The sequence below is a fragment of the Colletotrichum gloeosporioides genome (genome assembly GCF_011800055.1).
Source record: "Colletotrichum gloeosporioides strain Lc1 chromosome Unknown consensus_94, whole genome shotgun sequence".
Classification (NCBI taxonomy): domain Eukaryota; kingdom Fungi; phylum Ascomycota; class Sordariomycetes; order Glomerellales; family Glomerellaceae; genus Colletotrichum; species Colletotrichum gloeosporioides.
Genome location: NW_025544739.1, coordinates 177,585 through 249,077, shown reverse-complemented (window position 1 = coordinate 249,077; position 71,493 = coordinate 177,585). Strand labels below are relative to the sequence as shown.

Here is a 71,493-nt window from a genome sequence, read left to right as displayed (position 1 = left end):
AGTCTCAAATCAATATAGCTCACAAAGACGTGGCGGCACAGTGCGAACTAAAAGCCGCAGTTGGCGTCTGGTAGCTAGCCGCATCGTAAGATATCATAACTACGAATCCTAGTCTCGCTATTTCCTCCTCTTCTCCTTTTCCTCTCTTTGCCGGTCGCTTTTCTTTGATTATCCAGCTCCTCCGACAGCCACGAATTTTATTGCAGCTATCCTCATCACATTTCAAGCTAATCGACATCTGCTTGCGAAAATGAGTGGTTCATCCGACAACGACAAGGTCCCTCGCCAATCCGATGTCCGCCGAGCCGCGCAGATGCGAGAAACCGGAGTCACCCCTTCGCTCTTTCGATCAGTCTTGCGATCGGATCAGCCCGGCAATCTCTCTGGACTCTGGCAAGCTCTCAAACAAGCCGACATCCCGATCAAGAAGGAACCGGATACTTCAAAGCCTGCTGGCCAACCTACCATTTCCGCGTCTGGCGCCCCCAAGACGGATGAGCAGCACCAGCAGGAGGCCATCAGAACCAAGTCCACAGGTGCAGCGACGCAGCCCGTAAGCACCCTCAACCAACCTGAAATACGGGTTGTGGACTCGAGTAAAGTATACTGACACGTCATTCAGGATGTCATCGACTTGACAGCAGACGATGCTCTCGTCTCTGCGATCCTTGCGGGCCCAACCCAGACCGATCGCCAGACGGCCCTGGCAAACTTTGAGCCATGTGGTTGGCTGAACGATATCAATATCGACGTTCTCCTGAAGCATCTGGCTTCCAAAAACCCCTCTGTTGGCCTATTGTCGTCATGGGACACGGGCATCCTCCGGCGATCCCGTAATGAGCGGCTGCCAGAGATCTTGCAGAAGCGCTTCGCCTCCTTGGCCAAGAAAGAGTTATGGATTGCACCGGTGTCGTACAACGGCCACTGGGTTGTCTTCGTGGGCCGGCGCAACGAATCCATCGACTACTATGATTCGATCATCGCGGGCAGCTATAAAGTTGAAGCGACGAAGATCCTCTATGAGTTTCTTCGATGTGTTTGGGGCAATGACGCCAAGCTTCCAGAACCCAAGACCCGACAGGTAAGAAAGACCGAAAGCTTTTGTCTCAGCTTTTGATGCCAGCACTGGATATGAATGCTGACTTCTGAGTGACAAAGTGCCCTCAACAGCCAAATGGCTTCGACTGCGGCCTCCATGTTATCCGCAATGCCGATCTCGTCACCCAGCTGAACCGCCCAGCCAATGCCATCCCTCCCCTCCACCCCGACGAGCTACGCCGCTACTACAGGACCATGTACGAAAACCTGTTGGACTAGGCCTGCCACTTTCTCTTCTTCCGTTGTCACGGTTCTGAATTTCGACGGAGCCTGTTAGCCAGCCAGAGTGCGGCGTTGAAACCTTGCTTAAGATACCCTCGGCCGACGACCGATCCCCAGAATCAAGGGGAAGCCCGTGAATAGGGCTTATTTGCTTCCAGAAATTCAAACTTGCTTTTTTGATGGGCCGTCTGGCTTATCATATCCTAAAGAAAGACTTCTTTTCCTGCTTCCGCAATATGGTGATGTTATTCTGGTATTTTGATGTCGCCTAACCTTGATATTTAAATCAAGCGTTTACCAGTGCCTCAAATGGTTTGATCAATAACAACGCGAGGGTATTCTGAACTGAGAAATCCTAGCCCCCGTAATCTCGCTACGGATTTCGGGATCGTCATCAATTGCCTCAAGGCTCTCTGATGCACTGTTGCTTCAGACGTTATCGCTCGCAGAATGAAAAGCCATGGCTTGCGACTGCATAGTGCAGCAAACCGATGATTATCAAAGACAACTTCTAAGACCAGGAGTAATTTCCAGTACATCGCACTGTGCATGGTCTCCTTGGGACAATGTTCAGCTACAGCCGTCGGCGGTCACCTGTGCTGACCAGCAGCCGCCAGACCCCAAGTGCTCAATTAAGAACAGACTTCATTATCGTCTCACACGCCTGAATAGGTGAATTTTCGAGCAAAAGCCTCATTCGTACGATGCTCCTCGCTTCTTGGTGTTCGTGTGCCTTCGCAGCTCACCCGCCGTATTTTTCGGCGCGCGTGTCCATTTTGCGGAATCGATGCCCCACCTCCCGGTCGGCCGATGACCCGCTAAAATACCCCACAGCGCCGTGATGAACCGGCGTAACGCCTTCGGAACACCGTTGCGCTCGAAAACTCGTGAAATGAAGCCCAGCCTCCCAGCAGAACGTCAATTAATCAACAAATTCTATTAAGCAGTGACAAGCGACGAGACTGTGAGACATCTATGCTCCGCCTGTTCTCGCACTCGCGTCTCCATGGTTCACTGCATCAGACACTCCAACTGGACGATGAACATGCTTCGACATCCCAATGGAATCCCATCGACTGCGGGTAAACAACTGTTCTCAGCATCAGCGAGAGCTCCATTTTACTCTAACTCCGCTCGATTTTAACATTTGCCATTTGCTGGAAGATAAATGACAATATTTTGAAGAGAAACGCAATGGCTGGAGCTCCTTTGCCCCCTTTCATTGTAGTCAACTCGCACTTGATGGGTTACTCCAAACTTTTCCGGCTCTCCATTTGGAAGCTACATATCGGAGGATATCTTTGAGCTCTGTAGGAAGACACGCAGTAAGGAAGTCCAGTGAGGGGATTTCGCAACCTCCATACCACGTAGGAAACACGTCCAATGGGACTTTCAGCCTGCATGCTCATCGTTGACATGCAACCATCCTCCCTTCTCCTTGTCGAATAAGTTCCAGAACTCATCCAGCAAGATATTCCACACCAAGGCGAAACCAGTAATAGCAATTCCGCCGGTGCGTCGACGAGTAATTTTATCGCCGTGTGCTCTCTTGTTCTTGCCAACCATGTTATCCTCCATCGCATCCACCTCCGCCATATCAAGTCCAATACGACAGTATTCTCGAGCCTCCAATGGGCAACCGCTTCAAATCGTTGCTGTCGTCAAGCAGTGGTGTTGATGAGGATTGCGCGGCGGTGGCTCGGTGATGATGACGATGGTCGAGTTTCCAACGATTCCTGCTCGAAGTGCATTTTGTCAGCAAGGCCACGATTTAGCAAGGGTGTTGCAGCCAGAGGTCTTACCTATGCCTTTCATCTGACCGAAGATAATTGGTTGCGCACCTCTCTCGATGCGACGGACGCCTCCACTTCATTTCGGGTCTGTGTGCAATTCTCAGTCAGGATGTGGCATTCGGAAGACACGCCAGCTCGAAGGATGTGCCCGCAGACAATAACCTGTGGTGCGAAAACATGAAATCAAAAGTTAGAAGGGAAGAAGGACACCCCTGCAAGCTGCGGCGTGCTTGCCCGCATGGGCTCCATATTGACAAGTCGTCTCGCTGCATCCTCATCTGTACTCAGACAACCTCTTCTCCAGAGCCTTCAGCCGTCTTTCGAGAAGCCTGCGTTTTGGACCATGTGCAACTACCGAGAGGTAGTCGGAGACGTCAAGGCCATTGTGGTCTTGGACTTGAGGAGGCGAATGTTCTCGAGCATGCGAACTGCTGGTCCAGTCGAGGAGGTAATCGAGAAACTGAATCGACTCGTTAGCGCAGACGATCCTCAAGGCAGTGATACCTCGCGCGCCGTAAGGCTCGGTTGCCCAGTTGGCTCCCCTCTCGACAAGGAGCTTCGCGGTGGCAACCTGATTGTGGGCCAAGGCAATGTGCAGTGCCGATGCCCAGGGTAAGTCGTCGGGATCTGTCAATGTGCCTGCGGCCAGGAATGCTTTGAGGTGGCTCGAGCGACACACGCATGGCTGGATGGCGGGGATGTCGATCGGCTTCATGACCCATGGGCTGGCTACAGCGCCAACATGGGGCCAAAGCACTGATCGATGGTACGCAGCCAGATGTTCTCGGTCGAGCAGCCAGCGAACCACCTCGGTGTTGCCATACTGGGCAGCTGTGTGCAAGGCGTTGGACATGGCGTGTCTGATGGGGAAGTCTGCGGGCCACGCTCCGTGGTCGTGGCAAGGTGTGCTCGGGACGAGAAACATTGCCCAGAGATGTGCGGGGTCGACATGCTCGATCTCGGCAAGGAAGTTGAGGGCGAGTTCAGGTGGCTGCAAGGCGGCCCACAACACCACCGGCATGGCCGTGGCCTTCAGACTTTCTTCGCAACGGTCGGCATGTGTAATCCAGGACTCGGGGAAAGGACATAGCGACGACGATCGAGACGATGTGGACGAGGTCAAAACCCGACGTCGGGGCAGCTTGCGAGAAGCGTCCTCAGATTGAACGTCATCGCGGGGCGGGTCTTCGACGGGATTTCCGACTTGTAGTTGGATGCCGTAGACGAGGCACCCAGGGTCTTGGATCCTGCATCGGTCCTGTGCAAGGGCCAATCGGAGAAGATGAGGAGTTGCAATGGCTGACATTGTTTTTGAAGTGACGGAGAGCGCTCTGACGGTGGGAAAATGATGCGTCTCGTGGACGATGCGAGTCAGCACCTCCGGGGGGAGCAGGTTGCCGGAAGATGGTAGCATGTTTGCTGCTGAAGATTCTGGGACGAGATGGACTGTCGCTGTCTGGAAGGAAGTGAGGTGCCTTTGGGAAGTTGTGAATGGCGAAGGTTATGACGGTGGGAAAGAAGTTTGGGATCCAAATCCGACTCGTCAGGTGCGTCTGAATTTCAGGGCAGGTGCATGTGCACCAGGCAGGAACCAGTGTCGCGTGCAGCTACCTCTCCCCACTCGCAAGAAGGCGGAAGGAGAAGACTGAAGGAAGGTATCGAGGAGGAGGGTGACCTCACCTCACGTGTCGTGGCTTGGTCCCGTCTTGGCGGCGGTCGACTCCCAGCAAAACCGACCGCCAGAAAAGTGGAATCGTGGCTTTGATGCTTCTTCAATGGCAGGAGATATACCGACTCTCGGCGTGGTGCCTCCTTGAACTGTCGGGGTGACGGGAGGCAACCACGAGAGCAAGGCAGCAGATGCCTGAGGTGGCCCCGACTGCCTGTCGCGAGAAGTTCCGGAGAAGGTGGTTCGCAGCCTTGAACTTGCACCTTTTCGGCCGTTGCTTGTGTTGACTTCCCGAACGGACGAGCTGGCGCCTCCCTTCCCAAGTGGTCGCTTCGATCACACGATGATTCGCAAAGGTGATGTGATTTAGAGATGAACGTTGGGGTTGACGTTGTGTCGCCGGACCAGCCGAGCGTCCGAGTAGCAGAAGATCATCTGCGTCGTCCAATCTTGCGAAATAGATGCGTGCGAAGCGAAGTTTGTAGTTTATTTGCGGCATTTGCGAAAAGACTCGCGTCGGACACCGTGACTGTTTAACACCGGCGAGTGCATCGGCGCAGACGCGAAGTCGGAAGAATTGTGGTCATGAAGCTGCGGCCGACCGAAACAAGTGACCCGTTTGGGCGGCCATTTGTGTTGTTGACAGTATTCTGGCTCGAATTGAAGTAGTCGCTGCATCTCATCATGGCCTGGAGGCGGCAATCAAGGGTGGATGCATCTCGCTTGCCACCCTGGTTGACGATGGCTTCAATTTTCCGATGTCGTGCACAGGGCAGAGAATCTGCTAATGGTGCTGAAAACTTGTAGTGGGTTGGGAAACCTTTCTTCCCTTCTAACTTTTCTTCTTCGCAGTTTGCCGCCTAGAGGCGCACCTTATTAACTGCTATATGACTCTAACGGGGAAATATATAGAGGGTTATAGTATAACCTCTATAACTAACCTATAGGGTATATAAAGGGGATTTTTAAGCTACTTAGCTAAGCTAGTAGAAGTAGCCCCCTATTACACTATAGCTTAAATTTAAAGCCCTCTAAAATAAATCTTATATATACCCCCTACCTAATTAACGTAGCTCTTACTATTAGTAATATTAAATATCTAAAAAAGATTAGTTTACTATATATTTAATAATAGCTTAGTTATATCTTTATAACTAAGAATAATAATATAGTATCTCTATACCTCCTTATAATATATATTAAGCTCTTAGAAAACCCTTAGAATTAAGTTCTCTATTAAGTTAAGTAGAGATTTAAAAAGATTACTAAGAACCTAAAGGATAAAAATAATATAAGGGAGATTAATAGAATATTTAATAAGAAGTATAGTGAATAGCTCTAAGAACTAATCGCTATTATTACCCTTATTTAAGGATATAGTAGTTAAGGAGACTAGCTTAGGTTAGGGTAGAGGAAAAAAAGGGTCCTTATGTTCCCTTTAGTTATATAAGTATTCACAAAAGAATTATTCACAAAATAGTGGGTTGGGAAACTTGAAGTGCGACCGTGCTGCTACATAGTGTGAAGTGGGGTGGTGCATGGTTGATTTCCAGGTTCGGACGTGACGCCCCAACCAACGACTGCTTGACGGTCTGAGACGCAGAGAGTTGCCGCCACAGCGACCCGTGGAAATTTGTTAGAAAGCAGATTTCTCGAGGCAATGATCTCAATGAATTGCACCATTGAAGTTGACGATGGGGCCAGAGGGCCATGTCTGGTAGACGTTGAGGGCCGGCGAGCTTCCTGTCCTCCGATTGGCTGGATTTTGCGGCACCCCGTCTCGGCGGTGAAGTTGGCAATACTCACCCAACGAGTTTCATGAATAAGAGACACTCGGAGAGTGCCGACTAGGGGTTTTGGATTGCTGCTCAATTCCAGACTTTCTCACAATTATTTGCGGATATAGCACGATAATTGATTTCTTCCGCCCAGCGTGTCAGATGCCGAGGTGCCTGTCATCTGCAGATGGTCGCGACGTTTTGGGGCTTGCAGGAGGGACGGCCCGTGCCGCAGTGGAGGCTGCAGTGGGCTCAGGGGTTCGATGCCGATTGGCAGCCACTGAACAAGATCCAGACAGACCTTTCGGTGGACCACCAAATCGACATCGAGCCACCAACCCGATGCAGACCATGCGAATGCGGCACTCCAGCGTGAGGTAAAAATTCTTGGCAAAATCGCTCCAAACGCAGTGGCCGTTTTCAAACGATGCAAAGATTTCTTAATTGACAGCTGTTGGTTCTCTCAGCGTGGAAAGCCGAGAACTTCACAGCGCTACCTGTTAAGTGCCGGATCCACGGATTTGGTTGGTGCGCAAGAAGCTGGCCGTTGAAATAAGGTCAGATGGCGTTCGGGGATCATTCCAGGCACCTTCTCCTGGTGTGCGGCACGGGATATAGATTCCGCGGCTTCACAAGTGCGATTCCCATCAATTTGGCTCTGGGGCGGATGCGACAAGGACGACCATCATCGTTCCCAAAGTAAGCAGCAGCGGGCTGCGCCGAGGATGGATGGATTTCTTGGGATCCTTACTCTCAAATAAATCATTTACGAAAAGGGAGAGATATATGCAGTCGTTTGCAACGACTTGGGCTGCTGGTTCGGCAATGAAACGCGAAGCAGGGGAAGACGAGGTTTGCAAAAGATAGCGGTCATGTGACAGGACCTCGCAATTTCGAACGACTTCCTGTCACGTGTTATCGTCACACAGGAAGGACCAACGCCATCTACCACGGCCCTTCCCTGTTTACAGCGGAAATTGCCGCCTGATGGGACCACAACCAAACATTTCTCATTCTCAGCGTCCCCCTCCGTACATCATAACTATTACTTTGAAAGTACTCCTGTACAAATAATGCTGGCGTGCACCGTCGAAAGCGCTAATGCCGATTATGAATCTGCACCAACGACCTTTCCCGAGCGGCCCGGCCGCAATTCATCCGCAGACTTCGGTTTCCTCGTTGCAACTTCGCATCGAACACATCAACCATATCGGCTTGACGAGCTCGTTCCGGGACCTGCTTCGTGACAAATGAGTAACAGCCTCCCAATCCCCAATTCCCAATCGCTGGCTGCCGCACAGAAGGCCACCCTTTCGTTAACCACCCAGACCGTCTCAGCTGCCCAAAGAGCAAGCGCCCTGGACTCCGCGGAATGACAAGTCAATTCATTCCCTGTTAGACCAGGGGCCGATGTCGCATCAACAAGAGCGCATGCCCTTTCTGGCACTAAGAATCGGTTCTTTTCCGGCACCGCAGACGATCCTCCACGTGATGTATATGTCAGTTCCCCGGCCCCCAGGTCCAGACGGCATTTGAATGGCCATGGCCAATCTTCAGGGGTTCCAAGACCAGGTTTAAAATGGACCACTGCCCTCTGGGGGGCGCGTCACTACCCAAATAACCCAACAGGTGATGGACGGACAACATATCCTCCATTCTAAACACCTTTGGCTAGTCTTCATTACTAGTTTAATCTTATTCTTCGTCGTGAGTCGGAACTTCAGAGACGACTTGGGAGCTGTCTTCCTGGCCGGGTTTGCGCCCGTGCCAGACTGACTCCACCTGCCCGAGCCGCCCAAGACCTCCGAAGGACCCCTCGTCGAATTTCGACTTCCGCTACGACCCCGCCTCCAACGCTTACCAGGCATCGTCCCCAAAGGTAGTACCACGGCCTACTGTTTGCCCCAGCTTCTTTCCATCTATGCAGCAACCAAACTTCCACCTATTTTGGTGGCCGTTCTCGACAGACGCCACACAACTCTCATAGCCCTATAGAAAAGCACATACTCGACTTGTCCAGCGACGTTACCCGGCTGGAGGCACGACTGAAACATCTTGTGTGCTAGTTGGCAGATGCAGGAGATCAGGAGAAAGATGATGAATAGATGGCATGCATCGTCCAAGGTCTTCTTCTGGAGCTCGTGCTGGGCCCGTCGAAGAGGTATGCTTGGGACTCACTCGTAGCTTCTGAAGGCTTGGCTTACAGCGAGTCAGCAGGATGTGCGCAGTTGGCTGCGACCGGACGGCGGCATAGGCCGCTCTCGGGTGTCAGAGGGGTCCTACCCGACTTCAACTAGTGGCATTGCGGAATCCTGTCATGGGCCACTGGAAATGGGGATACTCTGAGCCCGGCCGACCCGTCCGCCGATGGTGTCACGTCTTCGACTGAGATGACTACAGTCTTCATAGTTCGCGTCGAGCAGAATCTCCCGGTTAGCTGCGATTCGGGCGTCTGGGTGTCAAGTGTCACGAGGACGTGGATGCCCTCCGCAAGCAGATCGTGGATGACGAACTTCATGAGGATGCCAGTACGGTAGACGTTGTGTGGCGCCGTGCTTATGGCAGCTTGGAAATTATCGCGATAGTTGATATCGTGTTCATACTATCTCGTGGGATGTTATAGCTCTTCAGATTTTAGATCAGGGGGGTCCTGTGTGGAACGCTTGCAGGTTGAACTCATCCATCTATTCACACCTGCTCGTAATTGCAACTTCCCACGGGAAGGCGGTGCTGTGAGCCGCTCATCTTACGGGAGTGTTCTTGTTGAAATTTATGCAACTGCCCCTTCGAACTCCGATATTTGCCTTTCGATACACTGTCGCCCAACACCAGTCTACTCTGAGTCTCTCACCATGATCAGTGGACATCCTCCGTCATTTATGCCATAATTCCAAAATTCATCTTCGTATTCTGCGCGTGTTGGAATGGATCATATGTTTTGCGCAAGTTTCCTCTGTGAGCTTGATATCATGGAAATTATGCTTGAGAGATGGAAGACAAATCTAGCTGGACACAGCACCGCAGAGCCGTGTTATAGTGCGGTGACCTATGGCGTCTGATAACTGGCAGAACGGCCCCAAGTCACACTGTTGCTAAGGAGCACCTGTAATAAGGAGAGATACGGCACCGCCGAGCTTTAACGAAGCCTGGAAGACGCGGGAATGGGATTCCTGGCACACAGTCGTGCCCACAATAGGAATGTTAGGGCTGAGCTCGCCGAAAAGACCGAATACTCGCGTGTTCGTCTTTTGGGTTCATTTATTAGCGACCCTTTTGCGGAAAGAAAGCCAGAACACCATTGTCATGCAGTTACGGAGTGCTGACAACAGGTCTGAGCCAGTCAGTCGTTCCTGTTTGAAACAAGACTCAGTGGTACAATTGCTCGCATCCCGCCTTCTGGTCTACTTAAGTGCAACAAGTCTGATGAAAAAATATGAGTCCGTCCCTTCTCCGAGTGGTGAGTTAAATGACCTGCACCACATGGATTCATGAGTACGAGCACAGAACTGGATGGCCGGGCTATGGGGCAGCTTCGAAGCGATTGCTTGGAGCAAGATCATGAAGCAAGTCAATGGCTATTCCGGGCCAAGCCAACAAGTTCATTCCATCCCAACAAAATCTGATGTAGCGCCTGTAGATTACCGAGCCTTGCGCGTTGAACAGGTGTGATTTCAACGATACGTCCAGCCACGCTCGCAATCAAAATCACTGCTTGCCTTCAGTTCCGGACCTAAGTTGTTTCTGGGAATGGAGTGCGCAATACACTGGAGGCACTCGGATTGAGAACAGCATTTCTCACCTCTTTCGTCTGAGAAGTGCACATGATCATGAAGCAACGTAAGTAGAGGGAAATAGTCATTCTTACGTCGCAGAGAGCTTTAACCAAGACGAAAGAGGTAGTTACAACTGTTTTGAGAAGAAATTACTAAGAAGCTAAGGGGAATATAGAACTTGGAGCTAGGGCATAAGACCCTCGGTGGTTGAATCAACCTGACGAGATCATGATATAGATATCGGAAATTGGGATGATTTTGTTTTCCATTGCTCTTCTCTTCTATCCTCAATTCCTTACGATCATTCTCACATCAACTCACATGTTCACTGCCATGTTCACTCTCATGCTGCGGCCTTTCTCTGGCTCCTCCTTCCGTTAGCTTTCCTGGCCCCTTAGTCCAGAGGATATTGCGGTCAAACGAGCAAAGGACGGTGTCAAGTACCTGGCAAGCCATCTCCGGATCACACTCGGCATGGGAAGCATCCTCATTCAACCAAGTCCAAGCAGAGTATCTCAAAAACGGAAGGCAATCGCTTAACAAATTGGGGTGGTCGTATGACATTGATACAATCTCATCTTTATATCTAGAATGCTAGAACCAGGAAACAAGGTCGGATGTTCACTTTTGATTCAGCGCAAATATTGACCAATGGCCTTGGGTTGCGGAAGCTGTCATTTCCAAAGAACATACAGGCACTCGCTAGGTTTACCAGTACCGATGTGTCTGCGAAAGGTCTGAGATCGTGGGATATGTTCCGAACTGTACGTACGTGTTCCCCAGATTTTGGTACAATTTCCGATGTATGGGTACAAGCTCAGGATTTAATTCATGGTCAGTCGTTTTGAGCAAGTTTCGATGTGTTTGCTGAAGACCATGTTAAAAAAGGGCTGTAAAGGCTATGTGTGGTCCCGGGCCTTAAGCCTCGACGCCTGACACCAACCGAGGAACACTTGCTCAGTTGTCTCAGGCTAGCAATCTGGAGAAAGTGATTGAATGACAGGACATTGCAGCTCTATGAGCACCTCAATTATAGGGCTTGAGGACCTCAGGACGCCTATCGGTTGTCGTCGAGAATGAACCCAGATTCATAACTCACAGCTCATCCCAAGAAGAAGCCTGAGCCGGTGGACTGAGGAGAGAGTGGTCATGATCAGTTCAGGCATCATGAGATTAGATCATGGAGCACGTCTTGACCATAATGCAGACCATTTGTATTCACTCTCGCATTCCCTCCCAATGAAAATATGCTTCATCTTCAGTTGGGACTAGCTGCCACAACCTACTTGCGCCGTTGACAACATTTGGCACATCTCAAAATCTGCAATTTTGCTGTCATCGCTTATTTTTCGTACCGCAAAAGCAGCCTTGGTCGTTATTTCGATGCCCCCCTAACTCTTTCTTATGGGGCTTCCTCTTTAGGCTTTTCCTCGCCTTCGACTAAACTTCAACGTGGCCTCTGGATTTCTCGACCGCCAGTCTAAACATACCGTCACAGACTCTGATGGAGTCTTTCGCGCACTTCCCAGGCAGCATCTTCGAAGCAGTCTCAGTACATAGGTACTCGGTTACCGTGCGTAGCGGGATTAAGTTATGGTAAATACCTTCAAGTTTGAAGGCCGGTAGCCGTATCTCATTTATAATACCTGACCATCAGCATGCAGGCTCGATGTACATTTGTTGCCAAGAGCCCCGAGCGCCATTTGGGACATGTTTGCTCCGCAGCTTCGGTCGCATGGCTTTGTAGCAGCATGGAGACGTCTGTGAGATTGCGGCACAATGCTTTTGATGGCTGGTTATGATTTACACGAGGTATGAGAAGTATTGATCAGCAAATATCTTGAACAAGCGGCATTTTCCCAATCATGCGTGTTTGCGACCTGATCTGCCGCCTTGCGCCCACGAGGGTGGACCTAATGGAAGATGCATCTGAATGATTACTTGCCAAGTGGACCTTTCCAACATCTGCAACAAATCGACAGCAAGCCAGCTTTGTTGTGCTTAACGGCTTTGAACGACTCGTTCATACGTGCATGTTGATGTGTGATGAGCAGCCGCGGTTGCATTGTTATCCCCGAGATGATCGACATTAGGTTTTTGATTTTTCAAAAGTGTTGTTAACCCTATTCCTGATCGGCTACGCAGAGCGACATCTACGATGATCCATCATTCATGTCCTCTATTGGAGGGCTACGTGTCGCTGCTATGGCAAGCGAAAAGTGCAAACTTTCGGACTCATCCTGTCATCCCCGATGCAGTTTCACGGCAGGCATGGAAAGGTGTGTCAATATCCCCAGATCCCCAACGCCTTTGTGGTTTTTTTGTCGGTCTGGCAACAAAAAGGCTGTAATGGTGCAGGACGAGCGGGCTATGGGACGGAATAACCAAACATAGTTCTGCCCGTCAGCTAAGACGTTGAACGATGTTAGCAACGTACACACACGACTTAAATTGCTCTCTAGAGATTTCAGGTGACACTGTGCCACGCCTCTCTGTCCAAGGTCACCGCAACCAATCTATTATCTCTTCAACGGCACCGTAGCACATCAAGTAAGTGCTCCGACGCTTGCGCAGGCTGCACTTATCAAGGTGTTTCGCTTGGTGTGACGGCAAGTGAGTCGGGCCCGAACGGGAGATAAATCCATCAGCTTGGGGAATTGACTTGTTAGGCACACTCTTCATATGTTCAAAGAATACGTCGAAACTGGTCATGGATGTGAAACGTGAAGATGAGACTTTCTTTGGACTTGGAACTTCCACCCGGGGCGAACTTAGAGAGGCAGTTCTACAATGAGGCTCACGTTTCAGGACATTGTTGAAACTGGGAGAAAAGGGGGCGAATCTAGTTGTCCTTGGGTACGCGATGCATCTGCTCCGTTACCATGAATCATGGAATCATCCGGTGCCCCAATACTAGACTGCCAACCGGTCCTTTGAACACTGTCAAGGCATGGTTACAGACGGATGTATTGTCCAATCTGCTGGGCTCTATTTGCTAATATTCAATTAGCTGCGGAAGAGTGAACTCGTTGGTAGTGACATCCTTCAGCTGCAAAGGACGCCTAGAGCCTCGTCCCCACGTTCGCACGGAGAGCTCACGAAATGGCGAGCTTTATGTGTCCCAAACCTGCCTCAAACTTCTCCCGTATATTGACTCTTGTTCAACCATTTTCTGATCATCCAGGCTAAGGGTGAGGAAGTAGTCCTTTGCAAGGGTCGTGAACAGGGTCCAAAGGTCCTGGTAGTTTTGAAGCGCCAGACAATGAATCTGTCTAAATGAAGTTGTCTCAAATACAACGGCTTTCGTCGCGAACCTAGAAACGAGTTGGCAGACGCAGGCCATACTCATCGTTTCGACCGAAAGAAATACCAAATTCATTATCGCAAACCTTTGCAACTGTCGAAGGAGCGGAACTGACGCGAAGCCACTCGTGGGGTGTCAGACATCATGTCCTTGACTTACATTAGCCAAGGCAGACAATTATCGGTGTACTTCTGTTGAGACTGGGCTACGGCTGCTGAGGAACGTTTATTTTCGTTCAAATCATGCGTAAACCAGACGTCGAATGCTTTGGGCCGAGCAGAGTGGGACGCCAGAGCCTTTCCAGCACCGCGACATGCATATAATGGGTAGCTCATTGGGTTTAAACCATCATTCCTTTCAGCGGGATAGTACTGTGTTGAATCGGACCATTTCCTGCTGCAGTCTGCGCAAGGGGTATTCAGAGGTTCTTGCGTGGAAACATCAAGGGGCCCTCGTACGATATGAAAATAAGGGCTGGTGCTTAGCGACTATGGTGTGCTCCTCATGACTGCAAGTTAATTTGCCTGCTTTCGGTTGCAAATTAATGGTTCAGTTAGAAGCAAGTCTCACAACCAAGTAACTATGCCGAGCAGTGTTGCGTACCTAAACATGGAGCTTTGGAAGGGAAGTCCTACACCTGCGGTCTTGAATTTGACATGCAATGCTCCAAAGATAACTTGCGAGCATCTGGTGCTTCAAAGGCCCCTTTTTGGATGCGCCACACTGGTTGATGTAGGTTCACAATAACACCCTGTTTACAAGGAGATCAATGTTCCAGGAACAGGTAACATCGATACTAAAATGACAGGTTGACACTGCCCTGAAGCATCAGAACCAGATTAGAAAGAAATTGGTAGATGTGGAAGCCAGAGGCCGAGCTGGAGTATTTTTCATGTTTTATCAACAGACGTGGACTCAGCATGGGCGTTGAATCGTGTGGCCAGGCAAACGACCGGTGATCCCAGAGACAAAGTAATGAGTCAAAAGTTTCCGAAGTAGCCCTTCCTACCGACAGCGTCCACGAATGGGGATTCGCGGACGCGCGCGCTACGCAACACGAGGTAGCCTGTTTGAGATAGAAAGACACTCTGACACTACATCTCGAGATTTGAATATCGCCCATCTACCCTCACAGGCTCCTTGTGTTTTCCCCAGAAAGCGTCTTCGAAAGAAAGGAAGCTTGGCTCGAGAGGACGATGTCAATGTAGTCACACCTCTCCCTCCTCCCGAACGGACCATCCATCCTTTCGAGACCCAAGGGGTTTAAGGGTGACTCTACAGCTACCGAGTCAGCATTGCGCAGATACAACATGTGCTTGTGCCATTTCAATCTTCACTTGAAATGCGATTGAAAATTTTCTCATCATGCTCTGTTATATAACGCTGATGTTACGTAAAGCCCGCCTTCTTTGTCAGTCGTTCCTCAAGAATCGTTCAGTTTTTGGAGTTGATGCTCAAGACAAGGCTGCATGGACTGAGAACGATACACGACCACTTCGCTTCTTGCTTCTTGGGAGGCTCTGATTGAAATCCCCGAATTGCTGTGAGTCATAACTTTCTATTCTGTTAACTATGAACTGATATTAGTCATCATTTGACTAATCTATGTAGTATGTCAGGCTATGCACCGGCTCTTCACACCAAAGGCAGGACGATTGCAGCTAAATGATCTTCTGTGACTACAAAAGAAACAACAACGGAGCCTGTGGAAACAACCGTCAGGCATTCTCTTGCTCCTTCGAGTCAGCAAACTTATATAAGCAATGTTCGTGGTGAAGGAGTCTCTTCTCACAAGTTCGGAGTGGACGTCCATCGGATTTGGCAGCTTCACTGGTTGCATGCATGCTTGTGGAGACCTTCTGACTTTCTTCGGTTTACTAATCCCGTGCCTCGAGCGGTGGTTCTTTTGTCACCTGGCTTGCGTCTCATTCATCAACATTTGGTGGCTAAATGCAATGCAAAGTCGCTGACTACTCGGTTCTCAACGAGCAACCCAGCTTAACGGGCCTCATGCCTGATGTAATGAGCTGTAAATGGGCTATGCTGAATTTTGACGTGTGCGTCTCGTAGATTATTGGTCAACTTGAGACTGCTATGGTCGCGAGAGGCATTGGAACTGGGACACATGATAATGACAGTTTCCGGAAGCTTTGGATTACATCGCTTGACTTCGGAGTCAGGTCCGAGTTCCGATAGAGTATGGAAATGACATTGATTTGATGGAAATGCCGGTTGGAATGTTTCCGTTTCCTTCTTGGTCAAAGTTGCGCTGTTAGTGTGGTCCATTTCACTGCACGTGTAAATCGAGGACATGTTTTGGGTGACTTCCGAAGGACCACGAATACGAAGACTATCCGAGCTCCACAGTTGCATATCGTTGATAAATAGATGAAGTATTTCAGTAGCACTTTCACTTTGCCTTCTGCGAGAAGTCTTCTCAGTGTCACTTTAAGGACCGTGATAACGTAGGGCAGTCCATCAGTATGACCGGGATGCAATACAAAGACACAAATCAGTCAAAGCTAACATGATTCAGAATCATAGTCCTGATGAAACTTATGTTGAGACACAACACCAGTTTCTAGGCTTTGCTTCACATAAGTGTGGCGATCTGCACACCTAGTTGCGTTCTGCAATGCAAGGTATTGCCATATAAACCTCATAGATATAGATCTAGATTGGGCCTAAGGTTGCGAGCAACCTTTTAAGTCCCAGACTTAATTGCATTTGGTAGAGGTTTATGGCCTAGGCGACTGCTGGAAGCCGGACGAGCTGTCCTGGTTCTCCCTTCATCCCACGAGGCCGATTCAGCCATGGTGCCGCAAGGTCCATCCCTCGCGGCCAAGCTTCAAAAAACCGTCACATGGGCTTGCAAATGAGCCAGCCGGCCGCAAGCAGAGCATTTGCAGACACAGTAGGCACGTCGAATTCAAGGCATTTGAGCCCTTGCACAGAGGTTCATCTACTAGGAAATTGGCTTGCTCGAGGTCATGTCTATGGCAGCAGCATTCATGGATCATTTGGAATCCATCAAGGTAGTTCGAAGGCACCGGATCAGCGATGTTGTCGGTGTTGAACCTGTAAACGTCTACGGTTGCCAGCACTCCCCTTCCATCTCTATCCAAAGGCTCAAACCAGGGGCAAAGCAGATTTTGCTCCAAAACCCTCTGAATAAACATGAGAGTCAAACCCGGGTAGGTCGCTATCTGACGCGTGATGACGTCTGCATGCCTGTGGTACTGTTCCAGCGACAGTCCTCACATAGTACGCGACCTTGATGGTCTGGCTTAAAAAGCCAGAACGCTCCAGTGACGTAGTGTTCTGGCAGAAAAAAAGCCAGACCACCAAGGTACACTATTATGTAATTATTAAGTGCTGCGCCCGCTATCACCTTGATGAAGAATGCGGCCTATGCTGTATGATAACATAAGTCATAATTGCAAACGAAGTTGCTTAAATGCATAGAGTCGGAACGGGCAAACGAGAGCCGTTCCGCGACCTTGTTGGTTCAAGTATTCGTGTCACAACAGCGAAACTGGCGATATTTTTGCCAGAATTGACAGCAGGTTCAAATCCAAGATGCTGAACGCGCAGTTCATCCAGCCAATCGCTATGCATACCATAACATGAGCATTGGGGATGCCAGTGATTGTAATCATCTGGGTTCCATTTCCAGGGGACTTCGATGAGTGCACGATTTCTTTGCATTGCGTATCTTCCTGCGTGTCACTTTCCAGCCGCAGATGTTTCGTCGCGTTCACAACGTCGAACACATCACCCAAACTGCTCAGTGGAGCTAGCACAGCCCAGCGCCTGTGGTTGGCATCTCGCAGTGGACAGCAGACACATGCATCGCGGGAGTATTAGTGCTAACTCTGACTGAATGGCTTCTATCGAGTATGTGGAACATGATCGATGCAACAGACGCTTGGACTCAATCAATCTTTGCGGTTTCAACCGATGTCAGCACGATTCTCAGCGATTCCAACGTTGTGCCGGCGAACACGGGGCCCAGGTGGGGCGAGGTCACCGGGCTCGGTCTCGGATGCGGCATCAAGTGGGGCATCGGCGTTATCATCCGTGCGCCATGTCGGCTCTGCGGCGCGGCAACAAAGCAGACCAAGCCCCAGAGATCCAGAAACCAAAAATGAAGGGCGATTGCAAGAAGCAAAGGACTTTTTTTTTTTTTTTGCCTTCGGGAGGACGTGTCGTGAAAGATCGCCTGCTCAAAAAAATCGTCACATTTGATTCTGCCTCATCGCACCACCCTTCCCGATCCCAAGAATCCCGCCTAGAACCGGACAGAAATACGTACATCGAATATTCAAGAAGCGTCTTGGCTTGCGAAATGATCTGTTCGACGCATCCCACGATGATGGCCCATGAGAAACCAGGCTTGGGAAGCGCTCATCGGCCCCAAAGCATGTCAATCGCCCGATCAGAGCGACAGACAGCCGACATGGTCAACCACAAGGGGCCTGGCTCAATGCGAGGAATTGCCGAAACAAGGAGTATTCGAAGTTGCATGGGCGAACTTGAGAAACAAGCAAGCCATGTTGGACTTGCAAGACAAAATGCCTGTATAGGCCGCCTACACTGGTCGCGTCCGCAAAGGTGGTGTTCTTCCAGGACTTCTCAGAAAGCCGTTGCTGGACATCCTAGTTTTGATTTAGAAAACTGCACTGGTGTGAATCTGAGGTCGCACACAGCCCCAGGGAGTACGAACCCTCGGTGAGTGAGAGTTCTTTGGTGAGTGTCTTCGGTAAGTAGGTTCTTTTGTGGGTGTGTGGGGGCCTTTTCGGTGAGTCTGAAAACTCGCACTACAATCGGAGCTTTTGGCACCCTCACAACAGTTCAGCCGAACCACCTATTAACATTCCCCTTTTGCGGTGGGTGGATTCCAGGTAGTGGTTTGCTCATGCGCAACGGAACGAGAATGTTTTGTAATAGAGTCCCGCCGCGCATCGCCTTCATTGCCCGACATTATCCTCATAAGGGGCCCCATATTGTCCTCACCCTCATGAGACTGACGGCACTTGTTGTCCCCATGGGTAACGCGTGGCCGCCTTCAATCAGCGTTGCAATCATGCAGATTTCAGCACTTGTACAGAATCAGTTGTACTTGTACAAGCACTCGTGCAGTAACTTGTGCATCAATATGTGTACCAACTCGTGCAGGGTAATCCTGTCGCGTAAACCACAAGGTGTAGCGGGGCATCAGAGTGTGGTTGGCTGGTACCTGGAAGGTTCGCAAACATTCCCAACTTTGTTGTGGATGATGTACGTGCCTGCTTCCCTGTTCTTATAGAGGCCGAATGTGCTGCTAGAGAATTTACTATATGGAACTTATACGTCCTGTGCGACGCTAATGAGAAGGTGTTTCTTTGGGGCTGGCCCTGACGATGTTGTTGGGGTGGAGATCCGACGAGTTTGACACGTCATTCCACTGCAACTTGCAATTGACCAGGGCATGAGAGCTTACTCGTTGGTGTGTTCATTGGCGCCGTGACAGACAAGTTGAAGTTATCGACACAGACTACTTCACGCGGCTGTCTCAGCAGACTGCCTTCGAGGGCCTTAAGCTTGCACTCCTGTCAAGGTACCCCGTCAAGGTTTCTGATGGCCATGACTGTTACCTGCACAGACCATAGCAGGTACCTACCAAAATGAACTTTCGTCATGTCACCGGGTTCCTTTCGTTGGCTGGGGAGGCAGCCAGCGTCCGGGGAGATTTGGTTCGATTCACACTCTTTGGGTTGATTCAGGCCTTTTCAACGTCCCAGACATTACGTCGCGATGATGTACAACTACCTCGACAGCTTGTTCCATACAATTCTGTTCTTCAACATCACCTTATCATCGCCGTCCTGGTCGACCCAGGTGCTTGGGTCTCGTCTACAGATACATTTTCACCTGATGGCATATCGAATTCGAGGCTAAGCATCCAGGTGCACACTCAGAATTCAGGGTCAGGCCAAGCCGGTCGCCACTGGCTCCTATGCGTACTGGGCATTACGCATCTGAGTGAGGGCCATGGGACACCAGCGCCGTACTCCTTGTTTTCCGGGAAGAACGGCGAGACATCTCCCCCGCTTTGCATGTTGTCCATCGGCGTCCACTTCCGTTTCCCACAACGATCGGCCTTCACCGACAACATCCATGCTGCACACATCACCCTTCCTAGCTTCCCCAGTCCTTTTCCTAGTTCAAACTTCCAACCTGACTATTTGTCGGAAGTGGCTTTTTGGCCATCGTCCTGGCGAAATGCAGTCTTACTGCAGTCACACTCTCGCACACACGCACCCCAGACGGCCGCCGCAAATCTGAGACATCAACTGAAGTGAAGGCATTCGCCGAGATCACTTCATTGCTGTCCCGAGATATGTACCGCAGATTATAGTATGAACAGGGGGCAAGGAGAAACACGGACGAAGAAGAGCAGATTCGCAAACTAACTATTATTAAAAGTGTCTTCCACTACCGGTATCCAAAGGCCTTCTTTGTATTTTTCGTGAGCAATCAAGACGAAAGAATATACCCGGGAGCCCGGAAGCAGAATGGCGGGCGCATGATGGAGGGCGTAGATCGCTTTGCGAAACGTCTTGCTATCGGTGCGGCAACCGAGGCGTCATTGCCAGAAGACCTCTTGCCCAACTCGCGGGGCTCAAGGATGAAGGATCACAGAGATCGTTCGCCTGGATCATCGTCCGATATCGAGCTTTGGTATATTCTTGGTCAACGATGAAGCAAGAGGTCAGTGCAGATTGCCGGGGCAAAAGAGAAGCCTCACACTCCAGGCCGTCGGACATTCATCGGTGGGATCGCGCGCTTGCACACATGACGCTGCCATACCGCCATACCGACTTGAGCGAAACCTTCCTAGCACAGAAGAACGGCGAGGAAGTGCTTGGTGTGACATTGGGTTGGGATGGGAATGGGACACAGATTGTGTCTCAGAAAGTAGCCAGGTGAACAGGATTGCGAGCGCGAGAAAAGATAAAGGCAAGAGGCGGAAGCCTGTGATAACGCCCGGGTAAGTTCTCCTCCTCCCTTTGGTGCTCGTCCAAAGCTGGGTTGAGTTTATAAGTGCGACCTGAATATTGACTGCAGTCTTCTGTGATCACTTCAGGTTCACTGGACAAAAATGAGGCACACCGGCTTATTATTCGGCCACATCAGTTGAATCTCCGTTTGTGAAATTTCACGTTCATTCAAGTTGCTAGGAATATGCTGGGCCTTCCCTCTAGGATGAACCTAAGGTAATTTTTTGGTCTTTTATAAAGTGCTCTGTTATTGAATATGTCACTCTAGCTTGAACTTGAACTTAGAACTATATTCTGAGTAGGAACTATACCTAAGTTCCCTACAAACAGTTTAACCTGACTCTATGATGACGACCACGACATGGGATGTTTGGTAAAATAATCCTATACGTAGCCTTATTCGCTTGGGTTGTTCGAGAGTAAAGCTGAGACTTGCCTAAACTGACGGGAATTCTCAAATAATCTGATAACGTTGACAACAAATGCCGTTCGATCCAATGGAGTATGACAGCGGTATTTTCATCAATATACGGCAGTCAAAAAGGTGAGCCTCGCGGCGGCAAACTGCGAAGAGAAAAGTCAGAAGGAAGGATTCATTAATATTCCAGCTGACTTCCCTCGTAAGTTCATCGTAGCATTAAGCAGAATCATCAAACACAAATTTGCCGTTTTACATAGTCGAAGCTCACGCTCGCAGTCATTGTTATCATGTACCTGTCATTAACACCGTCGCAAGACTTCACCTAAGAACAGTCCTGGTCTCGAACCAGGTTCTGTCACGGCCGTTCATTGACTACAATGTCAGTTCAACCGTATATTTTATCTCGAGGTTTGCGTGAATGTTGCTCTACAGGTCTTCGTGGCAAATCGCCTTTGGATTTTCAACTGAGTCAGGAAAATGCTCAATTCCGTTTTCCTCGTTTTTGACAGAACGGATGGAGAGGAATTTCTTTCCGAGGACGGACAGAAATGTCGGAGGAATGCTCTTTAGCCTCCTTCGCCTCCATTACCACTTATCGATGCCTCCGTTCCACACTGACGCAATTTCAGTTTCTTGTGTTCCAGAACTAGGGGCAGGTAATGTTTATGAAGTTCCGCAGCTGTACGACATCCTCAATGCAATGGTTTGCTTTCTGCACAAAACGGGTTTCGGCACTTTCAGTCCGGCTGAAACACGGAACGAAAATCAAAAGTCCGGCTGCTGCAGTGAAGGTACTTATGGGACTTTGTGGCTTTTGGTCTCTAGCTCTACAGATGAACCATCGCAATAGAGTTAAGGAAATCAAGCGCGCTTGGGTCTGATTCCGCATTTAGTATACTTAAGCTGAGGCCAGAAAAAGGAGCTGTTTAAAGGAAGACTTTAACTCTCCTTAGAGCTTAAAGGGACAGTTGTTAGATGAGTGTTAATATAGATATGTCCTGAAGCAGCAACCCCTAGCAGCTAGTAATAGTCATCAGTAGTAAGGGGATATACTACCCTATGTGCGTGTGGCAGCTTCTCATGAAAGCTGCCATCCTGCCCTCGCACTTGTGTGGCAGGTTGTCATGAAAGCTGCCATTGTCAGCGGCGTTCTCCACTTTTCCCCGCAGGCGGGGTCCGGTATCTCTAGCACCGAGGCCGGTTCGTGCCTGTGCCGGGCTATGAGACTCGTCAATGAGCGAAGCTGCAGGCTGCGGCACCTCCCAGTCCAGGTTAAGTTCGTCGCCCGAGACAGACCAAATGAATGAGAACATTTCTTTTTGCGATAGCACTTTGCATGCAGAATATGTTTGATGCAAGCCCTCTCGACGAGACACGATGCAGGCAAGGAGATGGACGGATGTTGCTTCGAAACAGGAAGTTTGCCTTTAAAGCAAGCCGGTCCGTCTATGTTGAGCCACATTTACTGGCCACGGCTCTTTTGCATGCACACGGATGACGACCTCTGCCTCTGGTGTCATTGGCCTGTCATTTCGTCTTCACGGGGGACTCGACGACGTGCCAAGCAATCAGCAAATTGAGGAGCTCAAACCATTATTACGATGCAGCTTATGCATTTTAATTTGAATGATGAATCAGAGGAGTCTGTGTAAAAGCGGCGGACGTGCTCGAATCCAGACTCGCGTTGGGCTTGGTTCAACCTCACCTTTGCGGGTGTGCAGCGGAGAACCACAAGCTTCTTCCACTCCGCCTGTGCTGTCAGACTTCCATATACACCAAACAGACCAAACAGTCCCAGCAATTCATGTCGAGCGAAACTTATGCTTGGACAGGCGTGTTGCACTTGTACATGTATGTACTTTCGTCCTTGCGCACTCCAATATATAGGTTGGGATGGATCCATCGTGATCTCAATTCGCCAGAAACAGATCGAAATTCGCCTGGAATGGAAAATGTTGCTTCGAAACGGTGATCAAGAAGTACCGTGCTAGACGGGGGTGGTACACCACCTTGGTATTATTGAACGAGCATTTTGCGTGTAATGGAGGACTCGTGAGTTGGCAAAAGGATCTCTTTTGCGCTGAAGGCGGTGGCCCTGCTCAGGACTCGGGGACGGCCAGCAAGAGTCGCGATATGATAAAATGCAACACAGACAGTGGAACTCAAGTTGCGACTTGCATCATTTACATGTAAAAACTTCCGCTGTAATAGGCCCGGGGCAGAATGCTCGCGAGGTTATTGCAATTATTTGGTTTCGAGCCTGCGTGGCAGCTCGGAACCCTGCGACGGCGACCGATGGGTGGGGCCGTGAAAGTGGGGTGGGATCGCCGGGCGGGCAAGGAAATTGGCGGACGAGGTGAGAATTTCAGCACATTCGGCTCGGATTAACGCGCCAACAGACCGAAAGACTGCAAAATTGTCCCAGCAGTTCAAAACACATACTTCAATGTCTACAAGAGAATTGAGCAAAAACCATTAATGCAATGGACGTAGGTGAAAATGCACTGTGCTGATCATGCGGTATTTGCACATTAACGAAGGTGCACACTTTTTGGCCGAAATCTGAGCACATCTTGCGATGCCACAACCCCACAACACATGTTTCGCAGTAAAACTGCCGGGGTCCACAGGAAAACGCGATACGACCACTTTGCCACGTTTTATGAAATATCTGACCTAGTGGACGATTGTTCCGGCCAGGTCATCAAGATTTGGCTGATTCTGTCTTCGCACAGTCGAGTACGTACCATTGGCGCACAGACCAGCAACACCGCGCCCCACTTCGAGATCGCAAGCCGTTGGCAGTCGCTGATTTGGCAAAAAGGCTTCTGGGGCACGCATCCTGAAAGTCGAGAGCCCCAGCATTGGCGCAATCTGGGTCGCCAAAAAGCATAAACCAATCGTGAGAAAGATGAAATGTCACGTAGAGTCATGCAGGCCATTGCTGCAGCCTCCACGGAGTGCCCATGTGTGCGGCAGCCTTTTTTGATCGCTGGCCAGTGCCCCAGGAATTTCTCCTCTTTTGCAGAACCTCTCATTCGTCAACTTTCCGCATCGTCGACTTCCCCCTTCGTTGACTGGCAGTGCTGCTAGAAACGTAACGGCAACGCGCAGTCCAGAATGAATTTGCTGGTGTTGGTCTGCTAACTTCCGCCTGAGCTTCCTTGGTGTTCACTCGGTGGATGTTGCTGCTTTTGACGAGATGAGTATCCGCAGTGTTGACCTGCAAGCATTTTATGTTGGTCTGGAAATTGAATGGGTTAATGTGGGTCAGCGTTATTTTGTGCACTTCTGGTATGAGTAGTTGGCCTGGCTGGCTGTTGGTTTGGCTGCTGGTCTGGCTGTTGATCTGCTCTAATAAATTAGGTGGTTGGTCTGTGCATTCTTGTCGCTGGTCTGTGAGCTTCTTGGCTGGTGGTGTTGGTCTGGGAGTTTTTTGTTGATCTGAGAATTTCTGTTGGTCTGGAAACCCTTTGTTATTCTGCCCCGGTTGTGATACCCTCAGTCAAGGCCGCAACCTCGCGGTCGCACGTGTGGACCTCAGCGCGCGAGATGGGCACCCTATCCGGAGACTTTCATCTAGAATGCACCTTATTTCCAATGGCCTGCGCGCTTGTTATTTGTAAGACGAAATTTATTCTGGGTGAGGTGTGTTGATCTGAGAATTTTTGACCAAATGAGACCGTGATCGTATGGATGCTGTCTTGTTGGTCTGCGATATTTTCGCGGGGATTAGTCTGTGCACGCTTAGATAGGCTTATCGTGGTATTGATCTGAAAAATTGTTCCTGAAGTAGCTTGGTCTGAGGAGTTTTGGTGGTGTTGGTTTGTTAAAATCATTTCTGAAGGAGTTTGTTGGTCTGGGAGCTTTTGTTGCTTTTGTTAAACCTGCGGATGTTGATCAGGAATAAGTGGAGCTTGGGACGGGCCAGAGTTCTTTGATTGGCAGGGGTCCTGCCAGCTGGCTCGCCAGGTCCAAGCTGCGAAAGGCTTGTGCGACAGCTGGCACGTAGTTTTACGGCCGTCATGTTGCTTGCCCATCGTTGAATGCCAACGAAAAGACATAAATGTCAGTATTAGGCTCTTGAAAGAAATCTAATGGAACTGTATGTAAGCTTCTCCGTAAATGCGCCTTGACTCACTTATGTGCAGCCACTTCGTGCTATGAGTTCAGCTCATTCCTTACCTCCGACCACGCCCAGAAACGCGGACCGATGGTTCAACGACCGTTTGAATTGAACTTGAGAATGCATCAACGATTCGTGTGATTCTTTCACTGGTCCTTACCCCCAAAAAATCGTATATTCCATCACGTCTTAGAATTGCTAACCATTTGCTGTTGCTCAGCAAACGCCGAGTGGGAGTGGGGGTACCCCAGGGCATCAGCGAACACGAAGACATGACCATCAATCAGAGTCAGCTTCAGACAGCTCAAATGAGTTGGTACTGTCAAACGATCGGGTTCTGGGCCTCGTCTTCTTCGGTCTCAGACATTGAATCCGCACCCGAACTTCCAAAAGTTCTAATGCGCACTTCATCTTCATACCTCGCAACGAAATTGACTTTTCATCTATGGCTTTCTGAATGATACTCTATGGATTCTTATCTTAGTCTTTTCCAACAAATGCCGCGAAAACACACATCTCAGGACGGCGACCGCACAAAGAGTGAACCATGTACCAAAACAAAGATGAGTGTGAAGCCCACGCCAAATCCATATCTTGCTGCGGAACAACCCAAAAAATAGCTCTCTAGAGTCCCTCCCAAATACCTGAAATCTGCTCACAAGCCGTCGATTGCATCATCCTCTTTGCCATCCCAGTGATGGGCCCTCTTAGTGCCTAGATCCTCTGACGGTCCATCTACTGAAATGGACCGACTCCTCTTTCCTCTAACCACTGAGCCCTGTTGCTTAGCCGAGGTGGTCGCGAGAACGCGTGAAGTTTGAACTGTCCCATCCAATCGCGCGAGGGTCAATTGCCTCAGGCGTTCCAATCCATCCGGAGTGTGTCGGGGCGCATGTTCTACCCGAAGTGACTCCTCAGTCTCCATGATGACGACACGAGCGCTGACATTGAAACTCCCAAGCTCGGGGACGTCGACCGTGACATTGATCCGAGTTCCAGCAGGGCACGGGGGTATGTCGCGAATGACAAAGCGTCCCAGCTCAATGTTCTTGCTCGCTATGGGGTGATCGCCTTCGAAAACGATGATGTCGATCTTTTCCGCGTTGTCGCACGGAGTGCAGAAGACCTCTTCGCTACTGGCAGGCACCGCTTGGTTCCGGTGCACAACGAAGCCCATCTCGTCCTCGTTCATGCTGATGCCAATACCGCGCGGGGTGACCTCCGTGATCAGAATGTCCGGGTCGTTGCTGATGTAGGCTGCACCTCGTCCTATGGCCTCGGAGAGATGGGAAAGGTGTATTCTGGCGCTGGGAAGCATGTCGTTGATGAGACTCCGAACGCACGGCATGTTCCCCACGCCGCCGGCGATGAGAACGTTGGGGATCTGTCCAATGTTGGCCACGTTTGGGGCCTCTAGGGCGCGCGCGAACAGGTCTTTGATTCTCTCCATCGGGGCCATCCGCCCACCCGACTCTTTCCAGGCCTGCTCAGCCTCCTGCCTCGTGACTGTCGTAGTGAAGCTGTCGCCGGTCATGGACCGAACCCTGACCTCGGTTTCTGTGGTTTCCGAGAGCTCCTCCTTGGCCCTTTCACACGCAGCAGTCACCAATGCCATGTCGCAGTTGTCGATGTTGAGACCAGCGTCCAGGTTGTCACTGTTGACCTTGTTGAGAACGAGGTACCTCAGCACCTCGTCAAAGTGGATGCCGCCGAGGGCATTATCGCCCGAGGTTGCCACCACAACAAACGTCTTCTCCGTGCCGTCGACGTCTGCGATGGTCACGTCCGCGGTGCCGCCACCAATGTCGATGACAAACCAGTAGCCGTCGAGGGATGTGTCTGTAGGCGCACGCTTATCGAAAATGAACGAGACAAGAGCCGCTACTGGTTCCGGGACCAAGGTGACATCGGAGCGGTCAAAGCCAGCGATCTGGGCTGCGTCCTTGGTGGCTTCCCTCTGCAGAAAGGTGAAGTATGCAGGGACGGCAAGGACACAACCAGACAACTCAAAGGCGGCAACTTTCTTTCGGATACGCCCGAGGATGAACGCAGAGACTTCTTCAGGCAGAATTGAGACGCCTGAAATATCGTAGAACCCCCCGGTAGCTGACGTCCGGGAATGTTCAACAAGGCTCGCGTCCTCCACAAGCTGCCCGTCGCAGCCCGTTCGCCCAATGAGGCGTTTGGCGAGCGATACATGGACCCGTTGACCATCTGGGGCGTCATCTGGCCGTTTGAGGTACCATTTGCCGTTCTCGATTAGGACAGCGGAACGAAAGATCCGACTGCCGTGGAACACCTCGACGGCCACGAGATCACCTCCTGTATGCGTGAAAGCACAGCTGAAGGTGGTACCCAGGTCGATCCCAAGAGCGGTCATCTTCGGCACTCAACCACATTTAAAGTCAAACGCTGGATTAAAGTTGGGGGCAAATTTGAGGAGAAAATCTGGGATGAAAGAAGGAAAACAACCAAACAGAGCATGAAATGCTAAGAAAGATGAGAGGCGAAATCTCTGTCTTACGCGAGAATACGCGACGGGAAGCTGCATTGGGGCTCGATATCCAGGGTTGCGACTCGTCCGTGCTGCGGCTTGGCATCTTCGTTGGAGCTCAGGCCATCGACTTGCTCATCTGAATCCTCATGTTCCGTTTGTCGTCCAAATTCTTTTCTGGCTAACTTCTGAACAAGCACCACGATGGAGAAACCGGACGAGCCTCCTGGCGATGTATGCCAAATTCTCTGCTTGACGCGGGACGGCCAGACGCCCATCACATGTGCCAAACACGACCCTGCGTTGGACGATGCCACAAGAATACAACGTCGGTTTCACCACATCAGGGCTGTGCAGGGCAAAAGAGACAAGACGAAGATTGGCATAATCAACAAGATGGAGGCCTGGCTGTTGCCGCATGGCAAATTCAATCAGCAGCGCTTCTCAGACGCCTTGCAACAAAGTCAGGGATGCCACTGGCAATGTTGCAGGAGCAGAGAGGCGGCCGCGAATGACTCGGAAAAAGGTATCACTGTTGTTGATAACACCACCGCAGAGGCCCAAGCCGCTGCGGAGAGCTCGATCACGGTATTGACTACGAAAACTCATAGCCAGTCTAAAGGCGATCAAAATATCGTTTCCGGACATATCAAGTGCCTCAAGAATTGGAACATCACCGAAGATGAGCTGACCCATTTCTTCATCGATGCTCCAACCGGAAATACTTGGCGAAGTATTGGTAAGTTTGCGGAAAGTGCACCAGATTGGGAACGAGCGAAAGATGCTCTTCTGCAGGCGAAAGCAGAGAGAATAAAGTCCCCAAAAGGACGTGTCTCACGAGGTAAACCTTGGGCTCCTCAAGATACAGAGCGAGCCTTGATGATCTACAACAGTGAGGTACGGAACAGGTCATACCCATCTAGGCTGTGTTCAGCGCTTATCTGACGGGACGTATAGCAACGGACGTCACCGGATTCATCGGCGTCTATTGATGTTGAGAACAGTCGAGTACTGCGGACTCGACAGCGGCCTGAAGTCCAAGAGGCCAATGCAGACTCTCGTGAAAACCTTTCCGAACAAACCAGCTCGGTAGAGAGGTCGACGACTCCATCATTCGACCGCAACGACGACTCCGACGCAGACATGCCTCGAGAAGAGCCACAATCACCCTCTGAACTGTATGCTGCGGCGAAGACTGAACTCGCGGCGCGACAACAGAAGCGACAACGGGTCTTGAGCCCAAGAGCATCCTCAAACTCGGATTTTGAAGTATCGATTCAAAAGGAGTCGATCGACAGAGTGAAAATGGGCGAACCCATTCCGCCCGATGTGGTCCACGCCACACTCAAATTCCTTTGTGCCATCGTCGGACAAGGGGTCAATGTCGCCGAACAAGACGCTCCAGGTGCCTTTAGCAGTTTCGATGGGCAGGATGAGGATCGACGATTCATACCATTACAGTACTCAGATCGTTGGGCTTTGGCCGTCATGTGGGCTGGGTCGAAGGACATTCGAGTCTACGAGCCCCAGCCCTCTATAGAGAATCGGCAAACAGCCACAAGTTCCATTATTGCAAGGGCAAAGGACGTCTTAGAGACTGATATCGACTTCACCGCACCAATACTTCAAGGCACAGAAGGAAGCTGGGAATCTGGGGTACTGCTTCTTGTCACCGCATTTTGTCTGACGTTACGCCTCGACATCCCATTCCGCGTTGACTTCAACGTTTGGCGGCATGTCATTCATGCCCTTCTCTGGTCATCTTCAATGGGCTCTTATCCACAACCAACAAGCTTTGAGAGCACCATTCACATCGGCCAATGGCCTGAATCTCTCACATCGAGACAACTCGCCGAACATCTCAACGCCATCAAGCCGCAAGCACAGGTCGCACTTAGAAGGGCTAAGTTGACGTCTACTTCAATTCGATTCATTTTCAAACTTTGCTTGCATCTAGAGAACTCTGCGACGATATGCCCTGACGGTCAAGAAGATCTTGCAGCGCGGTTTCGGAGAATGAGGAACTTATGCCAAATGGTCCAGAACACGGTAGACTCGGAAGAGAGGGAGTTGAGAAGGTTAATTGAAAATTTTCCTGTGTAATCTAGGGAGGAGCTACTGGAGTTTGAGTCAATTCTATCACACTGACTGCTGAATGATGCCGACTTTTCAGAAAACCAAATAATCACACACGTCTGATTTCATTTCGAATACTCCTCACAGCTACCTAAGCAGCAGCGCAAGCAGCGCAAAAATTCACATCCACTGATTCCTATTCACTCCAAGAAGGCTTGCAATGCCTTAGATGTCCTTCGAAGCTTGCGCTTCAAAGCACGCACCTTCCGCTTCCTGTCCTTCAACTTCTGCTGGAGACAGGAAACCTTCTCCGACAGGTTGTGAGATGGGGACACAGGGGAAGGGCATTGTACCTGGTTGGCCAAGACCTCATGATCCCGATCCACACAAGTTTTCAGTTAGCAGAAGAACAACAGGTTGGAATTTGTACACTCACAGGCTGAGGAGACGTGACTTGTGGTTGCTGTTACCCTCGGTGACGACGGGCAGCTCGCGCACCAAAACGCATGATGAATCGTCGCCGGAACGTTCGACTTGGCGGTCTAGACCGGCTGCCTCAACGGACATTTGGACAGGTGACGGATCGCAGCCTGTTGGCGAGTTAGCATCTAGTGAAATGAAATAATGAATGACAGCCTTACTTTGGACGCTTGCGATGCTTGAGATGCTCACATGACGGCTGTTGTCATGTTCAAGCTTGGGGCAAACGGAAGGTGTCGGCGACGATGGAGGATCCACGGTTTCATCAGACGTTGAGGAACAGTCCGAGATCCCGTATTCACGCAAACGAGCGGATTGTGAGCCGTAATCCAAAGCTCCGCTCATGCGTGGACGACTTTGAGCTACTGGAGCGGGTGAGGTGGCCGTCACCCACCCCCTGACCGTGTCATACGACGGTTGTCGGACCTGCGAAGATGGATCTGGGATAGTGAAGGCTGGAGACAAAGGCATGTTTCTAAGTATGTATGAATGGTGCTTGGGAGAGAGAGACGATACAGATTGTCAACATGTAACCTTTGATTTTCCAGCAAGTACTCCGTTTTATAGACAGACGGCTCAAAGAGTCGAGGAGAAGCTACCCGCAATCACAACGCGTACAAAACACAACATGATCGAAAATGACAAGCGGTTGAGTCGCTCGTGATCTGTCACTTCGCCGTTTGGACGAAAGGTGCTTGGGCCTTATGGGCCCTGGCACAACGAGGCTGAGAGAATGGACCAACAGTTCAAAAGACGACAGGCAATTTAATGTAGAGGTTGACGACGCAGGAGTGACCCGGCGCCCGCGGTCTGTGCAACTGGGTCCAATGGGACAAGTGCTGATCAATGGATAGGTGAAGGGGATGACGTTAACACGGACATTTCTTTTCAAGCATCGATCTACTCAAGATCTGCCGCCGCCTGCTACGTACTCAATTGGGAGCTCCACACGGGATGGCTTTCTCGTCTTCAAACTCGTCAACAGAATCACCAAGCATCTTGGTTTCCGGACAGGTTCTGGCTCATGAGGCCACGCCTGAGCCGCACCTAACTCAGGAGAGATGGGCGAGCACCAACCAAAAGGCTTGAGGCTTGAATCAAGACGGCATCCCACGGTCTAGCACAGCTCTGTTGTCGAAGATGACATGCTCCGGGATGGCGGGCCGAAAGAGCCCGAGCCGAAACCTCCATGAGGTCTGAGGGCTTTATAAATATTACACCACGGCAGTGCCCTGGGATCTACTGAGCGGGAGAATTTCAGCGCAGATGGTTTTGCATAACTATTCACCAGGTGCATGCACAAACTAATTATGTACAGAATAATGACTTCATAAATACACTCAGCAACACTCATCACAAACTGACACAGCGGTAACTTTGATGACCGGACTTTTCTGGTTGTCGGCGTCTCTCCGCATGAAGTTAGCTTAAGCTCAGGGTAAAAGCATGGATCCTGCTATGCTGGTGTGGTGGCTTTCAAGGTTGATGAGGATCGCCGGTCTAACGCGCTGGTCACGAGCAATTCGTTTGTCCTCTTGAGACCGCGAGCTTCTTGCCGTTAAGAGGCAATGCTGCTAGCCGAAAGTCTCTGTTGAGAGGTCCAGGCTTGGTAATGAGCTTGAGGTTCAGCCCGAATGCTCAGCAAGGACTCTTGAACCTGGTGGGAAAATTCTCTTAAAGCGACCAGATCTCCAGCCATCGCTCCATGTTTCGTATCGGACCTGGTTGAGTCGTCTATCATTTTAGCTGGCGGCAAGCTGAGTCGCATGCTACGTCTACGGCGCAAAGGGCGGCGGACATCATCATCTCGAACGCCCTCTCTGCAGCAGAAACATTTGCATGTGACATATATCTAAAAAAATTCCTCGGACTGAGGAGACCCGGGTGTCGCAAAAGTGAAGCCGCACGGGCGGGAGCGCAATCGCGAGTTTTGTAACAACACCGGGTCTTCCGGCTTAATTAGACATCTTGTTACGCTACCTTCAAGGGATCCACGCAAGCTTCGTTCAATTGGGGGGAGAATGACCGGGCTGGACTCGCTCAAGGGTCAAGACTGGCAATCTGAACAGAGGCAACACAGGAAATTACCCACGGTACAAGCCAGTGGAATCGGTTGAGGGCGATGAAGTCGGCCATCTTATTTGTCGCGCTAACGAAGGAATGCTTTCGGTTCGGGCCGGAAGGGTTCCCGCAAGCTAAGGAGTTTCCATGAAAGATATCCTGGATGACAGAATCGCTAGGAAACCGTGAACAGCTTGATTATTTAGAATAAGACTCACGGCTTTGCTTTAGCTCTTTCAAATGGATTGTCTCTGAACCCATCGCTTGTGTAAGATGGCCAAACAAATTAAGAGATGACAGGGCAGCTGGAATATCAGTGAACCAACAGAAAGTGTCGTATGCTGTGTAATTTCCCCTGGCACGCAAAGATTACGGCGATATGCACATAAGTTCGGAAAATGAACAACTTTCAAGCCTGGTTTTAGCCAGGTAATCAATGAGCACGCTTTTCTCCTCGGGTGACTGAACGCCAGACAAGCAGACGGAGATTTCCTTCACGCGGCAACTGACTAACACCGTGCATGGCCGATGGTAGCAATGAGACATCAGAAACGATTCTACTGATAGTCGGGAGACACACACAGCCAGCTGTTACTTTGGTTTCTCACCGAATACACAGTAAAAACGATTTCAATTAGCGGCCCGCTCATGCAGAAAACAGTCCGAGTGGCCCGAGCTGCAAGACATGCTGATCTCAGTACAAACGAACAAACACACCATCTAGCCTAGATCGCTCGCAGGGCTCAGAGGCCCATCCCCATTCAGACCAACAACGCTGCAGTCAAGAGAGATAAACATACAGATAAAACTTCTCAACTCAGTGTGACTAATATCGTTAGCAGCAGTGAGAGCTGTTGAATTACTCACATTGAGTTGAGAAGTTTTATCTGTATTAAGCGGGATTCATTAATGTCCAGGGGATCCGTGCACGACCATGCTCACAAATCCCTTTCAACGATTACCTGGGCTGCTTCAAACGGGCAATAGCGGTAATACCACTTGGCGATCGGCCGAGACAACACGGAAAGGCGGGAGACGTAGAGACAGACGCAGGCATGAGGGCGCTGTCGCTGTCGGCCCATAGACCTTAGCCCCGAGCAACCGTTTCCTCCTCTCGCTTGCCTGATTTCCTCAACAGCGAAGAAGATCCCCAAGTTGCATGTGTTCCATCAGATTCCTTACGTAAAGAACTTATCCGCAGCCGACTTTCGTGTTACACGAGGAGCGGCACAGAGTGCCAAGATTACCCCGGAATTAAAGATACTCCGCTCGGAGAGGTTTGGCTTCGCCGAAGCGAGGGATGCGAGAACAATAGGAGAACAATGGAAGAACAATGATGACAACAATCACTCACCGCCTTTCAGAGTTTAGACGACATGTTATGGTCGATTCCGCTCTCTCCACCTTTGACGCAAGTCATCGCGTTCGTTCCTACTCCACCGTCTTTCAGAGGATTTAGCTTGGTGAACCATATCAGCATCATTCCCGCTAGGATTTGACTTGAATGTGACAGTTGCCGACACTTGCTGGGAACTAAAAGAATTGAAGCGACATGCAAAATGTCAAGCCCGGCAGAGTACACCGATAATGCAGACAGCTGTCTCGTGGCATCTGATTCAGGCTCTAAATCTTCGAGGACAGACTTTGAGACAGACCACAGCAGCTTGCCGTTCTCGGCTCTTCGACTCTCTGTCAAACGCGGCCCTTCAAGACCACCTCTGCAGATTGAACTTTGTTTCCATAACGACTGGCCTGATGCCTCGACCGACTCGATTATCACTGTGCATTTCGGAGCGGGAGAGTCAGCATCTAGAAAACCTTGCATCAGAGTTGACCAACTGGATCGCGAGACCTACAATGTCACAGCCAGTAGCTCAACTCCTTCGTCGAGCGGTCGGGGCCTGCGAAGTGATTCCGTTGAACCTCAAACTCATGATGCACTCACCAGCATGAAAGATCAAGGTGAGTAGAGAGCATCATTTCTTACAACGCAATCCAGCCTGTCAACGACAGGCACAAAGCGAGTGAGCCCCCGGTACGAGAAGCAACATAGACTAATGCCCTAAGTTCTAGGAGCATTACAAGATGCACATCCTAGGGACAGCTCTCCCACTGTGCCTCATATCAACTTTCGCGTCAGCATTGGCTGCATCGGCCTGTATCCCGGTGGAGATAGTGTCGGCGACTTCTTGTCTCCGAACAGGAGAGTGGTAGCTTATCGATTTTTTGTCTGTATGGTGTCGTCAGTATGGTCGACCATCGCAGAGCTCACAGCTCGAGCGTGTATGCGCGTCCGCCAAAGACTGAGCTTGTACTTGTGTCTTTTCGCGCTGCTCGGCGGACTCTCGGCCTTTGTTGTTGCTGTTCGCAATGGCATACCTGGCTGGGTAACAGCTGAATTCGCAATCCTTGACTTGTTTCAAACGAACAACCGCCTCGAGCTCATCACCGCCAGCGTACCTCGGGCTGTGCTGTTGGGCGATCCGCGATTCGACTGGGTTGTTGATGACTTTGGTCCCTTATTCCCGTCATCCAACGAACAGCAAAACTTGACTGTTCCACCGCCGGATCAGTCGTGCCACAGCTCGCATGGGCTATATGTGCCGGAGGCATACTTCGTTCGTGATCTGGCTGCAGCTCTCCCAATGCTGTGTCTCCATCTCGGACAGATAGCAGACCACGGACCACCATCTTTCCGTTTCACGTCAGGCTCAAGCACGCAGTTCCGCTGGGCGACTCGGGGGAGCGGTTTTCTCTCTCCGCACGATGTTCTGCCAACCATAGAGCCTGGCTCCAATCCCTTTCCGCCGGGCTCTAGCGAACCGACTGCTCGTCCAGGGTCGCCCTATTTGGTCAAGGATGTCGACCCTGGCCTCGTCAACTTGTCAGAAAACATCCACCGAATCACTGGGGCATTGAAAACGACGAACTCGAGAATCAAAGCAGACTTGCAGAATGCCTGGCTCGCGAGGGGGTCTCAGCGGCTACGTATCGTCATGTCTAACCAGCTCAAGGTGCAAAGGGCACAAATGAACTCTTCGTACGGAGGCGCCGATCGAAGTCGACTTGCCCGCATACGCGTCGAGCTGGAGAAGAAGGGAGATTGGGTCCGCAATGCGGCCAATGTTCCGCTGTCTACTACGGTCAACATCATCTCGAGCGAGACCACACATCCCCCTGTCTTTCGTGGCAATCCAGGCTCAAAGAAGAAGCTTCAGTACGACACGACCGGGGTTCCCGAACACTTCAAGTCTCGATGGACGAAACACATGTCCGCTAGGTCACAGACGTCCGCGAGTATCAGGCCGACTGCGTCTATTACGAGAGATCAAGCTTTCCATGACATCCAAGATCGGCCATTGCGTCGTCAATTTTCACAGGCGCAATTATTCAACGACACCGCTCAAGATCTGCTGGCCTCCCTGGTGAGGGTTGTTGAACTCCGCTCAGCCGACCTCGACTCAGTTGAAGAACAGCACGGTGATTTGCGGTATGGGAACGATGTCGTAGCATACGCAGATCTCCTTGACAGCACCATCGCTGTGGTAAGGGAGCTACTGGACCGCGCCTCTCAGGTGGAGCGAAGCTTTCCATATCATCCAGGCTCTGGACGATACCAAGTTGACATATCTTGGCTTCAAAGCGACATCGCGGGCGTGCACAAAGTTCTACCTTTTTTGAGACATGTCGCGCTTCCCAGATTGGTGATCATGGGCCGCCGCGCGAGACACGGCGCAGAACTTGTCCAACAAGCCATGGCCTTCCAGTCACAGTTGAAATCGAGAATACCGACCAAAGCGACAGACTGGGCGACATCCGAGTTTCTCTTCGTCTTTCCTCACATCCGAGATCTGTTTAGCGACACTCTGTTTTTGGATCGGTGGGTAGGCGCTGCCGAGGAAGGCGTGAGCAACGCAATCGAATCGCTTGAAGCCCAATTCTTTGCCAACCTAGCGGCTTCAGAGAAGCGGTTCGGGAAAACAGCACCTAGCGCAATCTACAGCAGCTTGGGACCAGATGACATACGAGAAGATCCATACGGTGAAGACGTCAAGTACTGGCGGTCGCTGTAAAATTCGTAATGGTTCCTGGTGTGGAATGAAATTGAAAAACCAAAAATGGCTTTCTATTTGATTAAGTAGACGTTGGTGCGGGTTCAAGAATGCTTCTTTTCTCCGTACACGTAGCTTATCGAGTCCTGTGAAGCCTTTGCTTGATTGAATGACTCGTTGTTTTATTCTCATTTCTTGGCAGAGATTGTTGGATTAGATGAATTATTGACCGTTTGTAGGAAGTGGAATCCGCAGAATGTACATGGTGTAGATGGGACAGACACGCGACAAGTCTTCTTTCAAGTTCCTTTTGCACTAGGTTTGATACCGACCCGGAGGCCGAATATTCTGTTCCGTTGTCAGGCTAATAATGATATAACCGTGCAGTGCTTTAATCGACAAACATGATACTTGGTTATTAACCCTGAATGGAATAGCTTCATTCTCAACTGGTTGATTCAATCCACCGCTTTGAACAGACTCTTACGATACGTAACTACTTCAAAGACAACTTTTTCCGCATTGTCTCCCACTACTCGCAGTCTACAGTACCTCCCCTAGAATCAACCCTGTTTCTTCTTCTCATGACGTTCCAACCACCACCGAAGCCAGTTGTCCATCTTGTTCCTGTTACCTTCCATGTCGACTGGTGGAACGACTGGGCGGAGTCTCTTCCTCTCAGCTTCCATATCAACGGGAGGGAACATTGGGCGTTGGCTCCCCGTTTCAATCATGTTAGAAGGTGAGCTGGGAATCTGTTGCTTCGCCTGACTGATGCTAGGATAGGCGACAGTGTCTGGGTAGGCTTTGGCGGGCATGTGATCTTCAATCACCGGTGGGGTGAGGGTGCTGGGGAAGCTCGAGTATTTGTTGCGGGTCCGAATCTGGGGGAAAATAGACTGTTGCAAGATAGACTGTGGCTTCCGGGTTTCTGGGCGAGGCGATGGGTCGGCAGCGACATCAGCATGCTTCTTGACTTGGTTGGTGATTAGCGTCATCTCGGGAGCAGATGATGCATCTTTGATGACGCTGCTTTGTGTGAGACTGTTGGTACCATGATGTACCGTGTGCTCAGGCTGCTTGCCCTTGGGATCGACTGGATCGCTTGTGTTTGAGCGACTCTGAAAGCCCCAAAGGTCACCAGGGCCATGCTTGCTGGTGGAAGCGTGGGTGAAAGATTGAACGGCTGCATCCAGAATGTCTGCATTGCCTATGCCCGCGGCGAGTTTGAATGAGCGTTGTTTCAGAGCAATTTAGGGGGTAAGAAATGGGAAATTCTAGACGAGGCTTACCGGAATCAATCTTTGTCTGGGTCAATACCTCATTTGCAACGAGCTCTTGTGAGCTGTTCACGTCGACAGCGGGTTCTTTCGAATCACAAGCGGCATCGGGAGTAGGAACATCTGAAAAGGGCGTGTTGGAGTCATTTTGCCGTTGATCCGATGCCACAATTGCAGTGTCATCCTGCGATGTGTTGCTGTCCTGGGTTGAAGCATCTGGGACAGTCGATGTTGAATCGACAGGTTTGTCCTCGGGTGGGTCTGGCTCACTTGCCCATCGCTTGAGATCAGTCAAAAGCTTCCGGGCAGATGGGTCGCTCTTCTTGAGCCACCGATCCTGGAAAGGAAGCTCTTCTCCGTCCGGAACTGGCGCCAATCGCTGCGCGTACTGAAGTAAGCCCGCCTTGATGATTTCGGAGAGTAGGACGCCGTGGTGATCTTCCTCCTTCCGCTCTAGAACCACAACTAGGCCTTGCAGCTCTTTGCAGCGCTGTCGGCGAAGTGCAAGTCCCCGTTGCATCTTGGGAGGGTCTTTCGTGCTGTTGCGGTCGATGGTCACAAGCGGCAGGGACCGAGCTTTCTTCTGTTCCATCAGGCTGCCCTAGGAAAGAGGGAAGTCGCCAACGATGATCAAATGAGAATGATAGACAGAGGAAACTGCCTGTGGGATGGAGAGGTTCCTGGTGGCGGAAATCAGAGACAGTATATGCGGCTCGGAGGGGTCTGTCTCAATCGTGATCCAGTGACAGCACACTCTGCAGCGTTGGCTTTAACGACGTTTGTTTTGATTGAGAAAGAGGCACTGAGTAAAGGAGAAGTCCCACAAGGAGCAAAGGTGTAATGGAAACATGTTTGAATTCTCAAAGTTGGCAAACCTCTGCGGCGTTTCGTTCTCTTTGTGAGGTGCTGTACATGTTTGATTGGACCAAGCCCCCCCCCCACAATACACCCATGAAAGATTCAGGTCTTGACCAGCTTGAGATTATCCCGACACCGCGGCATTCTGATCGTCGGCGCATTCATCCTTCTCACAAGTCACCCGCCACTTGGTCCTTTGGCGACCGTCCGGGCCTCTGTCTAAGAATCGACTAGTGTAGATAGCTCTAGAGCGGAAATTCAACATCTCATTTGCCACCAAGTTGACCAATCTCAGGTACTGTTCCACTTCTTTGTCGGAGGACAGGCCTTCGGCTGAAGCCTTACCACCCGCGGAGGTCCAGGCTTCAATGATTGCGGCCTCGGCTGCCTCCACAGATGATCCGCTGATGAAACCACTTTGATCAAGGGGCCAGAAAGGAGGCTGAAAGGGGTCAAGTCCGAGAAGCGAGAAGAATGTCTTCTCCTCTGTGTAAGCTGGGAATGCTGTGGAGAGGCGACGCGAAAGGTGACAGAGCTTCTGATGCACTTCTTTATCAACTGCATTTCATGTCCACGCTTAGCGATGATAAGCGGAAGAGTCTCACATGTGTGAAAGTGCACATGAAGGGGTGATGTCCGGAAGGGGCTTACTAACCTGAGCTTTTCAGTGGGAGCGGAGTAGGTGGGCTTTCGAGCGATAGGTTCAGATAACCCCAAATGCCTGCTGCAAGAACAGCAGCAAGAATCGCACCATTGAGTGCAAGCTTCTGCCAAGGATACATCGAAATATCTGGACGGCCTGAAAGTGACGTAAAAGAGGCAACAGAGGTGAGGCAAGGAACTTTGGCGACTTAGACGCCTGGATGAAACAAACGAAGTAGTTGTTAGACACAGAACTTCAGAATTCTACACACGTGCATGAAATGGGGCTTTTTGTCTCATTTAACAGACGTGTTCTAAATTCAGGAGGATGAAGGCACACAGATGATGCGTGAAAGCTGTTACAGAATCACAGTCATGCGGATGTTGTTGTTGTTGTTCTACTTTCCGACGTCAGTGTTAGGCTCAGATCGCTCCCAGGGAGACACCTGCGACCACTGAATACAGTGCCTTGTCTCGGCTTGGAACTATCCTCGCGAGACCATTTGCGTTGATCCAGATCCATGGGTTGATAAGAATGGCTCTGCCAAGATATGTGACATATTTATTTCAGACGATATCATTTCTCACAATACACCGTTACTGAAACACTTACTGGTAGGCTGGACCCTGCACGTCATGAGTAGTCATTTCCAAGTAATGACGAGGTTTTCATGGAAGAATTGTGTTTCTGACCTTTTCCAATGCTTTCTACTTACACCGAGACACTGGATACAAATGGTCCCCCCGCCCGCTGGCGGAAACGCATGCGGTGTCCCTCCTACCGAGACATTCCATGCAGGCAGAAACTTTAGACACCGCCTTCGCCATAATCCAACAAGATCCACTCTCATCTTCCGTACCGCAACACCTAGCTACAAACCTGCATGTCCCACTGCTCGCGTCATGGATCGAGACGACTTTGTTCTTGATGATGCAGAGGTTCGCGCCGTCCTTGACAGCATTCAACCCAGCGCCGGTGGGGGAGCCCTGACAAGACGGACCAATCCACCGCCGGTCATAGATAAAGACCCTGCTCTTCTCCCGTTAGTTCCCGTTGGCGATCCAATCATTGATCCTCGGGAGAGACACTCATACGCCGCGCCGGGCGCTGGAACCACCGTCACGCAAATCAACGGCAACATAGGGGTCCTCAATCTCAATAGTCGTTTTCCCGATGAGGAACCTGGTTCATTCGCAGCGGTCCCTAACTCAGACACCTCAGACGTGACTCAGCCTGCACGTGGTGACAGCGCCATTGGTGAAGTTGACACTACGCCCCAATCTGGTGGGCTGGCTCACTTCGGGAGATTCACAGAAGGCGTGGGCAACGCTGTCTGTCAGCTCGGAGAGTTTGCGGCCAGTCTGAATTTTCATCGTTTGGTCGGATGTGGTGTGATTGCTTTGGGCTTCTACTTCCGGGAGCCGTTGGTCAAACGGGCCGGACCCCTGTGGGACAAGTACATCGGTGCGGATCCCGAGCCCGAGCTTCCATCGCGACATGATTTCAGATCACAGGGTGTTTTTGTGCCCCCTCTCTCATTAGAACTGGCCGATCATATGCCTGTCGCTTTGGCGCGGGAGGGTCGAATCCTCGAAAGTGCCAGAAGTGATGCGTCAAGTTTGCTGACGAATGGCATCGAGATCGTCGCTCCTGCTGTCGCTGAGAAGGCTTCACGGGCTATTGAGGCTGCCGAGGCCGCCAAACACTCGTTGGTTGGGCTTTACGTCGATCTTGAAAGTGATGTTGGCTTCACCCAGATGCGTTTGAGCATTCTGCAGTCGGAGCTTAAGACTTCGCCAGCCGCGTCCATGGATCCGAGCAAACAGTATCTCTGGGGTGCGGTGAAGTATCCAGGACGACAGGATGCGCTACTGAAGCGAGTCTCGGAGTTCAAGGCAATCTTACAAGATACCGAGACATCTCGGGTGACCTACGCCTCCCGCTTGGACGAGACCCGTACGGTGGTGGATACCCTGAAGGCCAGTGCTTGCGTCCTTCAGACTGGCGTGGAGCAGCAGCTCAAAGAGGGCACCATGTTACTGCCAAATGCTCTGGAAGGGGATGATGCAATCGTGGAGGTGCTGGACGCCACCGGCTCATCCGCAGCAGGTCTGAGTGTCATCTGCCGTTCCGCAAAGTGGACGGCCCGCCGACACGACCAATCACACCGTCTCGTGGAAGCAGAGCTTGACAAGATACGGAGGATGCTTTCAAGCGATGTCCCAAATTTTGAAAGGCTCATCGCCAGCTTCCAAGACGGTGCTCACCCTGAGGCTGCTGCTGGAATTGAGGCTGCGATTGACGGACTCATCAGAGGCTACTTGTCGCTGCTTCAGGATCACTTCAAGAATGGCACTGCGAAGTCTTAGACAGGTAGCATTAGGAGTATTACTATGCATTTCGTGCTTCATTTTTCCTTGCGCTCAACGTTGGTTCAGGATCGCTTCATCAGCAGTGCTACGTAGTCTTAGACAGACAGCATGAGGAACGGCACTTCGTATCCGGTGTTTTATCTTTCTTTGCGATTAGTATTGCTTGTGTCTAACACACATCAGCGCAATCCTTCTGCCTGTGGAACTACGCCCGACATGCGGAACTTGAGATGAGAAAGCATGATCTTTCTGATGAGGTGATGACGGTGAAGATAAATATCTGGGTTTAAACGTCAGCTGAGAAAGGCTTATCTTGGATTGAGAAATGATTTCAGGGATGACCTCTTTAGCTCTCAGAAGCTGGTTGTTCTTTTGATCAGTAGCAAAGCTCTTAGAAGCTTTCACTGCTAATCTCACTCTTATGGCTCTAAGAAGCTATTTTCCCTCTCATGGCAGTGTGCAGCTCTTAGAAGCTTATCTCACTCTATAAATATTACATAGCTCTTAGAAGCTCATTGCAATTTACTACCTTGGTAGAACAAAGCTCTCAGAAGCAAATTCTATTCAGGTAGTATGGCTCTTAGAAGCTAAATCTCTTAGATAAATACAGCTCTTAGAAGCTACCTCTATTAAAGCAGTGAGGCTCTCAGAAGCTTATACTACTAAATCTAATCTTAATGGGCTCTTAAGAGCGTCCATTCCTATGAGGGGTCCCTCTTGCCTCCCCGCTCCACTGTCTTCACCCAGCTGCTACTCTTAGCAGGTGAGCCGTTGAGTTCTGCATTTGACCATTAGCAGAGAACGCTCACAACACCCCCTGCGCATGCAGATTGACTTTAGCAACAACCAGACGGTCCAGGGACATCACGTTGCCGTTTACCAATCTTGTTCCCGCGAACTCGTCTGTAGCCCATACCCAAGTCCCTGAAAATGTGTAGACATTCGAGCGGCGAGGTTTGTTCAATTGCCTTACATCTGCAATGCCTTTTCTTAGATGCTAATGCACGTACTACCAGACCCTCTGTGGCGTGTCGGTCTCCACCTACGCCTCCCATGTCCAACAACGACGCCGCTTTCGTCTGTTCCTCTGTCCTGCGACACAGAGAGAGATCATGAGCCGACTTCAGGTGCTGGGCATGACCAGACTTGATAATGCCGGCAAGGAACCCAGCGAAATTCAACGCGAAGATCGCTCACCGCGCAACAGAGGCAGCCATCTCATTCGACATCAGTCCCGGCGTCGACATCACGCCCCACCACAGCAAGAACAACAGCGAGAGGAGGACCGTGTCCTGTCAGCCTTGGCAGCGGAATGTGGCCTGAAACTCAACCCTCGCGACTTTCCGCACCTTGCTCCCGTCTTGAGAAAGAAGCTTGCCGACCAGATTCGTTACATGCTCAAGCGTGCAGCTCATCGCGGAGAGATTGTCAATGGTGTGTGGGTGACTCCAGTGGTGCCTCCAACAGAGGCAGTCAGCAGCGCAATCACTTCGTTGGAGCCGCCCTCGCTGTCTCGGAACATTGCAAACGCGCAGAATGAGGGCATCATCATCGACCTGTTGACGCAGCGTTTTCGGTCAGTCATGTAGATAGACAGCCATGAAGGCTTCACGGTTTGGACGCAGTATTGTGTTGTTGGGGTAGGGCTGGAATTGAAGACGAGCGCATGCTGGAATACATCACTGTCATTACCAAATGAATTATCCTTGCCAAAGTATCCATCAACGGTTACTACCTAGAAAGTTGAAGTACATTTGCGCGTGTTTGCGCCCGTTTGCCCCTGGAATCCACCATTCAGCGGCGATTCGCAACCGCATCAAACACAACCTTCTTCATGTGGCGCTCAGCTTGAAGCCACGCCGTGCCTTTAGCCACGCAGTCCTCCAGCGCAGCCTCAACCTCCCTGTCCAGTGCATCTATGTTTGGCAGCGCTCTAGGAGACTCCTGGTTGCCCTGGGCATGAACAGATATGATGCGTGGCTGATAGTCTACACTTTTGCCGTTGTCACCATGGCCTTGAGTGAGGAAAGATCCCGTGGTATTGTCGTACGACGTGGTGAGAGGGCGGGAGGGGGTAGTGGGCTGGGGTCTCATGGTTTGCTGTTCACAATGGTGTCCGCTGACAGCTCCAGCGTTGGCGGTCTGTGCATGAGAGCCATGCTCCTCGAGCGTGGGAAGCCTATTGATCTCTGGCTTGATCGCACGGGGCTCATGGACCGCGGGATTCGATGACAGGGATGGCGGGTTAGTGGACAGGGATTGCGGGTTGATGGCGATCTGTGCTCTGGGGGTGTCGCCCTGTTGGACCTGAGGCAGCATGCCGGGGTCATTCTGCCAGAGCTGGGATGGGGCCGCTGCCCGCTGGGGAGACATGGAAAGCTGGTTGACGCCATAGTCGATGAGATTGAGACCGCCTCCGGTTATGTCGGGTCGAGACTGCTGGCCCTGGGTCGCGGTGTTTCCGAAGTTCTGGTAGTGCGTGCGGAGGACGCCGCTGTCTTGGGAGACATTCTCTGGACTCCACGCTCCCGGAACCGTCTGTGTCACCGGCTTGGGTGTCTCTGGGCCTGAGTACTGCCCCTGTGTGTTTGCGCCGGAGTTGCCTGGGACGGTGCTCTCTGAGGCCAAGAACTTCTCTGCACAATTTGTTGTTAGTAGTTGAATGCATGCAAATAGGATGCATGATTCTTTGCTTCCAAGAGATTGGTCCCACTTACGGTAGTCTCGAATGGTCTGCTCGTACTTCTCGCGGATTGCCTCCTTGGGGATGCCCCTACTGACCATGGTGTCAAGAGTGACTCCGCTGACATCGATGTTACCGTTGTCGTCACGATTAACAACGGAACCGTAGCTGTAAGCCGAAAGATCTCTAGAAGGCGGTCGGTTGGGGTCCATGTTGAACTGATGCTAGAATCTGCAGATAAATCTTAGACCTGCATGTAAGAATCAGAAAAGCGTCATTATGGAGAGTTTCATGCTTGATCGATTTATATAAAGAAAGCAAGATATCAATGAGACCCAGAAAGACTCAGTCGCTGTCGCTGGATCGCATTTCATATTTCCACAGTTTGCTAACATTGTTTTAAGTGGCAGACTTTCAACCAGAACGTCATGATGGGCTTGGGCCTCCCGAAGAGGGAATACCGCCCCCCACATAGACAACCTCTAAGACATTGATCTCCTGGGGTGCAGCCGAGCGGTGCACATGTCTGAAGCCAAGTAGAACATGCATTAAAGCCTTCATGCCATGTCTGCAGCAAAGTAGGACATGCGTAGTTCATGACAATATGTCTGGAGCAGAGTAGGACATGTATCGAAATCTTGCATATCAACAAAGCTGCTGATCTCAGAGTGCGTCGGAAACGTATTCATCGAATCACTGTATTTGCAATAGTGCGTACGAAGATAAGTTTAAACATGGTGAAGATGCCAATAGCTTGGTTGTATCCAGCGCTTTTGTTATTCAAGCCGCGATTGTGACTCTCCAGAACATCAGTGTTGTCATCAAACGTCTCAGCATCCAAATCCCCCGCTCGTTCCATCTCTCAACAGCCATGGCACCTCCTTTGGTAAATACTTTCAACTCCAAATCTCCTTCATCGTTGCAATGAATACTAACACGAAACTGCAGAAGTGCCACGGCACGTTGATCAGCGACCTGAGCGAAAAGGGTTCGGGCGCTCGGATCCGCTGGCCAGCCAACGCTCGGCTTCTCATGTACGCACATCTCGCACGCCACAAACTACACCTCGGAAATTGCCAGAACCACCGCTTCTCTGAGCTTGTCAAATCACTCGACCTGGACCACGGCGTCGAGTTCAACACAGCGGTTCATCCGCGGCTCCAGAGCGCGCTCAAGTATTCCCTTGAATCTCTCAGTAAGATGGGGCATGTTGAGCTGTCAAGGGGATCACAGAGACGCCATGTCGCAATTTGGGAGCCGCACACCGACGAATGGGCAAAGCCCGGCTGGGACGGAAGCCTGGGCGGCCCGGAGAACGAGGAATCTGACTCTGGCGACGAGATGAGTCTTGACATCGAGTACACGCAGCCAGTCCAGCTTTCCTCGCCAGAGTTTCAACTAGCGGCTCAAAATCAGGTGGCGAATGTAAGACGTGACAATGTAAATCAGAGTCTAATGGAGTTTGCTAACAAGTTCGAAGACACCAGGGAACTTCCCCGAGACCACGCAGCAGTCCCCACCTTCCTCGTCTGAGTTTCAACCAGCAGCTCAACTCCGGAGATTGACATCGAGTGGCAGAAAAGAAAGAATGAATGTAAGAGTGCCATGATGATTCACACCAGAGTCCAATAGTCTTTGCTAACATACTCAAGACGCCAGCAAACGTCCCGAAGCCCAGCCAGCAATTCCAATCTTCCTCATCAGAGCTTCAGCTCGCAGCTCAAACCCAGAGGTTAGCATCAAATGACCAAAGAGACAGGATGAATGTACCACCAGGAAACTTCAGAGGACCTGTCATGTTGCCCAGCCACCCCAAGACCGCGGCACCTCAGACGGGTCACCCAACCGTCCGAGTGGGTTCAGGTTGGCTCAGAAGCCATCTAGATGGCGCAATCTTTCCTTCGCTTATATCCCCTGCACCCATGCCCAACGCTACATCAATACCCGCTCCAGCAAGGCGACAACACCCGATCCCGTCTGCACCCATCACACACCGCAATGTGTCCCAGCAAGCAGCATCCACGGTACCCTCCACGGCTCTCACGCTCCCATCTGCACCCGTAACACATCGGAACGTGTCTCAGCAAATCCAGCAAACCCAGCGAACAGGATTGACTGTACCCAGTACGGCGTTCACACCCCCACCTGCACTCCTCACGGATCGGAATGTGTCTCGGCAAACACAGCAAACGGCCATCACGGTACCCACCACGGCTTTCATGACAACAAGTGGTTTCCAATACACGCCACCTGCCCGCTTCACGCCTGATCCGCCCGTGCCTAGCCAAGGCGTGGGCAAACGCGTGCCACCTTCTAGCGAACAGTTGCCACAGCCACCAGTCCAGACATCGCAGGTCCAGTTGCGCAATCAATCCGAACTTCAAGCGGGTAGACTTCACGATATTCCCGCGCGCAAGACGGCGTCTGTGATCAACGACATTGACAGGCGACAATTTTTGGACATGTTGTCTCACCAAGAAAAGGTCCACAACAGGATTGTGGTGATTATGGCGTCATTGGCGTTTACAGACTACTTGTGCAAGTCGCATGAAAGTGGTGTTAGGCCGGGCGCACCGGGAGACCTTGACCGTTACCAACGCACGCATCGTGTTCTGCAGGACCAGCTCCGCGACTTTCACTCAGAGAATGAACGAATTGAGATGACGATGCATGTAAGGTTTCCATTTCTCCAGGGACTTCTCAATGGGAGTGGTTTGTTCTCCGCAATGTGTAAAACAATGTTTCCTTAGAGTCGGGTAGTTTTGGGAGTTACTTGGCCAGGTAGTAAGCTTTGGACATAAAAGGGAGCAGGATCAATGCGAGACGTCACGAATGCGTTAACACAATTGCGAGAGAGGTACATGGTGCTTGCTTTCACGTGCAGAACCCAGACTAGGGCTGAGGATTGAACCCTGAAACATCAATTTGACCTCAAAACACCATGTTATGTACGTATCTGAGCCAGAGAGACTTCGCGATGGCATCACTATCTTCCCAAACGGGGAATTCAGATCAAATTCAACTTCAAGGTCAAATAAGCCAAGTTGTCAAATCTTCCGTGGTTTCTATGCAAAAGAGTCCAGTCCGAACCCTCGATTTGAAGTGTTTGATTGGGTAGTAACGCTGTCAATAAGGAAAACAGACCTGGACCCATGCCAGCAGTCAGCCAAGAGAGGCAGCACATGGCGTGAGTCACACATCACACAAAGCTCGAACACCGACTGGATGTCGTCAAGTGGAGCTCTTCGCCGCTGCATCTCTTCGATGCATCTTTAAACGAGCCGGGGTCGTGGTAGAGACCTCATGAGAGCTGTACAACAACAGGAGCAAACCCCGCCTGTACAAGGGACGCCCTGTAGGCCTGGTCCACGAGGCGGTCTCGCGAAGCTGTGAATACCGTAGATGCGCAAAACTTCATTTTCCACTTCACCCATTTCGTCTGAGAGTCTAGTTGATTGATGTCACGCCTGTCGAGCCCTTGGGTGATTCCATTTTGGTCAAAGATAATAACTTATCAGAAGGCATAGTCTTGTGGTGTGAAAACCGCATCTCCTGAGCTTCCACATCACAGCGCATAGCCTAAAGGTGACGAGATCTCCGCTGTCTCGGGTCGGCAGAAACAGCAAGTTCGGATCAGTCCTCTTGGGGGAATCGTGTAGATTGCATCCCTGGTCGGGCGTGGCAAACAAGACATCTCGTCGCCTGAGGACGGAAACCAGCCACCCGATTCTAGACGCGCTTGTCAGTCCTCTCTCTTGGCCACTACTGAATGCGCCGATAAGTTGAGCTTCAGCATTGCTGTCCCGCGGAGGACAGAAACGATGCTTAACGGCCAGCTTTGCAGCGACCAAGGAAAAGCCAGCGTTGTAGAATGAGACTTGTCGGATTGTTTGGGAAAGGATGAGCGGGGTATCAAACATGGCAATTCAGTCTCCAAATCAGGCGGCAGACATGGCTGGTGAAAGACAGACGGGCTGGCTAGAGGTCCCGTGTGGGATGTTGGTGGGATCAGATCAACGATGGCGTGGGTCGATGTCAACGGACCTTGGCGAAATCCCTGTCCGAGCATGTTCTTGACAAACGCAATTAATGTCTCGGGCAACCTTGAGTCATTATGGCGGAAGCAAGGTCCAAGCTCATAGACGAACTTAGGAATTGGTTCAATTGCTACGAACTCCCCGTGGAACGGTCATGGCGCTGCTTTCTGACTGTCACTGAACAGCGAAATTGAGAAGCTGATCTGGGCAGGGCAGAAACCTGTAGTCTTAGGGGTTACGACCAATCCAAGACTCATAGATGGGTTTATGCCGATCTAAGCGAGCCCGTCTCGCTTGCATCCCAGTCCAATTACGGCAAAAGTGCAAACAGAGCCTCAACGCTTCAGCATTAGTGCCAACGGCTTTGGAAACTGCAACTAGAATTGAAGCCACTCGGTGCGAGCGTCTGGTCTCACCACCATCGCAAAGATGACCGCGCAGTAGCAGACAGGTTTTTCTCAGCATACCTGCAGACAGACCGGATACACGCCCTCATCCTTCCTTCCGTAACAGCGATCCTTGGTTCATTAGGTGTCCTTCCATGCGCAACGATCGCTGAAAACACTACCGTCGTAACTTGTTAGAGTGAGAATCCGCTGAACTCCTGACGGCAAGGATTCGATTGTCTACTTTCGGGAAGCACTTCTATTATCAGTGATTCGACCTATCTAGCTCCAGCATTGGTGATTGGCAGTTTCTCATTCTGACAAGCTGCGACGAAACTTGACCCGCCTACGACGCGAATGTAACTCTGACAAGCAGAGACAGCGTGTATTTCCGCTGGCTCGCTTCATAGTATCCGTATGGAGAGACAATATTTTGCGTCCCTTGAGGCAAATTTGTTGGCCCAACGGAAGCCAGTTTCCCGTGGGAGCTAAATCAGTCTAATCATTCAAACGCAGACAGGCCCTTCCTGAAGCTATATGGTCTTTGACAATGTGCCTCCACTTTGCGCATGGCCCCTATTCTCAGTGTCACCTTTCAAGGGCGTAGAAACTGAACTTGAGCTCTGACTCAGGGCATTCGGGTTGGTTCCTTCCCTCTCCAGTGCCGGGAAGCTGGCCATCTCCAGAGCACCGGCAGGGCTTGAGGTATTCGCGCGGCATAGACGACGTTCGCCAGTAGTTGTCGCAGCTCAGCTGCTTGGCACTTTAGCCTTCAAACCATTCCGTTCACTCTTGCGTATGCCCCTTGGGTAGCAGTCCCTCAAGCCGAGAGTGGCCCTGCCGGGACAGAGAATATGGCCATGCAGCCACGCAACCCTGCGGCACCTTGGCCCAGTCGTTTCGCTGGGCATGATTCCTGATGCATCCGCCTTGCACTGCGTGCTTTATTGTTTTGACAAATGTCTTGAATGCTGATGCTTGGCGTCCCATGGTTTCTGAGGTACTCCATCGAATAGAACAAGCAAAGGTGGCCGTGGAGCGTGTGTATATGCTAAGCGACTGAAGTGCACCATGTATCCCAAGTCGGGCTGCCGATTTTGAACCTCCTATCGACTCTCGGGAGCTTCCATCACATCACAGATAGATTTTATGACAGGGGGACGTTGATGATATTTGATGAAAGATGGGGACAATCGTCAATCAAAGATCACGATTGGTCGTTTTCTGGAAGCTTCCCAAAAGTCAAGATACTATGGATGTCTGACAAGGAATGCTTCTCGGGTTCGAATTTGCGTCAACTTGTTCTTCAACATGTTGCCTATCTGTTGAATAATGTGCCCAACTCTCCGTTCTCCTTGACTGGAACTCCAATCTGTCTTCGTGGCTGCCATGAATGAGACGAGTTTTCTCAAGAAACGTGGTGCCTTTCGGACGTTTTTGCGATCATCAGATGTAGGTCCCTAGCTCTCAACCTTCTTGAGCTTGTAGCTGCTCTGCTTGTATGTATCGCCAGATCAGAGCGGTATCCGTGGAACTTTTGAATTGAGATGTGGATCTTGAAATACGGTCCACAAGATGCTGCGTCGTCCAAGTTCTTGCGTATCGTTTGGCATTTCTGGTGCACTGCCTGTGCCGTAGTCGGTGTGGTTCTCAGCGGCGCAAGACGAGCAGATTAGGCCAATATCTCAAGCTTGAGCTATGAGATTTGGGTACATCTTTGTAAGGTCTGTGAGACGTTCAATTTCCCGGCGTCACCTGGCCAGGCTCCTCCCGAATGTAACTCCAAGTGGAAGCAGCAGAATGTTGCATAAATTGCCCGAAGACCCGCGGATCAGGTATTCAACGGTTCCAACCCGGCCAAGAAAATTGCAAAAACGGCTGTATGCTGCTTTCATGTTGTTTGGTTTTGAAATGACCTCGAATGGCCGTCCAAAGTTTTTCTTTTGCCCAGAGGCAATGTGTTTGAAGCCTTAATTGTGATTTCGAATCTTGAGTCAAAGAATTAGTCTGCCGTACTTTATCTCACCACCCTCAACGGGCCCTCATATACATTGCGCTTCATTCGCTCAGATTTATTTGCCCGTAGAAAAATGTTTCCTGGTGAGTTCGATTCTGTTTACGTGATCAAAGTTGAGGGTGTTTTGGCGGCCGAACACTCGCACGCCCTTTAACGTAGTTTGCAGACATCGCAGTTTGTACAGGAGCAAAGCTCTGCTTCAATAGTTCTACATGTTTCTTCAGCTCTGCCGGTAAGTGCTTGTATAGTTGGCCCCTCGCTGCTGGAAAGTGCCGATGTCATACCAGTCAAGATTGCTACTCCGCGCGGGGCTTGCTAGGAGTTTTCCAGACTGTGATTGAATCGCCTAAAAATGCTTCGTGACACGCTCATAGAAAGAGACGACAAGGGCAGCAAGTGATGTGACCAGGTTATTCGTGAAGTCATCTCACCAATCAAACATCACAGCTGGCCGTAGAAAAGCTATCGCGGCGACTGAATAAAGCCAGTGTCTGTTGTTCTGTATCATCTTGGGACTCCGGGTGCTTAGAAGGACTTCAGAGTGGAAGATGTTCATTTCATCGCGGCTGGTCAAAGACATGCTGCCTTACATTTTGTTGAGACTATGAGATTAGACATCAAGACCTGGTGATTGTAAAACAGACTCATGATCCGTTCCAACGATGAGGCAATTTGGTCTCATCCAGTGCTTCCTTCTCAAATTGCTGGCTGCATTGCGCAACGCTCATGCATCGCCGACTTTGAAAATTGAAGCTGAAATCGGTTTAAGAGGGCTGCTGATGATCCAGTAGTCTGGCCGGATGTGACTCACGCCGTGTCAATCAAGGACTCATTATTCGTCTTCAATCCCGGTGTTCCGATAAAAACCTGGGGAAGAAACCATATTTATGCGTTCCCGGCTTTCGTGAATAATGAAGTCTGGAGCCACCATAGACCCATTTTCTGCGTTTGGTCGTCAGGGTTCGTCATGGCTTACGAGGCCAGGGTGTCGTTCATAATGTACCTAATAGTTCTCACAAGCCGTTTTCTAGATCATGGTTTGTGCCGCTCGCAGAAGATGCGCCGCACCTTCAATTTGAAATGGGAGAAGAACTCAAGCCGGCGCCATCTGCTTGTTGATCCTGCCGCCTCCCTGCATTCACATCCGTGCTGCCCACCCTTTGGAGGTTCATGCCGTTTGCCTACTTGTCCGAGCAGCTGGTTTTACTTGGGGTTCCTGTTGACTAAGCATTCAAGTTTCCTCTTAATACTATCTTACCAAGACACCAGTGACTCAGCCAGTCAGTTCTTCCGCCTTACAAACAGTACGGCAAATGATGTCTATTACCGGCTGTTTTGTCAGCGACAGTGGCTGCCGGAATGGACGGTGACGACAGCTGTTATGCAGTGGGATGACATGGCCGGAGGTTGGGAGCAATCTGTGCGCAGAAGTGTTCTTCAACGGTAATCACCAGAAAGTGGTGTTCCTCGTCCAATATTGGGATCATCGGGTCAACGCGGACATCGGTCCCACTGCAAGCCCAGAACTTTCCTGACGAAAGCATTGATGGGTGGGGCAAAGGAGTCGTGTGGTTATGGCGAAAGCGCTGGAGCTTGCTGCTCAACGCATTACTGCGTTTTCGTCCCACAACCAACCACCAAAACGATGTCCATCCTCTGCAATCTTTGTCAAGTCTTCGAATTGGACACAGTGCTCCGACCAATTGATGAAATGCCGACCGAACAACAGCAGCAAACAAGGTGTAGAGAAACGCAGCCGTTCGACGTCACCACAGGTCTCCATGCATCACTCCACATCACAAAGAAAAAGGGTCATAAGCCACTTAGGAAAATAACCAAAATGACCACAATCGCTAGTTTTTACTTCTTATAAGCCTCTTGTTCTTGGGTTCCTCACCAGCCGAGCCTAAAAACAGCTGGCTAGCCAAAATGGCCAAAAAGACATACAACACCGGGCATTCGCCGGTCGTCACCGACCCGACTACTACTCCAGCCCTCATTGGCTTATCTATGGGAGAGCGGACGGGATCCCGAGTTCTCCAATGGGTATGGTTGTATGTAATGGTTACCTCTCTCAATACTGTAAATAAATGGTGGCGTTGACGTAGTTCAACACGGTTGTTCAGTATGGCAGGATCTCATGAATTCCTTCCAGGAATCCCACCCCTACAATTAGATCTCCCTGCACATTAATTAGTCCATGCGACACACTGCTGATTGCTTTGCTGTGCTGAGAAAATTATTGAAACGGCAAAAAAACTCTTAGACGGCCGAAGAAGTTGTTCTATGAGTGCAAACGCCAAGAGAAGGTCAACAAGATTGCCGTTGATCGCGCCGCCCAATGCCATGTCCCCGGAGTCCTTGGTCTAACCGAAGAAATCGTCCGCGCTAGAATTCATGTTTGCTAGGCATGGATCAAGATGAGCAACGATTGCATGCATGCTTTTCCTTGGTTTCAGTAAGCTGTAAGCTCTTTGGGCAGATGCTAGGAGAGAAGGCTGACATCCGGGCAAGGATGGGGCACCTGGTAAAGCGTGACGCCAAATCGGGGGGGGAAAAAAAAGAGAAGAAGAAGATGATGAAAAATGTTTCGCTGGTGAAGAAGACCCTGTCTGTTAGGCATGCCGCTGCAGTTGGCAACAAAAGACAAGGGTAAGCCGTTTTTACCGAAGGACGTGCCAGTCTTATGGTAAACGGCCGGGAGGGACGGTTTCTTGATGTTCAAGATCAAGATCGACAGCAACCCGGAAAGCAAGCGAAAGCAGATGTGGGGGAGCACATCGCAAGCCAGATAGACAACTTTGAACATGCCAAACAATCGGGAGAGGCTTAATCGGGCTCTCAGAGGAGACACATTATGTCATTTTGTTACTTCTACATGCCCGGAGTAGCTTCGCACAGAAAACCGAGCCATGTCCCGCCCAGTCCTTCCGCCAAGGGTGCTTCGACTCAAGCATCAGATCGACGGCGACGATTACTACATTATTTCACAGCTAGAAGGTGTCTACTCCTCGCGTCCAAAGTACCTGTCCAGCCGGCGTAGCCGACGAGTTAGACGACTTCTCAATTCCCCGAGATCAGAACCTGCCAGCATCAAGCCCGGAGATAATAGTAGAACATACATACTACGAAGTGACGTTCAACGCTCTGCTTACTGGGACCTATGCTTTTCTTCCATCGAAGGTTCCCATGGTTGACCGATAGTGCGTCCTGCAAAAGAGCATTGAAGACCCCAAAGTGATGTTGTCAGCAAGTCGGGCCAGGGCGACGGAGCGTCCCGCGGATTCAGTTGCCGCAGTTAATGACAAGCAAAGTGAAAGTCTGTTTAGATACTCAAGGATTAAATCCTCCCCTCTAACCCTGTTGACGCGGATAGGACTGAAGAATCCCCCCGGAATGATATTTCGCCTGTAAACATTCATCTTCTACCTTCTGAGCCCAGCCACATCCAATTTGCAGAGGTTTACGCCACACTATAAAAATTCTGTTTATACTTAATAGATGCCTACTAAGCAACGTGATACTGTTCATAATAACTAGGAAATCTTCGATCCAGATTCGCAAGAATATTGTCAACAACCTCAAGGGCCTGCATCGCCTGTAAACATTCCAGTAACCGCTGTTACATGCCACTCTAAGCCGCCATGATTAATATTTCAAGGTCGTCTCTAATTACAATAAATGGTCCACTTCGCTTCGCAACCGCTAGCATGCCCGAAGCATCCTAAAATTGCGTGCGCTTTTAAACAGCAGAGTCTTGCTTGGTCATCGCCAACACTAGTTTGGGCCGACCGAGCTTGTTGCATTTGGTTCCACTTGGACACCCTCTTTCGCGCCTTCAATCATATTTTGTTTTCGCATTGAACGTGGCCTCTCAAATGTGACCGGGGGCAGTTCTATTTGTGGTTGGTTTCAGCTAGTTTTGATCGTCAACGTTTAAACTTTATTTCCTCGGCCGTGCTATCCGCGGCTTCCGCGCGGCTATATTATATACACAGTCTCCTCATGATCCGACTCGGGAAAGGCAATATTCACTCAATCACCTCCGCTACCTTCTATCCCTTTCGTTGGTCATTTTCTTCCATCTCCGGCTGAAGTGGTGACCCTCTCTACCATTTTATTATCATCACTGACTCAAGTACTGAAGATGAAACCGTTCGAATGCGACGGAGTACTCCGTAATCAAGTAGTATTCAAGTGTCGCATGGGCCATCAACGTTACTAGTCAGTGATCTGTCATGCCTGCCGTTTCCTGCAACTGAAAACTTTACTTGTTGGCCTCGTTATCCTAAACATAGTCCGGTCCCAACGTAGAGTCTTGGCCACCCTTAAGCAAAAGGACACCGTATATAATAGGATGAACGACGCTGAGTCGCAAAACGTGTGGTTTTCAATTATGCATCGACCGTTCCAAGAGATCGAATGAATAGTTTTGGCTTTGACAGACCAAGATGGCCGTCTCATGGTCCAGGTCGCTGCCATTTGCACTCGTTATTCTTCTCCTCCTCGCGCTGATCTTTCACTCTCTAACAGCCAGCGCCCTATGGACTCTCACGCCCACTAGCTTCTATCGTTTGAAATTACCAAGTGGATCGGAACCTGCAGAGCAAGTCACCGACCCAAAGACACTTTTGCCGCACATTCCTCCCAAGATCTGGCAGGTCTCAATACTTCCCGACAGCATCGATTCTCAAGATCCAATCCAACCTCCTCCCTACGCAATCAACTGGCTGTCTCTACATCCGTCCTTTGCATACACAATCGTCAATGCGGCAGGCGCTTTGGCTGCCGTCGCCCGTCTCGAAAACCTTTTTCTGTCTCAAAAGAAAAATGTCAACCACCTTAGGCGTGGGGCCCGCAGGAACATTCAAGGCGATTTACGCCCAGAAACCTTCAAAGCAACACAGCTATATACCGCAATCGCTCAGCCCGTCATGCAAGCCGATTTTGTTCGCTACGCTCTCCTCGCTCTGGAGGGCGGCGTTTACAGCGACTCCGACACATACCCTCTGCGCCCTCTGCGTGACTGGGTTCCGCAAGAATTTCGTAATCACACGCAAGTCATCGTGGGCATCGAGGCAGATTCACAGCCGCCCGTCGAGGGGACGACATATCCTGTGCAGTTTGGCCAGTGGACAATCGCTGGTGCTAAAGGTCACCCAGTGTTTCTGAGAATGCTCAGACGGATATTGAGCGAAGTTCGCTGGAGGACCGAGGGCTTCCCGACAGATAATATTGCCGAACAGAATATTCAAGCTGGCTTCACGAATGAAGACATATTGAGGGTGTCAGGCCCAGCAGGTTGGACGGAGGAGATTTACGAGTATTTGAGCGACGTGACGGAAACCAGTTTCACATGGAGAAACCTGACGGGCTTGGAACACCCCATGTTGATTCACGATGTCCTCGTACTACCTATTGACGGTTTTGCGACAGGAGTACCTCACTCAGGAGCCAGCATGGAGCCCAGCGACTTGACCATGGTCAAGCATGATTTCTTAGGTTCTTGGAAGCATCAGGTATGACGAGAGAAACAAAAATAGCGAGCATTCCCAAAAGTGATGCACACGTTTTGTATACCGCGGGTGATAACTACAGACCTGATGTGGCGCCATGTTTAGGAGTCGAATCAGCCTTCATGTGGGACACGTTCGCAAGAACCTTCGCGATGCTGCATCGGACAACAGACGTCTCGGCTAGATCCTTCCCCTTCCCTCAAACTTCGACAGCCCTTTGTGCATATGATATTTTCGACGTCTTCTTCAAGTATGACGGAGTTCCCTACAGCTATCGATTCAAAATCTAAATCAATTCCAACATGTCGGACGATCAACTGCCGGGACTTCGGTCAAGGAGGTGCAATTGAGCATGCCAATGTTTGCGCAGCGCATCCGACTTGGCTGTGTAGCTTTCGCAATATTTCGCACAGATGCAGAGCATTATAAATGTGCTCGTCAGTCCAGTTTAGATCCAAGTGCCCATCATTCACAAACATACCCACCGGATGGGCAAAAGTAACATCGGCTCTTTTCAGACCCTCAATAGCTGCAAAGGTCATTCACTGCTCCCGGGAAAAGGTTACATTTCGTCTCAAGCCGTCCAAACAGCCACTCTTTTGTAAAGTATTGTTCGTCAAGAGGCATACGCAGAAGCCTGTTTGCCATGTTCCGTTTGCCATTGACCTGGCCTTGGTAAGGGGCTTAAAGCCCCGCTGCACAAATTTCGTTGGCCACCAATGATCGAGGAGCACCAACAACGAAGCGCCTCATTGATTGGAGCAACCACTTTAGGCGGGTTAAGAATACTGCGAGTTACGGACATTCCGATTTACGGGCATGGAACTTGGAAGCTCGCAGTCCTTTGCCTCAAGTTTGATATTTGCGGCCTCAAATTAACTGTCTTTGATCAGATGACTGCGGGTTTGTGTTGGTTTCTTCTTATAGTTGGGTGTAATCGCTTATTTAACCACGTTCTAGAGAGTGTCCAACAGAGACTTGGAAGTAGCTGAGCTCTCAACCTAGGGAAACTTAATATCTATTCTGGCTGCCGTTCGAGTATTATTCATGTCACTGTGTGAGATTTAGATGAGAAAGGGTGATGAGACGTTGGTAATTGGTTCCATTTTCGGCTGTCATTATTGGGCCATCCTCAGCTGTCCTTGAGGGATGATGGTCTCGCTCAGAACGAGTGCGATAGTCCAAGCCCTTTTGGACGTTTCAGCCTGTATACTACATAAATGGACCTCGATTGCAGTGCGGTCTCTTGCGATGCAATTTTCAGCGCGTAGTCAGGGTGAACGGCGTTTTTCAATGTCGCCCATTGAAACTCGGAGCTGGTCGAGCGACATTGAGAGGAGACGAAAAGAGACAATCAAGAACATGATGCGGAAGGCAGAAACTTTCAGATTATGGACACGTTGCGCTGGTAAACGTTCATCGCTGGCCGACACAATCCAGGCTAGTAGCCCTCATTCGAGATTTTGTCGTCTGGGGAACTATGGATTCATCTTGATCGACGGGAAACTCGACAACAACAGTCGTCACTTACCTTATCATCTCGATCAAGAAAGTGTGTAATGTCAAAACTATTGCCATAGTTCACCACGACAAAAGGGCGATGACCATAGGTAGCGTCCTTATCAAGGGTGTTAGCGAGAGTGGCGACATCTCAAGTTGCCGCACCCTTCAAAACGTGTCATGGCTTCGAAGATCACCCACAGCTACTCATTCGGGCCTTTGCGTCCAGATGCAAATTGCTTGGTCATGGGCAGTGGGCAACAGCTTCGGGTCTGCTGCGGACACATTGAGCATGAACTGGACGGGTAATCCAGCACAGGAGACCTGGATCACCAATCGATGTGTATTTAGCTTGAATGCCTAAAGTCCCGCCTGCTCAGAAAAGTCGCCTGCGGCGCCCGCCGACATTTCAATTGGATGACGAATAGCGTACATTGGCCCAAGGAGGCGGGGATAAATAAGCGACAAGACATCCTCCCAGCCGGATTCCAGCCTTCCAGGGCTGAGGCGTTAATACCGTGATTTACTCGCACACCTTGACACAAGGTCAATTAAATTTCCTTCAAGTCGCTTTCATCGTCAGGCTATCTTTTCCGTCGTGTTCAACAACATCTTCCAGTTGAGAACAGGTTCAGGTTACCATGAGACCACGGCGCCCCTCAATTATCCCAATAATTACCCAAATGGAAACTCGGGAACGAAAATGGAAGAAAGACGTAGAGTAAATTTGTCAACTGGCTGCATCTCATACATACCTACGTGCAGCTCGTAATCAAACTGCGTCATCTAATTTCAAGGCTGACATAGAACTTTCCAGACCATTGCAGGGCGAATAACTTATTCCAGCGCCACTCATGTTGACTTCGGCGCTGTCGGTGATAACCTGTGCCTGTTCTTATGCGCTGTCGAGTGTCAAACCTTTGAATATTCGGCCTTGGGGAAATGGTCATTTATAAATGGTTCAAGGAGAAATTTTGGCGTCCACGTTCCCCTCCGGGCGTTGAAGCCGCCTCTCAAAGTCAAACCCTGGGCTAGACCAAACCCCTCTGGCTGCCACAGACCTTGCACCTTGGAAGCCATGGCGACCGAAAAGCTGTCAGCAGAGGCTTCCTTGTTCTTTGCTTTGTCTTCTCGTCTGAGAAATTATACGTGTACAAGTACGAGTTGAGAAGTTTCATATAAGTACTGGTCAAAAGCTTAGCATATAGGCAGGTTGGAAATTTGTGCACTTGCGGCCGTTACTATGACGTCCCGAAAGCCTTCCTCCAGCACAGAAGCATCTCTCAATTCCCACCTAGACTAAGGTACCCCCATCTTGCAGGGTTGCCTAATACATCCAGCCTGTGTGGATTAAGCGACCGACCGCAGAGTCTCCCATTACGCCCTGCATCTGATGAGAACCTTGTGGTTTTATGTCGGCCAGGCGTTCATCTTTCAGTTGAACGAGCATTTAGCATTACCTGCTTGTAAGCTAAGAAAATCAGGCATCCGCCTCTCTCTCCTAGGGAATCTCCGATATGATCATGATAAGCTAACACAGCGCGCCCGCGTGTTCAAGTTTGCTATGGTCGTTCGACGATAATCTAACTACATATTTCCCAACATTTACGCTTGCATGTGTGACACTCTCAACATAAATGCTCTACGAGAAGGCTGTCTGTGCTGGGGCCCAACATCGAGATCACCAAGATGGGGCTGCTTCTGTTTTCGATTTGTAGCCTGAAACATTCCTCACGGTATGCTTACATATGTTCTCCTGAAGTATCGGGAGACTGGAAGGTCACTCTGGCATGTTCAAGGCAGTTTAAATGCCTCCTAGGTGCCGATTGCTGCCCTCGGTCTCTCACGACTTCATGATGACTTGATGCCGAATTCAGTCACGGAACATCTGATCACAATCAAAACAAATCAGTCACGATTACCAGAGACACGCCAAGCCTACCCCGACCAGCCGTCTTGAGAATCTTCGCATCCACATCAGCAATCAGGATGCTTGCCCAAACCCGCCGCCCAAAGCACACCACATTAACAAATATTCAACCTGCATTTAAAACGACATGCAATGCTACTCAAGAGGTAGGAATACTCTACTTATCAAGGTCTTTAGTCTTTACAAATGAATATAGCCCGTCCCGCTATTTCGTTCAATGGTTCCATATTCCTATTTCCGACGACATTGGGACTCCGTTTGTGAAATGTAGCCGGACCGAAAGTCGTCTTTCTCTTCGTCTTAGTAGAAACGCCCAGTTACAATACCAAATTTTCAACCTTGGCAATCGATGTTTCTGAGTTATTACGCCCCTTTCCCAGCCGAATTTGCATTTTGCTGTGGACGGCGACGGTGCTTTCAACTGCCTCGCCAGACTCGCAGCTGGTTAATATGTCGGCGTCTTGTGACTCCCTCCTCGGACGCAAATGTTCCAATACAATTGCCACACTTGTTTGCTCAGTCGTGATTGTCAGGTGTCTAGGGAGACTAGAGACGAATGCGGATGACGGCGCACAACACCTTGGCCTGCAGCTTTGGACAACTCGCAAACGAAACAGGTAGTTCATGCCCCGAAGGTTGCGGTCGCATTGGTCCTTTTGGCTTGTGGTGGGGAGTTTCGGTGTGCTGCCAGCCGTTTCTACAGCGTCTTTTTAATTACTATGGGTGGGAGATGAAGGATTCCATATGTGTTGAGGTTTGAAGATGCTTTGTGGTTACCCAGTCGGTGATGTTTATTCGAGACACATAAGTACCATGCGTTGAGCTCGAGAGCAAGCTTTCTCAATACTCACAGTATCTTGGTGGAATGTCGGGACAAGTTATTGAAGGCTTCTGATCTTTGAAAGGGCAATAGATCGGCTGTTTGGATGAGTAGCACATTTATAGCCAGGGAAGTTGGCAGATGATATCCAGAGTGACCCAAAGAAAGCATTAGCGACCACTCTACCGACTGAAGTTGCCTTGCAGATTAAAAGGGCTGGTGGAAATGGTCTTAGTGAAATTTTGAGCCAAATGACAGATTTGTCTGGAGGCTAGCATCCCCCTTGATGCCGTTCGAATGGTGTTCGTCTTATCGATGGAGGGTTGGTGCCTTGGATTTTGGCAGCGATAGAAGAATGGGGGTGGAGATACGAAGAAGAAAAGGCTCTGAGCCTTGATGCCGGCGGAGGTTGAAAGCAGCCACAGAAAGCAGGGCGAGAATACGTTAGGGCCGGGAAGGATATTTCAGGATGGGGTGAGTTCTTGTCGAGGAGATCATTCCGGTGCGCATGTCAGACGTACATTTCCTATGTACGTGAGTTCCGTATCAGGTAGAAATCGTCTGTTGAGAAAAGGAAAACTTACCATTCGTACTATACCGCTTAGCTGAAATCAATCCATCTCGAGTCGTCAAGAATCAGGTCATTTAGCTGGTCGTGGTTGGTCTTCGCCAGTTGCACGGCCGTAATTGCGATTTCAGGCTAACAAAGAAGGGCTGATGGCTGCTTGGAAGGCCTTCACAGGGCCGCGCGTCGGGCACAAGACGAACAGCACGACCGACCACAGGCACAGGCTACGCTCACAAGTATGACATCCCCGCTAGACAGGTCGAAAATGGGAGCACAGGAAAAAGGCTTGTTCGTTGCGTTTGGCGACGCATTAGCGGCACAATGTTCGCCTACAGCAACACGAGTAAAACAATATAAGCCTCAACTTCCCTTTGATCGTGGCATCGAAATTCTCTTGAGTCGGCGGTTGGAAGCTCGGAAGTGTCCGATAAAGCTGGCAGAGTGGACGCGCATCAGCACTTGGAAACGGAGGCCTTGATCCCTGGCCACGTCGACAAACCGACCCCTTGGTAAGCCCTCTCTGTCGCCTCCTGATGCCCCTGGTGCTCCAACATTAGGCTATTTCATGTTCGCAAAGTTCGCACTGACTAGATCTCCTTGACTGTGATTGCCCCTAGCAATACTTTTGTCCCCGTTGGTTGTGTGCTAGTGTACGGCAAAGACAGCCGTGCGCTGAATCAGAGTGCTGTCGTTTCGGTCTGTGTGATGTGCCGCTTGTTGTGTTGTTGCAATTCTGTGCATGTATTCTTCGTGTTTCCCTGGGCGCTGTGTTGCTTCGGGCATGCTTCAAGTATCAGAGCTGTGGAAAGGAGTACGTTGGTTTCTGTTGTTCAGCTCTGGATCGCATCTAGTTAACACATGCATGCTTGATGATGGAGTATTAACCACAGTCGCGATGGGAGGCTGACGTACCAATCTGTCCTTAGGAACCATTGCTTCTGCCTTTGGCTCGATGTGGCCAGTCTTGTTGTGGTGACCCATCTTTTTCAGCTTTTCCTTCTCAAGCAGTTGGCATGCGTACTGGCCGACCTTCCCACTACTCATGTCCGAAAGAGTGTGCATCTCAATGTGGGGAGCATGTATTTCCGAAAGGAGCCGCAGGATTCGTACTCGCTGACGTCCTGGCACCTGGCTGGCGGATCGAGTCTCGGATACCCGGGGAGAGTGCACGATCGACCGCCCAGTGGCATTGACTGAAAGGACCAGGATGACATCGGCCCTAAGGACAGCTAAGTGCTCGCAGACTGTTTGGGGAGGCTCGCGCCGGGTGTGACGATCGATTCAGCCGATGCTTCGAACATCTCCGAGGACAGACGATGGTGGGGGTTATCGACGCATCTGGAGGCTGCACTGGAATCCCAGCAGTGTGGGAGCGGCCGGGACTTGCTTGTCGGTGGTCATTCGCGTTCGAATGCACAAGCGCGTATCCGACCGACATTTTGAGTGGGCCGAAAGACGCCGTCGAGATTCGTGACGCAGATGGAGAGCACAGAAAGTGGTTGACAATGGATGAGGAAGAAACAACAGACAAGGTGGACTTGGAGCCTTCCCCGGATTGATTTCCTCGGCATTGCTGCGCCTGACGATTTTGTAGCAGGGCAGGAAGGGTTCCATCACTTGCCTCAGTCTGTTCCTGTCTAGTAGTAACTCTATGAATAGCTCTTTCCATCTTCACGACCAGGAAGGTACCTTATTAGCGGATTTGAGTCTTCAAGCGTGGATCGGAAAGGTACGTACCTACTTACTGGTCTGGCCTGCCGAAGGTGGGTCACCTAAAGTCTGCGCACGGGCTTCCACTTTGGGATGTCATGTGACAGGACCTCGCAATTTTCTGCGAGGTCCTGTCACGTGTAGCTTTCGCACGGATCCCAGAGTGGCTTGAAGTGCATTCTCGCATGAGCCAACATCTGCTACCTAAGGTACAGATGCCACAACGCGATGCGGCCCACGTTAGAGTGATGCGCGTTGCGCGAGATTGACTTCTATCATCCCACGACACCCCTTCAGTCTACCTATTCACTTAAAGCCATGGTGCACCCGTCAAATGATGATCCAGACACCCATCTCGCAACATGCGGCCGAAAAACCAACCGCCACCCGCCATTCCCAGCATGCTGCGACCCAAGGCGCGGCGGGCATGTTTTCGCTGGTGCCTTCGTGGTCAAGGAACGACTGAAGCCTAACGCTATGATTGAAGCTCACCATGCAGCTGCGGTCAACCAGGGCGCGGACAGTCGGCGACGCAAGTGAGGCGGGATCCACCCCCGGTCCCACCACCGTCCGCCTCCGCGACCCCCTGCTGCGCCGTCATTACGGACTTCACACACACGAGACGACGCCAGCAACCGACCTCTATCGGAGTGCACCTCAGCGACGGAGCTGGGTCGCATTCAATCCCATTGCATTTCGAATTTCTGCATCTTTGCGTCCTGGGCGCCACTGCGATTGCCACCGAGGACCGAGACCGGCTATTCAGAAAACAAACCCTTTTTCAGCTCCAGCTTCGCGGATCGCCGCAATTCCCAGGAACCCGTTTGCCTGTGCATTTGCATCTCGTTCAGCTTCGTTCCAGTCCCTCCTTCGCCTAACACGGCTCGTTCGCAACCACACTTCCTCCGCCAATAGTGCGCTCACCTGCACACCCAACATCTTCGCTCAACTCCCTGTCGCGGCACCACCCTGCGGTCCGCCGCCGAGTCGGTTGATCTCACCGCTGGAAATGGCGCTCTCCAAGGGGGACGCAACCCATCATCTCCAATACAACAGACACATGCGCGACTTGACATTCCGCGACGCCTCATCACCACTAGTTAGCTTTCCTCTGTGGTCGGCTCATTTGCTGATGTTGCGCGTCCATCAACCGTCGCCACTAATGGAAGTTCACGAAATTTTTGGTGGCTCGATCGTCCGCACGAAAACTCCGTGCGAAGCTTGTTCAGTGGCTCAGTGCTGCTGATCCCTGCGGCTAAAATCGGCGTCAAGCCACTAACACTACGGCAGCCCCCACTGCAGCCACCACCGGCCACCGCCACACCCAAAACTGACGACAACCTCGAATCGGACGTCAGCCATGAGCAATACCACCGCCAATGCAACGCTTCCTAGCAATCTGTTTTTAAAAGTCCTTGCACCTGCACTCTACCGGGCTACCCGTCAAACACAATCGCAGAGTCACCCGTCTCTGAGCAGGTCTTTCAATGGCCGTCGCCTGCATCAACCAATCTCCCTCGGTGACGATCCACGAACCGCACCTCGGCACCTCGACACGCACCACAGCCGCGTATTCACGCAGGCTACAGTCATTCACTTCAACCTTCATCATTGCTCACCACGCTCGTTTGGCTCTCCGAGACAATTGCGTGCGACCACTACTGAACACGCTGGAGTCCAAGGCCTCTTGGTGTGCTGTGGGCTTCTAGCGGTTGACTCCTGCACTATGGGGCGAGGACAGCAAGTGCAGGCTCGCGCATTTGCCATACGTTACGTCAATGACGTAGTGTTCTGGCGAAATAAAAGCCAGAACGCTCCAGTGACGTAGTGTTCTGGCCTTTTTTCCGCCAGAACGCTACGTCATGTAAACATCAAGTGCTGGCGACAGGTACGAGCCAGCCTCCGGAGGATTGTGCCTGCCTGGCAACGGAAGCTTCAGTGACGTAGTGTTCTGGTCGAAAAAAAGCCAGAACACTACGTCATCCAGATGCTGGCGGCAGGTCCGACCTTGTGCCTGCCCGAACGACTGCTGCCTCTCGATTCGGGCTGCGGGGGCTGCACAATTTTTGAGGTACCAACCGACCTTGACGACACCCAGAAACGCACCAAGCCTCCCTCAAGATGAACCCTCCTCAGACGCTCCTCCTTTCGCACGCTCACGTCTAACGCGATCCAAGCCCTTGGTGGAAATATGGGGACAGACGGGCCTCCTTCGCCCAGCCACGTACAGTGCCCAAGGCGGATACAACATTTTCAGGTGACGCAAAGTCGGTAAAAAATCAGGGGGGGGACAGAGGACGGCCTTTTCTCTCGCTGCAGATTGCAAGCCTGTCAGTTGAACGATACTTCCTCGGTAGGGACCAGCTTGAATCTCAACCTGCTCAAGCCTGGCCCCTCGAAACAACCCTGTTCGTCAGCTTGGTCGCAAAGGGTTGTTGCTACATGTCAGAAGCGCTCGGCCGACAAAACGTGTTTCGTCAGATACCCACCAGCCGTGATGGTGACAATTGTGTCTTTGGTTTCGCGTTCACCAACACCCAAAACACAGACCCTCGCCATTCCGAGCGAGGAATGTCACCGTCATCGTGTCAATTCACAAGAAATGTCACACAGGGTCGTGGGCATCCTCGTCGGCATGAAACGCTGCTTCCGCTTGCCGAAAGCACCCCCACGGCCCTGGGCCTACCGATAGACCTCCATGCTATCCGGCTGCTCTCCATTTTTATGGCGGAGGTGATGGGCTGCTTGGTGTTTTCTTTGATGCGGGGTTGTTCTTTGGTCTATTGCCGAACAGGTGCCCCTAGATGTGATCGGAGGAGTCGCACCAACTGGCCGAAGGGTGCTGCGACACAAACGAACGGCTCCTACTACACCCACGCGAGATCTCGGTACTAAATCCAAACAAGACGGCGACGGGAAGGTCAAACACCGCATATACAATGGAGTGGCAGTCCGAGGATCGCAGCGGTGACCTGTGCAATCCTTTTCGGGAATAAATGCGTTGGGTTTGGGGACAATCTTGATGGCAATGTCTTCCAAAAGACAATGGCATCCCGCCGTGCCAAGGTCCGACACAGTACGGAAGACACGGCTGGAGACTCCGCCTGGCAACAGCGTCAGGCCGCACTGCGACGATCCAAAGCTTTGGAGAATCCTTGGATGACCAGACAGCCCCCTCCACGGCGTCCAACCACGGATAAGTCGACAAACGAATCAACACCAACGCCTGACTCTGGCCAATTATCGACTCTACCAGGTCGCTGCCATGTCTCTCCACTCTCAAGCATCTTCACGCATAGAAGCACTGTCTGGAATCGCACGGGAAAAGAGCTTGACTGGATGCTCGTACATCTGCAGACCGTTTCCCGTGCCGCGAGAAGATGGCTTCGGCCAGACCCCCCGCTAGAGGACGTCGACCAGGTATACTGTGCATGACGCAAGTTCGACGAGTATTGGAAGCGACGCTTGAGATTTCGTAGAGTCTCAAATGGTTCTTCAATACGCACAGGCTTTCTGACGGGTCGATTCGCGAGGCATTGCCACAAAGACCCAAGCCGTGGTGAGAGACTGGCGACCAGGTTTGGCGCGAGCGAAGAGATGCGTGTTGGCTACTTCCTGGAGCATGGACGGAACGCATGATTCTCGGACAGGCAGCCTCACCCATCTCTGCTTCGTCTTGGTTCTCGTTGGTGCTGGGACCACGAGTCCAGGACTTCTGCACCGGCGGTTATTTCGTTTCGGGGCGCGCAATCTTATGGGGACAGGCACATAGGTGTTGCCCATTGAAAATACAACTTGACGGCCTTTTCCCTTGTTGCCCGGGGCCAATGCTGGTCGTTACAATTTCGTACTACATTTGGCTTCGGAGTTCCTTATTTCGTGATTCTTCCACATTTGCTTTAATGCAACCACGCTAGCATCAGTTCCGCTTGGGGTAGCAGACTTCTGACCTTTGTGCTATATTGACATTTTAAAGAGCAAGATACGCAGCGATGCGGACACAGAGCAGATGGGGTGAAGACTCCCCGGAATACAAGGTTGCTTCAATTTGGAGCTGCGAGCAACCCCGTATCCCAGACCGGCGTTCGCGGAGGCTCGACACCTTTGCTGCCAAGATTGTGCGCGACATCAACGCTAACAGCTACAAACATAGAAATATTACGGGGCCATAGCCTGGTGCTTTTGCTGATACTTCTATATATTTTCGTTATTCAGAGCACGTTTAGAGTAGGTCCATGTTTATTTCCACCGCACGCTGTCCATATTCGAGATGCCGTCGAAAATGGAATGGGGGGAGGGGACGCCTGTAGCGGCCCAGGGCCTGATATATCCAAGAGAACTTCTGTTGCACATGTATTCCATTTTGGCGTGAATCGTGAGATCGACTGAGTAGATTGGTGAAGCTGTGTTTCCTGTCAGCTCATGAGAACAGTCATGGTCATTACCCATTGGCCAGTTCGTGACAGGATTCTCGAGGTAGTTTCGATGCCAGGAAAGCCTTTAAGAGGGTCCAGCATCTGAAGGAAGCAAGATCTGGTATTCTTTTCGTACCCAAGACGCACGGCGACTGCTGGGGGCCAGATATTTGTCCACTCATTTTGTTTAAAGGATGGTGGCCTCGCGAGATTGAATGCCCGTTTGGAAAGGAAGGTTGAGTGAATGAAGGGCACCTAATGCCATTCCGCGTAGGAATGTCAAGCCCTGATGCGTGAAGACATGAAGCGTTCATGTGCGGCGCTTAGGGCTTCGCTCTTGAACTGGTGGCTGTGAGACATTGAGCTTTGAATGCCCTGTCTGCCTTTTTCTGTCGCGCGACTTCGAAGTTTCTAGGCAGAGAGGTATCCTTTTGCATTTAATATGTTACACTTCTCACAAGTGAAGGCAGCAAGGAAGACCAACATGGCGCTCGAGCCGTCTATGCCGGTGCTCTACTTCTTGCTCATCGAAATCTTGGAAAGGAAATGCGCGCTCGTTTCACAACGCATAACCTTTTCTGTGTATGAATGCAGAAAGACATTTCACGACGAGGCTGTGCTGTCACCACCCGCAATATTTGCAAAGGCCTGCGAGCAATGCCACCATCTTCGCCTGGTTGTGGTTGGAAACCTGGGGTTGGGTTGAGAACACGTCAGCTCTTTTGCAGCGTAAATCCAGAAAAGCTTGCTGTCCAGAGCGCGGAGGCAGTCCAAGTGTAAAAGGCTCCATTCATGCCGGGAGATTCAGTCAATCATGCGTTAGAGTCAGAAGGGAACCGAGGTCGAGGTTGCGGTGGTCAAGATGTGCAGGAGGTGAGCAATTAAAAGAAAAAAGAAGAAAAAAGAAAAAGAAAGAAAGAGCATGTCCGCTATTGAAGCGAGGCGCCAGGTCAAATTCAAAGAGAATGCATCATGTCACTGCAGCGCATCTTGGAACTTTCCCAAAAGCTCCCACGGGTGAGCCACCACAGATGTGGCGGCTTTTTGCTTGGCAAGACGTTTTTCATGCTCAGACAATTGCCGAAGTTATCAATTTGCTCAGCAAGTTGACCAAAAGAGAATATATCATGTCGCTGTGCCGTATCTTGCAATCTTCTCAAAAGCTCCTACGACTGTGGGAGTTTCTGAACAAAAATCAGAGCTTTCCAAGAGCAACCACAACTGTGGAAACGTTCGGCTTGGCTGACAATCGACGCTGAAACCGCTTCCCAAGCTGGGAATGTGCTTAGAAGTTGACCACTACTTGAACGACCACCCTGACGCTATTCCCCGGCATTGCTCCCATCGGGGGTCATGGGCTGATCTTCGTGTTGCTCCCGTGCAAGGGCAAGTGTCAAGAAAACCGAATGAAGCTCCCTTGGAAATGTATGACGGCCGGGAATCAGGCCACTCGCTAGGTATGAGGCAGACGTGCGGAAGAGGTTGTGGAGTAGTCTCTTGCAAAGTTGGGCGGGCCATGGGAGTGAGTGAGAAAGAATGGCTGGACATGTCAAGGGGCTGCTTATCGACTAAAAATGCCATAGGTAGCTGCAATTTGCTGTGTCAACACCGGTGGACTCGAATCTCATCAGCCCATCCCTGGCTATCTCGTGTAACATCTATTCAACATCTTTAGGTTGCTTCGGTGCAACTACGACACGCAGCCGGGGCATGTAGCTTCATGATGACAAGGCGCCACTTGCGATTTCATAAATTTAGTTTCCTCCTGGTCCCGCGACTCCCAACTTCCATCCCTACTCCACTTATGCGATAATCCCGCGAATGGTTTTATCTGGCCTCCAAGGTTTCGAACAAACACCCCACAGTCGACGGGCATAGTCTGCTCCCTGCGTTGGAACATGGTCTGGCGTCTTCTGCGAGAACTGACAGTCTCCGACTGCCGCGCAAAGCAGATTGCAATGAAATCACTCAGAAACTCCGAAACTCCGCCTCAGAGCTCCCAAATCTTTTGCTTCTCCACCGTCGAGTCCCATAACTCCTATGTCAATACCTGCCTAGAAATTTCCACCAACCATATCCAGTCATGCCTCACTGCCGTCCGCAATATCTCTTGCATCAAGCAGGCGTATGGGGACATAAGCGACACAGCAGCCGGAATGACTCGCGCTTGTAGCACACACGACTGCTTCACATCATTCCCGGAGGCTTGCGAACAATTGAATACAACCTCGCGGGCTCACCACACTTCCTCCAACGACTTTCTAAGCCGGACCTGTTCTTTGGACGTTTGACGCAGAATCGAGACGAGAAGATGATCAATATGTCAGTGTCCAAACGGTTGCTCGCTCGCTTACCTGTCCGTCTACATTCCTCCGTCCACAAGAAAAGCTTCCTGTAAATGTGCAACTGAGTAACTACAGCCTCAGCAGCGCAGAATGAACTTTTGAAGAGTGGCTGAACCCTATATTTTAGGTCAATTCAAAGGCGAAATCAAATGTCCGCCGTTACGCCATCTTTTGACCGCATACAAGAATGTATTTCCTTCTCCAATGCTCATTACGAGGTGACATTTCACGTGAGCTACCACCAAGGGTCGCCACCTTTTCGCTGTAGTCACATCACAAAAGATGCCATGATAACTTCTCATTCAACGACGCGACAATTAGCGTTTACTATACAGATGGGTTTATGCCATAATCAACTTCCAACATCCTCGACCTCAGAAAACATCATCAACCTTGCAGCGCTAGAAGTAATTGCGGAATTCACTAGCAGCACCAGAACACCGACGCTGGAAAGTGTGTTTCTCATATTGTGGTTCTAAATCACACAGTTGGCCCAAAAGGCAAGCATACCCGCGACTGAACGCCAAAATCCTAAGAGGAGTTGCAGTGTGCAACACAGAAAAATGGTTCCACGGTCGTTGCGCATCAGAGCTTGTTGCTCAACGAATCCAGCCCCAAGGCAGGACCGTTCAGTCTGGGCAGGTATCCTGCTCATACCAAACAAGCCAGGCTTAAACATAAACTGAATGTGCCAAGCACTGAATGCACTCTTCAATTCACTCCGTTAAGTCCTGCCGCTGAGTTGGACATCAAGCTTAAAAGGGAGGTCTCAATAAGTCACAGCAAGCAGAACCTGAGCTTTGCGGCAGCAAAGTTTTACGTCTGTTATTGTGCGAAGGCGCATCATTGGTTCACTATTACTTGCCCAGGGGTGTTACAAAGCATTGCTTTGACATGATGCCCGTCTGTACGGCAGCTAAGATAAACGGGGTTGAGAATATTCTCCGCGTCGCCCAAAGACCCCTGAGCTCAGATTTACACTGAATAATCGAACGCCACCGCCAACACTATCTGGCAATGATCAAGCAGCCACTGATTTCACAACATCCTTGCGCATGTCTCCATCAGCCTCGAGCCAATCAATAAACAATCTTCAATGAAATATCAAAGGGGGCGCTATCTGTGTTGTTCCGTGGGATCTGACATTGCAAACACTTCGGTTCTATTTTCGAAAGCGTCACATATACGGGAAGAAATTGTGTCGAGGCTCACTGGCTGGCCTTACATGAAGAAACAGGAGGTGTTCTTCCAAGAGAAGACCGGCAGGTAGGAATGTATCGTGGGTGATGCTTCAGGGACGCATGTGCGGGTGCATGTCCACCCCATTCCAACGGCACCAGTCTAGCTGTCGCGACACCATCTGAGCCCAGAGTGTCAAAAACATGGTTCTTACGAAGAATGCTCGTGTTCGTCGAGAGATCTGTCCTTAATCAGGGATGCTAACATGGGTTGGCCTCTCCGAAGCTCAACATCGTTGCTGAGATTAAGAGCTGCATGTCCGCAGACCAAACTCCTTGGAGACACCTAGGACAAATCAGAAAACAACGAGACAAAAATATAGCTATCACATTTGCGAGTCCACTCTAGCTGACCATGTTGTGAGGATCTTAGTGGATGAAGGCGAGTTCTAGCGGCAGTATTCACCCACAAGGATCAAGAATTCTTTGCAGTGTTTCACGAGGCTGCTTCCGCTGAGACTATGTACGAACGAGTCATTAAAGCCACACGGGTAGGTGCCAACGGACAGTGTGTCGCAGGTGTGTGAGACATGGTACTAATGTGTCGAGGAACTCGAAAGACCGATCCTAGGCTGTGGCTGGCAATCTCTTATTCGATCATGATCATAACTCCCAGAGGTCCAATCAAGCAACCAAAGCGGGATCCCATGTTTGACAGAGGCCAGGATATTCTCAGATGTATGGATCGTTACGACCGCCATAAGTCTACAGGGCTATCATGGAGGTCTGTATGTAACATTTCAACGCATCACCTCCGTTTTCTCGAGTTTGAAGCAATGTATGTG

At 50.6% G+C, this 71,493-nt stretch overlaps 5 protein-coding genes across 5 annotated transcripts; 3 read left to right on the top strand and 2 right to left on the bottom strand.

Moving 5' to 3' along the window:
- Window positions 1-250: 250 nt before the first annotated feature.
- On the top strand, window positions 251-1,317 carry GCG54_00015255 (uncharacterized protein; the record flags this gene model as incomplete). Its single annotated transcript, XM_045415067.1, has 3 exons — window positions 251-601; window positions 623-1,081; window positions 1,171-1,317. 3 exons carry the CDS (start codon window positions 251-253, stop codon window positions 1,315-1,317), a joined length of 957 nt encoding a protein of 318 aa, XP_045257711.1.
- Window positions 1,318-3,387: 2,070 nt separating this feature from the next.
- On the bottom strand, window positions 3,388-4,527 carry GCG54_00015254 (uncharacterized protein; the record flags this gene model as incomplete). Its single annotated transcript, XM_045415066.1, has 1 exon — window positions 3,388-4,527. The coding sequence occupies one exon, from the start codon at window positions 4,525-4,527 to the stop codon at window positions 3,388-3,390; it is 1,140 nt and encodes a 379-aa protein (XP_045257710.1).
- Window positions 4,528-43,337: 38,810 nt separating this feature from the next.
- GCG54_00015253 (uncharacterized protein) lies at window positions 43,338-44,438 on the bottom strand (the record flags this gene model as incomplete). The annotated part of the gene is made up of 2 exons (XM_045415065.1): window positions 43,338-44,179; window positions 44,261-44,438. The coding sequence occupies 2 exons, from the start codon at window positions 44,436-44,438 to the stop codon at window positions 43,338-43,340; spliced, it is 1,020 nt and encodes a 339-aa protein (XP_045257709.1).
- Window positions 44,439-45,097: 659 nt separating this feature from the next.
- On the top strand, window positions 45,098-46,110 carry GCG54_00015252 (uncharacterized protein; the record flags this gene model as incomplete). The annotated part of the gene is given in 5 exon segments (XM_045415064.1): window positions 45,098-45,112; window positions 45,175-45,651; window positions 45,707-45,820; window positions 45,879-46,079; window positions 46,090-46,110. The coding sequence occupies 5 exon segments, from the start codon at window positions 45,098-45,100 to the stop codon at window positions 46,108-46,110; spliced, it is 828 nt and encodes a 275-aa protein (XP_045257708.1).
- Window positions 46,111-55,117: 9,007 nt separating this feature from the next.
- On the top strand, window positions 55,118-56,191 carry GCG54_00015251 (Initiation-specific alpha-1 6-mannosyltransferase; the record flags this gene model as incomplete). Its single annotated transcript, XM_045415063.1, has 1 exon — window positions 55,118-56,191. One exon carries the CDS (start codon window positions 55,118-55,120, stop codon window positions 56,189-56,191), a length of 1,074 nt encoding a protein of 357 aa, XP_045257707.1.
- Between the last annotated feature and the right edge of the window lie 15,302 nt (window positions 56,192-71,493).